The 72,089-nt window shown below is 40.1% G+C and overlaps 1 protein-coding gene across 1 annotated transcript; it reads left to right on the forward strand.

Annotated features, from left to right (window-relative positions):
• The first annotated feature begins 822 nt into the window (after window positions 1-822).
• On the forward strand, window positions 823-1,107 carry LOC147428913 (uncharacterized). The gene has a single exon (XM_086495764.1). It carries the CDS (start codon window positions 823-825, stop codon window positions 1,105-1,107), a length of 285 nt encoding a protein of 94 aa, XP_086351890.1.
• Window positions 1,108-72,089: the final 70,982 nt, after the last annotated feature.

Consider the following 72,089-nt stretch of genomic DNA (forward strand, 5'->3'; position numbering starts at 1 on the left):
TCAAGTTTTTGACTAGATTCGCTCGAAAAAATGACTCGCTCGGTTTTGTTTGCTCGGGATATGGATCTCCTCCTCTGTAGCTAGAAAGGTGGAGACCTTACAACAGCTGCAAACCAAGGAGAACAACAAACAACTCCTCCCACAGTAGACCCACTTTTGGGACAATTGGTTAATGTGTTGCTAACTCAAACAATCTTAAGGGTAAGAAGACAATTGCAGTTTGTACCATCAGGGACAGGTACTTTACCTTTCAATCCACTCCCGGTAAGAATACTCAGAACACTTCCAATACCTCCAAGATGCACCAAATCCCAAAGTGGGCACGAAAAAGTTCAATGGGGAAAAGTCCCAAGATGCTGACAATCACCTTGGTCAGTTTCAAACAAGGTGGTCTGTAAGTGGATATGAGGCGTTACATTCGGATGTAGTGAAGAAAGAGCATTTTGCAGCAACACTGCAGGATAAGGCCATGGATTGGTTCTTGCAATATGGTATGGTAGCTTTTGCTAATTATAATGATTTGAAGCAGAGACTTTTATTGAGATTCGGGGAGGATAAAACACGTGAAGACATTTTAAAGAAGTTGAAGAAATTGAAGCAGAAAGATTTGTTGGTTGAAGATAAATTTGAGAATTTGAATAATAGACTGGAGGCAGCACAACAACCTTCTATGGAGCAATTGGGAGACTACTTTTGTAAGGGACTCAAAAAGGAGTTTAGAAGTGCAGTAGCAGAGAGACCCCCATTAGCAAATGCACGGGATTTTACTGATTTGGTGGAAGTAGCTGCAAGAGCTGACTGGAGGCAACACAACAACCTTCTATGGAGAAATTGGGAGACTACTTTTGTAAGGGACTCAAAAAGGAGTTCAGAAGTGCAGTAGCAAGGAGACCCCCATTAGCAAATGCACGGGATTTTATTGATTTGGTGGAAGCAGCTGCAAGAGCTGAAAGAAGATATGGAGGTAATGCAGAACTAAAGGAAAAGAAGAAGAAGAAAACTGAGGAGTCAGAGTCAGAAGATGAAGATTCAGATCAAGATACTGAGGAGGAAACTGATACTGATGATGAAGATTGTCCAGAAAAGAAGAAGAAAAATAAGAAGTAGGAAAAGAAGAGCAAAAGAAAGATAAGGGTAAGCAAAAGAGTGAAAAGAAGCAGGGAAAGGAAGTAGTAATTGCAGATGCAATCAATAAAATCATTCAAGAAAAATTGTAGACAATTGGAATGAGTCAGTTTGGAATGTTAGGAAAACCATATTGCCAGGTTTGTCAAAGGTTTGGTCATGAATATGAAAATTATTATTATAATCTAGATTTCAGAGGAAGAAGACCTGAGTATATTACTCAAAAAATAAGGGAGGCATTTGCAAATGTGGTAGCTCCTCAAGGTGCTAGCAGGAGATATCAGGGACCTGCACCTCAAAGAAGGTTTCAGAACCAAAATAATTGGGGTTACCAGAAGAGAGGTCAAAATAATATGCAACAATTGCAATGTAATTATTGTGGAGCAATAGGACATAGACAAGGTCCTGATTGTGAACTGTTGTGTAGACACAAAAATGATAGAGGCATTCATATCATCAGGTACAACAATAACAATAACAACAATATTAACACGCCTCAGGAACAAAATCAACAACTTCCACCCCAACAGCAACAAAGACATCCAGGTGAGGCTAATTTAGTGGTGTTGAAGGAATGGATTGAAGAAGAATGGATTCAGGACAGGGTAAAGTTCCATCAGGAGGAAAAGAAACCTAATCAAAAAGTACAAGATTGTCAATATACTCAGGGAATGGGTAAGCATTACAATTGTGATTGTGCAGGATGTATCCAAATGAGGATATTCTTGAAAGCAGTGGGTGCATTGATGTCAAGGTTGTAGCAAGATCAAAATCAAAGCCAAGAAAGAAAATCGTGCAGGAAAAAGAAGATCAGAGCACTGTGAATTGGAAGGAGCAGAAAGAAGTGAGAACAAAAGCACTCAAGGAAGTACAAGAGTCCCAAGGAGGGAATATGCTATTTGAAGAATGGGAGTTTGTTGCAAGATCCTTGGCTAACCAGGGGAAAAGTACATTAGATAAAAGTAAAATTGTACTGAAAGAGCAGGGCAGTGGTGATGAATTTTATGAAGCTTAGTTGTTAGCTCCAATAGCATTTACTATAAAGAAAATGTTGAGGTTGGTACCAGCATTTTCCCAACAGTTATTGAAAAGATTATCTAATGAAGTGGAAGGTACAAATCACGTGATAGGCAGGGTGTGTGTGTTTGTGAAGATTCTCAACAAGGGTGTGTGTGTTTGTGAAGATTCTCAGCAGGAGTCGTAAGTGTGTGTGGACGAAGCCAGCGCGCATCCCAGTAGTCAGGAGTTCGGGGCTGAGTGTGTATGTATGTGTGGCAAAAACACCAAGCCTCAGGCACGTGGATGCATGTGTGTGAGTGAGTGGCGCCAAATCTGACGGGCTGGGAAAAAGTGGTGTGTGTGAGAGTGGGGTTATTATGCCAGCGCCAAAACTGGCCCATGCATGCTCATGTTTCCTTAAAATTGGTGTGTGAGAGTGCTTTGAATAAGGCCAACCCATATCCGGCAGCCAAAAATGGATGTGTGTGTGTAACTTTTTTATTTTCAAAAATCTCCTCTTGGAGGGTGTTTCCATGCCATGGTTGCGGCAATGGATACGATCGGAGTCAAACAATGAGAGCGAGAGAGGTGATGAATACATAAAAAGAATTCATAACTTGTGTAAAATTTCTTTTTCAATTTTCACATTTGATTGCACGCATCTCTTGTGAGCGAAACATTCAAAATTTAGATCAATTCCTTATTAAGTTAATGACTTATCAATTTCCATCACTTCCTCAAGCTTTTTTTTTTTTGTTCAACCATTCAACTTGGCATACACTCTTGAATCAAAAAATGCCTCCACATATGCAACTTATTATGAAAAATTCATCAAGTAGACAAAATCTCATGGATACTCATGTAATGGCTCAATTTAGCATTGTATCTTGGATTAACACTCTTTGATCGGACAAGGCATGTATGCACAATTAATAACCATATTTTCTCATTGGAGACTACCCAACTCATTGGGTAACAATCATTGCAAAATATTGCTCATATCCAATATCAAAACCATCGATCAAACCTAATTAGGTGTTTCATTGCATCGCTACACGCTTTTGATTATGGCACTTACAAATGCAACATGTAATGAAATTTTTTGCCATATCCAATCTAATTGGCATTCACATCACAATGGTAATGTAGATTAATCATTTCCAATTGGGTATCAATTGAATCATCCAAAGTCAATCAATCAAATACACACCGATCTTTTGGGCCAAATTAATCATCATAATTGGTAAAATACCAATTAATCATTCACAATTTAGGCATAATGGCCATTAATTAGGCACACACACCTAAATTTAGACTGTCGATTTGTGCAAAACTTTCATTAAACACTCATTGCATTTCATCAATTGCACACTTGATCACACATACATGCTAAATTAACTCAATTTTAATCAAAAATTGATCAAATTTTTAATCAATTTAGCATTTCACACACACAAAAATTAGGTGCACAAATCCAATTTTTTTGCTCAATTAGCAACGAAATTAGGCCAATTCCTAATGCTTACACACACATTTCTTGCAAAATCATCAATCTACAAGCATTTAGGCATCCTATTTGATTACAATTTCATTCCAATTGCATCAAATTAGGCATAAATTCCGTCAATTAGGCACACACACCTAATTTTAGCAATGATTTAGCAACTCAATGGGATCAACTTAATCAATCAAAAATTGAATGGAGTAGGTCAATCCACTTACAATTGATTGCTTGCTCACTTAGTCCTTGCTCCTCGTGTAGACACTCCATTGCACACACATGTGTGCCACTCCGATTCGGTCCAAAATTGATAAAAAAATTGACCAAAATCAACACTCAATCACATGATTAGGCATAGATTAGAGCAATTAAGAGTGATGATCCTCCTCAATTAAAGGGATTTATCATACATTCGAAATCAAAATTAGTGGTTAGGTTAGCACAATTAGCATGAAATTAGCATGGAATTAGTACAATTAGCACCAAATTAGCATGAATGGGATGCAAAATTAGTGAAGGTTAGTGAAAAATTAGCAAAATCAAAAGAGAATTTAGGGGTTTTTGGGGTGAAATGACTCTATACACATCCAATTAAACCTAATTACACTACACACAAATTAAATCCTACCTAATTACAAGAAATAGGTAATCAAATTACTCTTATCTTTTGCAACCTCAACTCCACTAGCGTAGGCAACCCGTCCCCGGCAATGGCGCCAATGTTGGAGGATCGCCATAGCATAGGCAATCTCCCACAAATCTATCAATCCGGAGAGAGAGAGAGAGAGCATGACCCGGCTAGGGCTTGGAGGCATCACACAAAGAATGTGCGAGAGCGTCATCGGATGCAAAGATTGAGAGGATTCAAGAGCGCGCATCCTCCAATGCAAATAGAAATCATCCCAAATCAACTAATGCTAATCGCACATCAAGCATCAATTCAAGCAATCATCTACACACATCAAGAAACGAAGTGAAACACACTAATCTTGGAATCTCTCAAGCACAACTCTTACTACATGCATTGACAATTAAGCACACAAGATCGCATTCAAGTCGGCCACCCCAACCATGCCCATCATGGTGTCCAAACCAAGTCACACATAATCAAATTAAGCTCAAGGCTTCTTAAACCTATACACATACAAGCACACCATTAGAGGACAACTCTAATCCCTCAATCACGAGTATACCCACTCCGCTTAATCGAGAGAGTTAGATAAGGACTCCACTAATCGGAGTAGCTTAGCATAAGTAATAGTTAGATTAGAGAAGATCAACACTTCAAAACAATGAAGGAAAGTAGATAAACATTATTGACAACATATGAAGACTAGATTAATTAAAAGAGGATTACACTAATTACATGTGATTAGCACTAGCCTTCTAAGCATGGGCATTAAGCTCAAAGGCTAGGCCATCAAGAGCTCCTCTAGGGAGAGAGTTCTCAAAAGGACCACTCAAGAATCACCTCTCATTAAGCATAGGGCTCTTTTATAGTTTTGGGCCTCAAACCCTTCAACTATGGGATAAAGTGAGCTCTTTAGACTAAACTCATACAACTTTGGAACTCCTAAATGAGCCCAAGCCCTATACAATGAGAAGTAAATATTGTGCACTATGGCACATCCACAGCTTGGTGCATAATTGGTGTAGCCGTTAGCCAGTGCTAGCAAATGGATTTGTTAGCCACTGCTAACAAATGGATATCCATGTAAGCTTTGATTGATCAACAGTGCAGGCATGCTATAGCTCCCTCTTGAAGAAAATATTATACTTGTAGTTTATGAAAAGATGAGCCAGGGTCTCTTCATGAACCTTATATCTCCTACATTTCCCATGAGAACTCCCCCACCTCTTTGCCTTTGAACCAGTCCATAACCCTTGATGAGTGATTAGACACATTAGGCATCTCTGGTTAATAGACAAAGGAAAGGCCCATATGCATTGAAATCTATAAGACCACTATTTGGCACTCCAAGATAGCCTCCAAAGCCATTAATCTTTGGGGGGGAAGGCAAGGACACTGAGCTCCATAGTGTGGGGTTTTCCCTAGGCCATGCACATTGATTTCATTCCCTGGCTTTCCCCCTTTCCACTCCATCTCATGTTTGACACTGCTACTGGAGGGGAGGTACAATGGTGATGCAGGATGCACTTTTAAATTGAGTTATGAGATGTTGAACAGTCTTTGCCTAATCTAGTGGGTTCGCTTTTCCGCAGGATAACCTGAGTAGGTAACCCTATCCCTAATTCTATTTAGCAAGCTATTCCTACGTTTCAGATGCAAATTCAGAGGCCCATCTCCCAAAGTCCTATCTCATATGCACATGCTCTTTAGAACCAACCAAGTATTAACCCCTTGGTCAACATGCAACAACTTCCTTTACTGTAACCTCAGAAAGGGTCTGATGCATGTTTAGGCCCTTTGTTCAGAAACTTTCAGTTCTTGTATCCATGCAGAGCAGAGACCCCTTCAGGTAAGCCCCTCACCACCTCTCCATAATGGCCATTTCTCCCTAATTTCAATTGTCTGAAACAAAATTGATTCAAACCATGAAAATCTTCATGTTAATGGTCATGGTTTCCTCTAACCCTAAGGGGAAATAGTAAGTAGAAATTAACCCTAGTAATGTAGAGCATAATTCTCTTCCTACAGACAAAGATAATAAGGTTAACTCCCTTGAAAAAATATAGGTAGAAAGTTATCTTAACAAGGGAAATGAAGTGGATAGGGAAGTTACTGCAGGGTCAGCTGAGTTGGAAAATTGGTTCGGACACCTTTAGCTATGGGTGTTCGTAGGCCTTTGCCATGGGATTAGGCCTCCAATTGATTTATTGAAGGAATAGATTTCATAGAAATGGGAGGCTAAAATTACTACGTGTTTTTCTTTGATGATTCTAACAGTGCTTTGCAAGTCATCAATAGGAGACATTGAGGCTCCTCTTCGAGATTCTATAACACTAAAAGATCAATTGGGGAATATCTTGTATGTCTAGAAAATCATTTATAGAAACCTCCCCAATGCATGCTTTCATTGCCTCAAATAGGGGCATCTTATAAAGGACTACCTTTATTTGGCTATCAAAGTGTAGAAGCTGAGAAAAACAAAGAAGCTAAAGCCAACAATTAGTCCTTTCAGCAAGTCAATAGAAGGGGCAATGCAAGGAGAAGATAATTAGCAAGAAACAATAGCAATAGTAGGTATGTTAATAGATATGGTGCCCTACAAGTCGAGTTATTTGACCCCTCAATAGGTGAACAAGTAGAAGATACAACTGAAAACACCTCCTCCATTCATCCTTGCAGGAAGGTACAAGATGATGCCCTCTCACCAAAGTCAATGGACCCTAACCCTCACGCACCATCAGTTTCCATGGAACCCCCAACCAGTCTATCAAAAAATGATAGAGGACTCTCATCGAATTCTAAGGAGTTAGATTGTGGGGAAGTCTATCTCAATTATACTCAACCCATAACATCTACCTCTAACCTAGGGGTCATATCAACTCATGTCTCTGGTGATGATTTTACAAGAGTTGACTGCAGGAGTAAGATGATGTGATGAGATTAAATTTTTTTCCCAATTCCCTCTTAACTTTGTGGACATCCTGATGACTCAAGCAAAGGAGGAAACTCTACCCATCCAGTTTGGCAATTCCAAGAGAAAGAAATAAAAGTCAATTGACCCTAACTGTCTTTTTGTGTCTGCTGTAAGCCCTCCAAAAAGTTCAAAAAATGAATCAAGCCATCCTAGGAGTTTCTTTGAGATGCAAAGGCCTCACTAAACCTACCAGGGCTATGTCCATTAGAAAGTGGCTCTCTAACTTCCAACTAAAATTGGACTTCATGTCTATAGGAACTTAAAGTCAAAGGACAACCCCTAGAATTTAATCTTCATAAGATAAGTAGGGACCATAAGTGGTTTTATACTAACCATACTGCAAAAAAGGGTGGTGTTGCTCTTGGGATTGTTGTTAGACTTGAAAAATTGATGAGCAATGTTAAGTGTGGTCCAAAGGGACATTGGGTAGCTCTCTCTCTATCTTTCTCTCTCCCTTTCTCTCAATGATCCCTTTAACTATACTATTGTATGCTTATATGCTTCTAGTTCTATGAGTGAGAGGAGCTCCATTTGGTCAGAACTATTTGCTCTTCCTAATCCTCTTGTGATTGTAAGTGATTTCAAAATGGATAGATTTAGGGAAAAGCTTTTTGTCTGGGACAATCGTCAGCCTAACCTTTTAACAAGGAATTTTGTTCTTAATAATTACCTTTTATCTTTTGTGGTTTATTTTTTAGCTTTTTGGATGCCTTCTCAGCATCAACATTTGAACAAATTATTCTCTCTTGCAAGGAGATTCCCATTGGGGAGCTCTAATTATGTAAACAAGGTGCCCAAAGTCTCTTGGTTAACCTACTGCAGTTCAAAAAGGAAATGGTGGAGTGGGCATTCTCAACATACAAAACTTAGCATGTAAGCTATCCACCAACAAAGTGGATTTTGAGATCAATTTCTTCCTCAGAATTTTGAGCCGTGCTTATCAAAAGGGATATCCACAAGTTTTATCTTAGAGATTATAAGTATTGGAGAGGACACTCACTAGAAGCCGAATAGTTGTTGAAACAAGTCTAGAGCACCATGGACCCATTTTGATCCAACTTCTCCAACATGCTCGAGGGATTTTTCCCCTATATATGTTATCCAGTTTAATACATTCATCAATTATTAATACATTTATTTAAATGTGTTCATGTTATTGGTCAATTTGAAGTATACATATAGAACTTAAAACTGCAACAATGAGGGCATTTAATCATGTGTCCAGCCAACTGGTCCAAAAAAACTCACTCATTTATGCTCACCAATTTGTAGAACCCTACCTTGATTGTAGTTGGTATTGACCCCCATAGCACATTCCAAAGGAAGAACTTCATCATGCTAGGCCATGGAGGATCCCAAATGTTACTTTTCAACTATCCCCCACATTCACTCAAGCCACTATAGCTTCCACTACTTGCTAAGTGAAGAGAACCAATCTACCTTGTAAATAAACTTGATGTATGTAAAATTCCCATTTTCTGGGCCAATGATAGACTTTCTAATCATAATATTCCTTGGCAATTGAAGATAAAGAAGTAAAACTTCTCTAGAAATTATTTGGTATGTACTATCATCATTGTGATGGGTGGCCAATGCTTCATATGAGAGTAGCAAAAATTATTTGGGATGGGTTTGGTGAGACCTCTTTTTATGCTTTTATTTAGTATCCCTTCTAGAAGGGCTTTGTTTTCTAGTCGTGTGATGGGGGGTCTTTAGTGTTAAGTATGGAGCCTCATTTACCCTTGCAACTTTTATTCTAAAAAATGCACATTTGTAAGGCCCTTGTTATGAGGAGAATCCATTGTGCATAAGAAAAATCGGTCACTAAAATATTTTGAACAAACGATGGCCTCAAAGTGTAAAACGCCTAGTCATTGGCCAGTGGCAAGTGGTCATGGCCGGTGGCCAATTTCTAGGCGGACTTGTCTAACCATGGATAGCTACACATGGGTGCATGGATGGCTATCTCTCATGAGAGAGGGCAGCCTATAGAGTCTCCTTTTGGGCTATAAAAGGAGGCCACTTCTACACATGAAATGGTGGTAGAGGGATGAAAAGTTTGAAGCAAGACAATGAGAGAAATAAGCGGGAGGTCCATTAAGAGTTTCTAATCCCTTTGTAACTTACTTCAATATTGAAGTGCAAAGCCATTGAGTGGCTACTTTCCCATGGATGTAGCTTGCACTTGGGTGAACCATGTATATTGTGCTCTGTCTCTCTCTCTCTCTCTCTCTCTCTCTCTCTCTCTCTCTCGAAAATCATCTCTCCCCAATAAGTACAACACTCTAATCTCTATTTACCTACTCATTCATTCCTAACAATTGCTATTAGAGCAAAATTTACTATTAGTAGCTAAAATATCTAAAATAAAGGGTTCCTTGAATTGAGTGGGAGAGGAAGGTTAGTTCAAGATTGAGAAGTTCGATGATAAGAACAACCAACAGTGGAAGATGCAGATTGAAGACTATTTCTACCAAAGGATCTCTATTTCCCATTGGGGAGTCTTGCAAAGAAGCATACAAAAAGGACAGATGAATCTTGGAAGATAAATCTTGGAACATCCTGATTGAAAGGCACTAGGAACAATCTGTCTTTGCTTAGCATCAACAGTGGAATTCAATATTTCAAAAATGAAGACCACAAAGGACTTGATAAAGTCCCTTGACAACATCTATGAGAAACCATCGGCATCCAACAAGGTATTTCTCATGAAGCGATTGTTCAATCTAAAAATGGCAAAGAGTGGTTTGGTTGCAAAAAACTTAAATGACCAAAATAACTCAGCTTCAATCTGATGGGAATTGGGTCATGGTAACTAGGGTGGATGAAAGAGAAACATAGTGCAAGTGTGTGACTATGTGTGTAAGCAAGATTATCACTCAAGTGAATTAGGTTTCAAGATAGAATTAGCTTGGACTCATAAACACAATCTTGAGTATTGACTTAGCTTAGCATAGGATCACCATAGACAAGAATGTAATGCAAACTTGAACTGTGTTGTTTATTCATGAACGTGAGCTTTAAGTAGCTCTACAACTTGACTCCATTACATGTGGAATATTTCCTCCTCTTCCCTCCTTCACTCAGACTTTAGGACAAAGTTCACTCTTTAAAATCATCTCCTTGAGGTTTGGACTAAGACAAAACATTGAAGATGCAATATCCACACAAGATGATAAGTTGGTATCCACCTAGGATGGTAATATCCACACATGCTAAAAAAATCCACACTGGATGATAATATCCACACAGGAAAATAAAATTCCTCCCCTACAAGTAGAGAGGCTGCATCTTCAAAGTATGTCATTATAAAAGACAAGGTTGTTCTTGCCTTCATCTTCTTCTTTGTACTCTACCATGTGAGTTGATCCTTTGTTAGGTCTCATTCCTTTGTAGCTTCTATTGTTGCTTCTTCTATTGATGCTTGCTCCACTGCTACTGCCTCCATTTGAGTAGCATCAAGAAGGAGGGTGTCCCTTCTTACCGCATTTGTTGCAAGGTTTGTTTGTGTAGCAATCTTTTGCTACGTGTCCCATTCTTCCATATTTATAACACTTTCTTTCGGTTGATGATGTCAATGGCGAATATCTTCCCCTTGAGGATGTCGTGACATAGGCCCCTCTTGATGATGTTAATGAACCTTTTTTCTTTCTTTCTTCTCCTTGGATTGAGTTGATGACATCTTGGAAAGGTGGAGCCGGTTATTTTTCTTCAGGAATTGTGACTAAGTGGTCATAGAAAGGTGGAAGTGCACTTAATAGTACGGCCACTTTGTCATCTTCAGGTACTTCGACCTGGATGTAAGTGAGCTACATGACAATGCTCTTAAGCCTATTTACTAGGCTAGAAATTTCCTCCCCTTCAGTCATAATGATCTTGTAAAGTTGCCTTTTGAGACTAACTTTACTTCTTTTAGCCCTAGCTCCAAAATTGCTTTCTAGGACATGTCAAGCTTCATGTGCATGCTTACATTCGTCTATGAAATGTACATAGTTTTCACGCAAGGAGGTGATGATAATTCCTAATTCTTGTTCATCTAGCCAAATTTTGTGCACTTGCTATGAGTGCAAATGCCCTAGTATGTACTCCATCAGGTTCGGCTTGTTGTTCTAGGGTAGTGATGATAACAGACCATAAACATTTTTCCATTAGGTATCCTCTTAATTTTGTTTGCCAGGTGTGAAACCCCTCCCCGTTGTACTTTTCAATTTCTTTCTCTCCCATTGTGCTAATATAGGGGTCTTAGCTTAGGACACTCTCCTAGCCAGTGTCTACCTCTTTACACGAGCACAACTAAGAAAATCATCTCCATAAATGTAGATTATGACATATATTGCAAAACTATTGTGCTTGGCTGGAAGATTTTGAATTTTTAATGATAGAGAGGGAGAGGAAAATTTTTCTTTAATTTTGTGAAGTACCTCTTCACATAAGTGAAGTTACCCTTCACAAAAAAAATTGTCTTCTTTGGTGCCCTTTGCTCTGGTTTGGAAACCCCTGATGAAGTCTTTTGAATGCTTGTAAAATTGGATGGTCGATGTAAAGCTCCCCTTGGACATGGATACCCTTAGAAGTTCAAGAAAATTGAGGCTTTGATTTGGTAACTTCTTTTCTTGTGGGAGTTTTTCTTAGCTATCGACTGAAGCTCTGATTTTGGGTGTGAAAGACCACCAAATAAGGGATGGACGAGGGCTCGTGGAACTCAGCCCCTATTGTGAGGATTTTATGAGCTCCTTGGAGCCAATGCATAGAGTGGGAGCACCCCCTTGTGGGGAGTGATGAAATAAAGGAGAGCTACAACGAGCTGGAAAACCGCGTAAGAGCGCTCGCTTGAAGAGCCAAAAGCCTTTTCAAGCGCAGCTTAGCACTGGCATGAGGATGCTGGTCAGTTGGAGCAAGGGTAGTCGTGCGTCCAATTGACGACGGTCCATTTGGACCCTACCAGCCTCTCTAGGGTGAATTGAAGCCCGAAATTGCGTTCGCCTGAGTGGCCTTGTCCCCTTTTGTGTGGTCAGTGCCATTTGAGGGTTGACCCCCGTAAAGGGGGCAGTCCCACCGAAGTGATAGCAAGGAAAAGGTCCAAAATACACATACACACCCATCTTTAGGAGGTGATTAAGTGAAGCTAATGAGGGTCAAAAAATTGAGCTTAAGCACTCCAAACAATGGCAAAAAGCACACAAATTTGAGAGGCTTAATTGAATGACCTAATGATGTGCAAATTCAAAGCAAGCATGCTCTATGGAATGGAGCCTAGAATCACACCACACACACAAATCAGACGTTCCAATTGTGTCAATGTGAGCAGATGTGGGCACTTGATGGGAAGGTGCAAATATGCAAAGAAAATATTAAAATGCAAATTATATCTCAAGCTAATTACCTCTAATCATTAGCTAGGGTAGTGGCCATGTAGATGTGCCCAAATCCAATACTAGAGACAATTAAGAATGAGTTTAATTATGCAAAATCCTAATAGAGATTAGGGAAAGCTAATTACACAAAAGCATAGCTGGAAACTAAGCTAGCATATCCTGGTGCTCTGATACCACTTGATAGGAATTGGGTCGTGCTACTAGGGTGGATGAAAGAGAAAAATAGTGCAAGTGTGTGACTGTGTGTGTGTGTGTGTAATCAAGATTATCACTCAAGTGAATTAGGTTCCAAGATAGAATTAGCTTGGACTCATAAAACACAATCTTGAGTATTGACTTAGCTTAGCATAGGCTCACCATAGACAAGCATGTAGTGCAAACTTGAACTGTGTTGTTTATTCATGAAAGTGAGCTTCAAGTAGCTCTATAGCTTGACTCCATTACATGTGGGATATTTCCTCATCTTCCCTCCTCCACTCAGACTTTAGGACAAAGCTCACACTTTACACAAGCAGTGAAGGCCAATTTTGATGATGAAGTACGAGCTCTCGTTTCTGTGGGATAGTTGGGATAGCCTTGTGATGGATGTAAGTGATTCAATATTTGGTACAAATACTCTCAAGTTTGATGATGTTCTGGGTGTTCCCTTGAGTGAGAAAATGCAAAGGAGAAGCATATATGAATCATCAAGTGCTACACTATGAGTGGAAATGAGAGGAAGAACAAAGGAGAGGTTCAAGAACCCAAGGAGTTGTAATCGCTCAAGGTGGAGCAAGTCACAAACAAAGTCAGTTCTAGAGTGTTGGAACTGTGGCAAGAAGAGACACGTTGGTGTATCTAAAGTGGTTTTGTGAAAGGAAGAGCAAGAAGTAGGGCCATGGATATCTACAATTGCTTGCCAAGGTGATAAAGTAGGTGTGAAGGTCAAGGGCACCCAAGTGGATCCAAATGTGTATGCATTTTGGATTATTCTTGCCAAAGTGCTCTGCTATGGGGCTTCTCAAATATGATGGATTGAAGATCTTGAAGTGCAAAAATTGAAGTGCAAAAGGTGAATTTTAAAGTTCTCTACAGGTGATAGGCTGGTCTAAATAGCCTGTCAATCAGAGATGTATAGCTCAAGTTATCGTAGTTTGAAGAAAAGAGGGCTTTGCAGATTCTCACCATATTGGACAGGTGTAGTGGGATGGTTAGAGCATAAGTGAGTCAATAGATCTAAATGACTCGATTTATGGAGCATGTCGATCTTTTCATATCCTCATTTGGAATCCAAATAGTTAAGCTATGAGTAGCTTAAGTTTTGTTAGGGGCTGGGCCACCCCAATAAGCATTCTATATGTCTATTGCTTTTTCCACTTGTCAATTGTAATAAATAACTAAGTATCAATTTCCACTACATACCTCTCCATTAGGAAGCAACTATCTTCAATTGCTAAGATAAGAATCTGCAAACCATACTCTCAAATACCACATTCCCCACACTTCAGACACTTTGCCATTCCAATTGGCTCTTAATGGAGCCCCTTTGGCCTAAAAAATCGCATTAGGAGTACATTTCCTCCATGGCTTGCTTTTCTAGGGCCTTCATACATGTTATAGCCTTCTACTATGCACCTGTAGACACCCATACCCATGCTTGTGCTTGCTCTTGGCACCAACCAGCTTTGGCTGCACCATCATTGCCCAACCCCCTTGTCAAACATTCATGCTTGACCACACATAGTCTTATTGATCTAAAGAAACTGTACCACTAAATCGACACTCTGTACACTCACCAAACACCTACCATATGATCTGTCACATGCCACTTGCTACCTTTGCTCATGCGGATTTCCCAACCCCCTACTTCACAACATAGCTTCCTCCAGGGTCAAACACTTGGCATTGGGCTCGTCCATCTACCTGTATCGGGCTCACATAGTGCTACATCAAAGCACAAAATCATTCTCGCATGTAAAAGTCCCAAGGCCATCTCTCATCACTCCATGCATTTCCCTGCATCCCACTGACTTCAAACCAAGTACCATAGAGCTTACCCTTCTGCACCAAAGACATACCTGACAAACTACACACGTAACTGGCCCTCCCTCCCAACCATGTACTGGAACACCATCAAGATAAGCATTTCCTTTGCATTGCTGCACTCACTAACATACCTCTCACCCATGATGCACATGCCTTCTTTGATAGCTTGAACATGCCCACATCCTTGAAATTTTCTTCATGCACAATAGGATCCATCCACTCAACTAGCAATTCCTCCAACATAGGCACCTTGGTCTTTATATCAACTCCACACTCCCTGCAACATCCTTAACCCCAACAACCTCAAGCTCTTTCTTGCCAGCTTGCTCATAGGGATCCACCATCATCTTTTGTAGATCAACCACATGTACCTGCTCTTCAAGATTCTCCTCATATTTAGGCGGGAAAAACACAAGGCCACCTTTAACTTGTATCTTGGCTAATGCTTTCTCAACAAGCACATGTGATCCCTCCTCCATGTCAACCATCGGCTCATTGGACCCCCAATCAACCTTGTCATCAAGACATACCTGATCAAAAGAGCCTGCACCTTAATCCTCCTGCTGCTCAAGATAGGCATGCCCACCACTTTGGTCTTGCCCATGACCTTCTTCCACCTCATAACAGGCTCTTGGTGCCATATTGCTTCTTCAACAATCTCCCTCGGTTGCATAGCTACTTCGACCTCATCTATCGCTTGATGGACTTCACAACCCCTTAGTACTTTGGAATCCGCATCACCTGCTATCATCTTCACATGCAAAATGTCATAGACATCACACTTTGAAGATGTCGACCCCGTCTCCCAAGTACCATCGGTGTCCAAAGAACTGCTAGAGCTTGATACATTTCCTGCTTCCTCTTCAAAACACGTCCATTTTGGCATTTCCACCACCTTCTTCATAGCTAGATCTTGAAAATCTGTTTCCTTTTCACAGCCTTGCATCGCTTCCTTACTGAAATCCTCTTGGGTAAACACACCGATAGGGACCCTAAACAAGCCTCCTTGCAACTTTAGAGATCTCACTGGCACACATGGCACCTTCTGTACTCCAACATCAAAGTTACCAGCCTGCACCAAGTTCACATTAGCATCGAGAAGAACATCTACCTCTTGGAGACCTTTCATCCACCTTGAACTAGGTACATAGACCCCTTTTGCATGATGCAACAAACCTGCCTCCAATTTCTTCTTCACTTTGAAGCATCTCACCTTGGCAAATTTAACAGCTTCATCGTAGCTCTTTGAGTCCTCATCCTCCACTTTATCTCGGACTTGCAGATGCAAACAGGCTAGGAACCTCTATACCCTAAAGAATTCTACATTGGTCACATGGGTGATAGCCACCAAATCTCTCCAGCATCATGATTTGAACTTACCCACAAAGGCATCAAAATTTTCACCCACATCCTTTCACACGCCTTTGACCCTCGCATCTGCTTCAACAACCGACACCACCTTGTGAAACTTGTGTATAAATTGCTCTTGAAAACCAACCCAATCCTGCCTACTTGTAGATTTCCAACCGTCAAACCAGACCTTCGCTTTACCTCACAGCACCAACAACACTTTCTCCAATTTTTCTTCATCACTCCACTTGTGCAATGATTTTCGCTTACAAACATATCACCAAGGAGCAATTAGTGTGCTCCTCCGTGGGGGCACGAGAAGATGGAGAGGAGGAATGGGGAACACATCCAACACACATGCAATTTCCCCTAATATAGCTCAGGGTATCCACAACACCCTTGTCCTTTCAAAAATCATCTTTGAAAAACACATTTCCGCTAGAAGGCCTTGGCCTGTACATTTCTCAACTCACACACACTGTACCAGACCATGACTCAATGCACACACTCTACAGGCACATTCCACAGCTTCCCACGCACACAAAGATCCTCTTTCTCTATTTTTGCCACAAGATGCCATCGGTTTGATGGTGGCACACCTACCTACACACACAACTAAAACCGCGGATACATGCACAAGAGCAATAGAATAGAGGGGGGAAAGGGGGAATGACATCAGAATGCGAGAAATCTTTGCATCTCTTTACTCAAGACAACAAAGCACAACTGGCTCCATCGGCACAACCTCAACGAGCACAAAAAAAATGGGTCTCGACAACACTCGTTGGCGTTGCCTCGATGATAGAGCTTCCCTCCTCCTGCCCTTGTTGCAAAAGCATAGACACACGAGCTCTCTCTTTCTTTGGGATCTTATCAGCCAAAAGAAAGAGCCCCTCCTTGGGCTTGCTTTACCCTTGACAGAGCCAAAAGAAGACAATGAAGAACCTCTTACCTTGCAAGAAGGAATCCTCCCCTTTCACCAAGAAAAAAAGACTCCTCTTTTGCCCTCCTCTTTATTCCCCCCCCCCCCCCCCCCCCCAACTCTCAAAAAAAGTCTCCTTGAGCAATACTGCTATTGCTCCTTGCCTTCACAAAATATTTTTTCCCCTTTCTCTTCCCCTTAAGTTAACTTTGGATTCCCCTTGGCTTATTCAAAACCTCCAGCCACCATTTTCCTTATGAATGCACAATTTGTTTCCCATGCGATCGGTGCTTTCACCGGCGCGAACTCACCAACTACCTATTGTGCCATTCCACATTGGAATTTCATTTTGCTATCGTGGAACCCCATCAAGAACTCTACTACATCCTGATCTTCCCATGGCCTTGAACAACGAGTCATAAAAGTGGGGAAAAAGCTCAATTTTCCCTCGTCGCGGTTGTTCGTCAAATTGAATTGGATGTATCTCGATGCCTATAACTCTAATCAATGAGCCATAAATTTTGGCGGACTCCCCACATCACATGCAAACCTTGAGAACCTTGGTGAGCTCTTACATGGGAGGAGATTATAACTAGTGTTGTGTGTTCATCTTCTCTTCTCTCCTCTACTCTCTCATCATGTCGATGTAGCACTCCACTCTAGGAGGTGCATCTACACGTGCTCCCTCGCTCTCTATCTCTTTCATCATGTATAACTTTGATCTTGTGCAAGAACAGTTTATCAAGTACGGAAACAAGATGATTTTGTCATCAGTGGTATGCTATTATTGTATATTTTTTAGGTCGTTGCACTCTTGGCTATTGCAAGGAAGGTGACTTGGGGATTTTTGGAACCCAAAACTCCTTGATGATAGCCTTGTTGCCTTGGTAGACAACCCATTTTCTTGTTGCTCAGGCTTCTCATACCTTTTGAGGCTCTTTCTTCTTGACTTTGGTTTGAGTGGGTGTCAAGGCCTCAAAATCTAGATTTTAGTGCCATTGAGGAGTCGTGCCCTTGTTGGTACGATTGTCATGGTAAACCTTCTTGATTGTATCAAGGTTGAACTCGATTGGGTGAATGGATTGGTTGAGCTTGACTAGAGTCAAAGTGTAGTAAGCATCATCCCCCCCCTGCCAAGTAGAGGTCAAACCATCGAGGCAAGTAGAGAGTGCTAGTCCTTCCCATTGATGGTGTTCTTGCATGCACTCTTCTACCTTGGAGGATATGGTGATGGTTGCTTTGTGGACTTGGGTGGCAAGATTGGGCACGCTTGTGGTGAGTGTGTACTCAAACTCTTTTGCTTTGGCAAGGACATGGTTATTGTCCACTTGCTTTGGCAAGGACATGTTGTCTGGTTTCTTTTGTGACTCCAAGGAGGAGAGGCATAGAATAGTCAGGGTGCCTAGAGATGGGACAATAATTCTACGCTCTATGCACTCACTAGGGCTACCCCTCACCCAAGGGGAGGTCGACTGCTAGAGAGAGAGAGAGAGAGAGAGAGAGAGAGAGAGAGAGAGAGAGAGAGAGAGAGAGAGAGAGAGAGAGAGGGGGGTGGGGTTGAGAGAACCTGGGAAGGGACAATCTAGTATGCTGATTTTGCAATGTAGCAGGTAAATCCTTCGTGTGTGGGCTATAATATTTGAGGTAATATTTATAGATATTTTCAGAGAAGTAATTATAAAATACAAAAAGAGGAAGCTTTCCCCCTACATCCCATACAAGGGTACTTGCCACTGAAATGAGCATTTGGGAAATGTGTAGAGCCAAGTGATGAAAAAAAAACCCTATCTCTTCTCTTCATCATCTCCTCACAAGCCTTAAAAACTCTCTTTGTATTTTCTTAGTTGACCCTCTCTCTATCCTTCAACCCATTTTGAAGGTAAGATTTGTCTCTCATGTGTTTGTGAGAGTAGTATTGTATTATGGCCCATTCAAATTACTCAAGCAAGTGATATGATTTGCACACTTTGTATTCATCCTTGAGATTGTTGGGACAAACACATGCAAGTCTCCATACTCACCATATATAGGCTCATAGCCTGCTAAATATGGCACTCCTTGATCGCATGTGAGTCTTGGCCCTTGGCATGCCCGGTCTTACCCTAGGCCTGACATTACTCCCCCCGTGGAGAAGCATTTTCGTCCTCGAAAACAAAGGTGGTGATATCTTCAAAAGAACACTAATGTTTTCCATAGTGGCATCCTTCATGGATCTAGTTGTCCATTTGGTCGAAACACGGAATAGTAGGAGGTTCAATGAAATAAAAAATAAACTCTTGATTTTCCACATTGTTGTCCCTTTGCAACCATTCTATGTAACCGGCCAACTTAATGTGTAAACTCCATTTATACTTGTACAAACTTTATTTACTAATGTGCTAACACCCAAACCGAGCCATGGCCTCTATTGGTGATTGGTAAACCCACAACTAAGCTCGTAGAGATATTGCACATAAAGTGAAAGCTATCCATTTCAAGAAATTTCATGCCGTTCCAAATCAGCATTTGCTAAAGACTAAGGCCCATAACATCTATTGTGCATGAGTTTAGCAAAAAACCAATTTGAATCTGCATTTTCATGAATCTAACTGCCAATATGTATGGCAAGTATGATGATCATAGCACACATCATAGAGAAGAGTAAATAGTTCTAAGAAGAAACTAAATACTTCTTACTGTAACCATTTGCAAGCCTTGTTAAAAAGTTTGAACCATAATAGAATGTGAAACATAAATCACATCTAGGTACAAACAGGAAACATTTACATCAATAACACATAACCTTGATTTATGCATAAACAACCATCCATTAATGTTGTTTAGCTACACTTGTACCTTAACAAGTCTGAGTAGGTATCCCAAAAAATTGGCCATTGAAATCGTTCTTGATACAACGTGCTCAAAACGGTCAAATAAATAGATTTGACCACCACGTAGGGACTGTGGCACAACACTTAATTAAAGTAACGAGCACCAGTGTCAGTCCCAGAGACTCATATTCTCCACCCGTGGAACATGTCTCAAATAAGGATGTCTGAAAAAAGAACATCCTTCAAGTATGCAATGTACTTGTGTGTGGAAAACACCAAGTGACATGAGTGAGAGGGACCTTGCTCCACACTGGCTAAACCAAATTCCTTGAGTTCCTAGACCATGTTGTATCCTATGTGACAACATGTGCCAAAGAAAACCCTACATATAGGTCCATAACTGCATAATACAGAAATGTATTTGGGACACTGCGGCCCAAAATTCTTTGCTCTTTTATGACCTTGTCTAAAGAGCAAAATGGATAAAAGAATTCAAGTGAAAAACAAGTAGTAGAAATTGATAACCTTGGGTGTTTCCTTTGCAATCCAAACCCCTTGGTTAGATTTTGCAATGTCAAACTACTTGGTTAGACTTTGCATGAAAACTACTCAACCTAGCAGCCAACAGTGTGACGAACACAGTCTACTGTGGTCAAAAGTGTTTGGAATCAAGTGAGAAATTTGAATTTTTTCACTACCCCTTGGTAGATTGCAGACTTCTTTCCTTGAAAGTACAATTGTGTTGAGCTCAAATCATGACTCTCAACACCTATGGAGTGATTGTTAGGGCCTGATGTGTCATGGTATTTATCTTTTTGGAGTGATTGCTAGGGCCTGATGTGTCAAGGTATTTATCTTTTTGGACTTTAACTAAGATCTTAGCTTTAAAACCTTGGGGGCATGTTTACACAAGTGCTTAATGCTTAGGTAGTTTTTAATACTCGAACTGTTGCATGGCATGTAGCAATTTTTGGATGTAGCCAGCGAGCAGTTTGCAACTTTCCTGTAGTCGTATTGCTGTTTTGGGCTTGTAGTTTGATGGTGATGATGAATACACAGTGAAATAGTAATTTCTTTATCTCAATCATGGTGTTTCTTATTCATATACTTTGCAGTTTTGTGATTAAATGAGCAGGCTCATGTACTAGTTTTCCTTTAATACTGCATGTTTCTAATACTGATGTTAGGGCTATGAGCCCCTATCACTTCGGTGATCAAGCAACTGGACCTTCGAATTCATCCTGAACCATATGTTACTCAGGAATGCAGTAGGGAGCTAGTATGTTGGTTGACATAGACAACCTGCAGGAATTCGCAAATTGGGTAGCCCCGCATTAAGGGTTTGAGGAATATGCAACAAAGTTCTTGGAGGAGTTCTTGTCGAATCTGCCAGGGGAAATCAAAATTGTAGTTGCTAACAAGGTAGTTACATCATTTTTACCTTTCAAGGCATGCAATTTGCTTCATGCTACAATCTTTATGAAAGGAAAGTGTTGGTACATTATTTAAGACAGAAGAGAAGAAGCAATGCATGAGTGGGTCAAGGCAAGGGTCCAATTTACCACAGCACTCATATGGCACAAAGTTTAGATTGAGAAGAGAGTTATCTGCAAGGGGAAGACATAAAGAAGAGTCGAGTAGTGAAAACCAAAAAGAACTTGTAAGGGGGCTTGCTATAGGAGTAGAAACTGTTGAAACGAGGACTGAACTGGAAGAACCTTAACACATGCTATAGGAGACCACACTTGTGAGGTCCCCAACCCACCAATGGGATCCTTGACAGGTCTCTAGGCCTAATAAAAATTAGAGTCTCTTAAACAAGAAAATTCCAAGGAATAGACTTTTACCATTGACAATGGCTTGGGTCTATAGCCCTAGAAGAAGACCTAGTCCTGTCTCGCAGCAAAAACGGGACAACATATTAAAAGTCCAAAGCTATTTTGGCCCTATAACTTCCACAAGTTGGGCTAAGGTATCCTCAACCAACATTTTTCCCCCCAACAGATGTGAGGACACAGCCGCTAGTGGACTCCTCTTCCAAGTGAAGAAGGTTTTTAAACGCTTTTAGTGCGTGGGGATGGATAGTTACCTGACTAATCACGTCCACCCGTCCATGATTGACATGGTAGTCAATCCCCACTTACCACCCCGCACTCACACATGATTCTTTTGTTTTTTAATTACTATCACATTGTTTTAACGTTTAAAATAATGGTTTCTTTTAACTTTCCGTCACAGTGATTCCTTCAATCAAGTATTAAAGGAAGCATTGGAAAGCATTTTTTTAGCAAACAGACATCTTTAAACTTAAGACAGGGTATTGTCAATCAAAAACATCGACCATAATAACCATGACCAGTAATCTTCTTGTCTCAAGACCACCTAAGGGTGAAAAACGGCACCCATTCCTTGTTCACAATCCGGGGTGGATAAACCCTCACCCAAGGTTCGGGGTGCCCATACACCAAACCAGTTGCCCATACAACCGGTCGGCTCCCCCAAAATAAAAACGGTATCCTAACTTATGTAGAAACATCAAGATATGACACGGAGTAGAAACTCATTGTTCATGGGGGTAGCCGACTTATCCGTGGCTGGAAAGCCATCACTATTCATCAAAACATACCAAGGGGTCGGAGGTGTCTTGAGACAAGTTGTCGTAAGGATGATCAATTCATATCTTTCCTAATTCAATCAGCCTTATCCCAAACATTTCCTTCTTAAATTACAAACAAGTGCTCGTGGGTTTTTTGGAAGATGTCTTCCATTTTGTCCAATTTCACTTTTCCTAATTCCTTACTCCCTCTTTACGTATGCAATGTTAATAATTAAAGAAAAACTTAAATTAACTAAACTTAATTATAACAAAGACTCACCTGGGACTGATCTGGAATTTGTTGTAGTATTGGGGCATGTACACTCTCATCAATAGGTCTGGCTTCGTTGTCGTGCGACACTCTAATTCTTTTTGGAGCTCTGCCCTCATCATCAGATGTAGGATTTTCTCGGGTCCTTTTAGTTGCCATAACTTCTTATTATTTTAAAAAAAGAACGTCTAATCATTAGGTAAATCATCCGAAAGCTAGACTTAACCTTTGTATTCAATCTTAACCCAATCAAGGTTGAATCGGTAGTTTTAATTGGTAAATTCTTGACCTGGTAATTTCTTTTTTGCCTATATAGGTATGATAACTTTTCCCAGAGCTTCCCTAAGGGTTTTTAAAGCTCTCCTAATTTTCTCATAATTTTCTATATCTTTCTCCTAGTTTTCCCATCAAATTTTAAGCTTGGAATCTGCTTATTTTGAGCTTAATAAAAATTCTATCTATCTTCTCTTAAAGATTTCATCTCCTCAACTTTATACCATCGGTTTACACTTACTATAATTTTTCGAGAAACTTTTGACTGTAGAATCTATTTATTTTAGTTAAACTTTTGCTAAAAATAGGACTTTTGGTCAATTATAATTTCTTAAACTAACTAATTAACTATGGTATAATTACCACAAGTAGCTAATAATATTTTTGACCTTTGGTAATTATCTTTATATTTTCCAACTTAGTTACCTAATTTTTTTCTTTTCCTTTTCAGCTAGAATTAGTCTAATTTGACTTAGATAAATAGCTATATTAATTTCATAATCTTAAAATAATTATCATGGCTTCTTTACCATATAAACTAGCTCTAATAAATAGCACCTAATTATCTAACATGATTTATTAATTTCCCTCTTTAATTTTCAACCAGAATTAGTCTAGCTTGACTTATATATATATAGCTATTTTATGATGTAAACTAACTCTAATAAATAGCACCTAATTATTTAACTTAATTAGCTAATTTTTTCTTTTTAATTTTAGCTATAATTAGTCTATTTTGGCTTAGATAAAAATCTAAGTTAGTTTTTTGACCTTAAGATAATTAGCATGGCTTACTTATGATGTAAACTAACTCTCATAATTATAACATAAATATCTAGCTTAATTAGCTAATTTCTCCCCTTTTATTTTAGCTATAATTAGAGTATTTTTGCTTGGATAAATATCTCAATTAATTTTTTGACCTAAAGATAATTATCACGGCTTACTTATGATGTAAACTAACTCTGATAATTATAACATAAATATCTAACTTAATTAGTTAATTTTTTTCAGATTAATTAAATAATTATATTAATTATCTATTAATGAGATAATTACCCCGTGTTGCTAATAGAGTTTTCTAATTGTGATAATTAAATTAAGATGTTTTGGGCTAATTAAGTAGGTTTCCCATCGATTTTTTGACTAAAAACAGCTAATTTTTACCTAATTAATTACAAAAACTAATCCAAAAATTAAGAGAATTTTTCTAGCTTCTTGATAGTTTAATCCAACTCTGATAGTTTATTTATACTAATCTAAGTTTAATTATTATAATTACCCTTAATTTAAGATCAAAAAGATTAATTAATATGGCTTAATAATTAATTAGATTAATATCTTTAATCTTAATCTAAGTAATCAACAAAATATTAAGAATGAAGAGAGAAATTTTGAGTGTAAATAAGTTTAATCTTCTTAATTAATTAGATTAATTAAAAAGTATAGGTAAATTAGCATAATTTTGCTAATTAAAAAGGGATTAGGCTAATTACTATGGATAATCAACTAGAGGTTTACTCTCTAGTGATTTCTGGGTAGTTTCTCTCTATGTGAGAGAGAAATGGCCAAGACTTTGAGTCTATCAAAATTGTGAAGCAAGGGGTCATATTTATAGGTTTCTGGGCACTCACAGGCTGGAAATGGCAGTAGCTGCATCCCAAGGCAACCCTACATCTCCCCTAGTGCCCCCTGCTGCTTTTCCTATCCCTGGCATGTTAGTGATAACCCCTCTTAGCACCTGCCAGCTTTAAAAATTAAATCTGCTAATTTTTAATCTATTTTTTTCTTAATTAATAAATATCTGGTAAATATCTGTAAAATATCTGGGAGCCTTAGTAAAAGCCTATGCTTCAAATAATTACTACAACCATCCAATTTTTCTTGGTAATTTAATTTACATTGAATCTTTTGAAGGGACTAGCTGGGTCAGTTTTGGTCCGAACTTAATTCTGAAAATTTTTAGCCTTAGGTTTGTTGTGCTTAAGATTCCAAAAATACCATTTTTAACTACTTTTGAGATAGTGCTTTACTTGTTTGTATGTCGAATCCTTTCCCCTAAAGCTTTAAGTTGATTCCTCTGCAGCTAGAAAGGTGGAGACCTTACAATCACCCCAACTTAAGAATTTGAGATGCTCTCATTTCAACCAAAATTGGGAAACTCCTTGAGAAGAGAGGTTTCATTTTTCCAAGTGGCATTTTCGGTGGGATAATCTTTTCACTCTACCAAGTGTTCATGATTACTCTATTTCTAAGAGTTTTCTCTTTGATTTCAAGGATACAATCTGGTTGGAGATTCCACAATTCCTTACTAATTACTTGCTACTCAATTTTTCCCAAGAAGTTCTTAGTGTAGAGACCATCTTAAAAACCTTAACAAACCAATTGTGTCATCTCAAAAACCATGTTAAATCCATTCTATAAAAGATCCATATATCCACCTTGTCAACCTGAACGCGCTCGATCTAACTGACCATTCAAAGCAATCAACATTCGACAAGTATCATGTATTCCAACTTTGCCAATCTGAATGCGCTCGGCGTGTTCTTGCCATTTTGAGCAATCTGCATTCAGCACAAGCTTCCACTATTGCACCAGAGGTATCCCCTCTGTGCTCTAACCTGGTTGACCAACAATATGTAAAGGGTTTTAAGAAGTAACATACCAAGAGTTCTTTTTGGCTTCCTATTAGTCTCATACATTAATACTCTCATATCTAGGTCATTTATCAAGGAAGGCTATCATGTGCACAAAGAATGTGAGCTGGTTTCTTGATAACTATCTCATTCTCAAGATTCAAATTCTTGTCTTACTATCAAGAACCTCTTTCTCATTTGCTAGATCAACCCTTAATTTCTTGATTGAATGCTTACTTAACTTTAGATTCTTTAAGTAATGTGGGGAAAAAAAATTGTATACCATTATAATGTATAAGTAAGTCAAAAATTTTCATTATCCATTTATAGTGGTTTACAAAATTTCCTATTATAATGTATACCATTATAATATATAAGTAACTCAAAGTTTTCATTATCGATTTATAGTGGTTTACAAAATTTCCTATTGTTGTTGAGCTGTAGGATTGCTAACTATGGCCAAACGAGTGGCTCTTTCATCCTCCTCGTTCATTAAGGTTGGCTATCCCATGATTGCATAAGCTTTGGCTCCTCTTGCCCTTCCTCTTCCTCGTCCTCCATTTCTACCTCCTCTTAGATTGTCTCCTTGATTTTGAGGAATGGCTCTAGCAGTAGTTCAAGGGTTTTGCTCTTCAAGACAGTTATTTCTATAGTACCCCATTTCATTGCATCCATAGCACCTAACGTTTGGGAAGGTCTGCTACAAGTTCGCTGATGCAGCTACTCCACGTTGTTGATATCCTTGGTTGAAAGTTGCCCTGGATCTTCCCCTAAAGTTATTAAATCCATTATAGTTCCTTGTAGAGATGGTTCCTTCAGCTGCGAGAGGCTTGGCCCTAAGAAGGGCGTCCTGAATTGATGTAGGCCTCATGGCTTCGAGACGTGTACTCAAGGGTTTGTTGAGGCCTTGTCAAAAACAGGTAATTTGTTTCTCCATGGTCATCTCGGGAGCATAGCATCGTAAAGACACAAATTTAGTGTAGTACTCCTCTAGTGAAAGTCCTAGCTGGCATAGACCAAAGAATTTGTTCACCTTGATAGCCTGATGTGCAGGAGGGAGATAGCGTTTGTTGATTGCCTGCTTCATTTTCTCCCAAGAAGGACTACTCGTGGGATTATCTCTGCAGTGTTGCTTCCACCAAAATTTGGCATCTTCATTGAGACGGAACATACCCAGCATTGTTTGGTTTTCTTGAGTAGTTCCTACAGCTTTGAAATAGTCATTCATAGTATCTAACCATGCTTCGGCATCTCGCTCTAAATTCGGCCCCTCTCCCTTGAAGGAAGAGAGTTGGACTTACTTTAGTAGTAATTTTTTCTCTTGAGTAACAATGTAAAGGTTATTTACGCGAGTATTACCCTGGGATTGAATTAGTGAAATTTAGTACTAGATGAAAATCTCTCTTACTTATGCTTTTAACTGATCTCATATATAAAAAAAATTGCACACAAGATGAAGACAATTGCCAAACCATAAACAAAACTTCTTATAGCATACCCATGAGAACCATAGTATGTACAAGAGTTAATACATTCCATGAAGATCCTACTATGTAGAAAGGTGACGACAATCCTATACTAAAATCTTGTGGACTTTGGATGGATCAGATATAGGATCAAAATATACAACATCTTTTGGTCCACTAAAACTAGGGTCTACACCTATGGGCCTAATTCTACCTGGGTAGATTACTTTAGACACCTTATCAAACACCACTGATTCTGTGATATTTGGACATCATCTATTACAAGGGTTTCTTCTGGATTCTTCGTCCCAATGAAAAAGTATACTTCAATCACTTGAAAATCTTTGGCCCATTTGAGTCTCTTCATATTTAGTTCTAAACCTTCTAACTCTCCAGCATCAATGAAGAGAATTCCACCAGATCCTGATCACTTGATCCTCCAAGTGGGAGGAGAAAATCTCATATCTAGCCATTTCATCATGCTTTTACACATTGAATAGTGTCAGGATAGGTAAGCCCTCATAAACCTAATGTTGAAATCCATGAATTTGTGATAGGCCTGATGGAAATCTTCCTGCAAAGATAAGGATAATTCTCTCTCTTTCTTTTCTCTCCCTCTTCTCAATACCCCTTTAACTGAATTGTCAACAATCACTCATTTAAACCTAATACCTTAAACTTTTCCCTAGGTCCAAGACTTTAATTAACACATGCTCTAATACCACTTGTGAGGTCCCCAACCCACCAATACCAAAATTGGGATGGGATCCTTGACAGGTCTCTAGGCCTAATAAAAATCAGAGTCTCTTAAACAAGAAAAATCCAAGGAATAGACCTTTACTATTGACAATGGCTTGGGTCTATAGCCCTAGAAGAAGACCTAGTCCTATCTCGCAGCGAAAACGGGACAACATATTAAAAATCCAAAGATATTTCGGCCCTAAAACTTCCACAAGTTGGGCTAAGGTATCCTCAACCAACACTTTTTTCTCCCTAACAAATGTGAGGGCACAATCGCTGGTGGACTCCTCTTCCAAGTGAAGAAGTTTTCTAAATGTTTTTAATGCGCGGGGATGGATAGTTACCTGACTAATCAGGTCCACCCGTCCATGATTCACAACCTTAGTCAATCCCCACTTACCACCCCGCACTTAGACATGATTCTTTTGTTTTCTAATTACTATCACATTGTTTTAACATTTACAATAATGGTTTCTTTTAACTTTCCGTCACAGTGATTCCTTCAATCAAGTATTAAAGACAGCATTAGAAAGCATCCTTTTAGCAAACAGACATCTTTAAACTTACGACAGGGTATTTTCAATCAAAAACATTGACCATAATAACCATGATCAATCTTCTTCTTGTCTCAAGACTACCTAAGGGTGAAAAACAGCATCCATTCCTTGTTCACAATCCGGGGTGGATAAACCCTAACCCAAGGTTGGGGGTGCCCATACACCAAACCAGTTGCCCATACAACTGGGCGGCTCCCCTAGGATAAAAACAGTATCCTAACTTATGTAGAAACATCACGACATGACAGGGAGTAGAAACTCATCGTTCATGGGGGTAACCAACTTATCCGTGCTACAAAGCGACCATTATTCATCAAAACATACCAAGGAGACGGAGGTGTCTTAAGACAAGCAGTCTTAAGGATGATCAATTCATATCTTTCCTAATTCAATCAGCCTTATCCCAAACATTTCCTTCCTAATTTACAAACAAGTGCTCGTGGGTTTCTTGGAAGATGTCTTCCATTTCGGCCAATTTTACTTTTTCTAATTCCTTACTCCCTCTTTACCTATGCAATGTTAATAATTAAAGAAAAACTTAAATTAACTAAAACTTAATTATAATGAAGAACCACCTGGGACTGATCTGACATTTGTTGTAGTACCGAGGCCTGTACACTCTCATCAGTAGGCCTACTACTAGGCCCGCCTTCATCGTCGTGCGATGCTCTAGTTCTCTTTTGGAGCTCCGTCCTCATCATCAGATGTAGGGTTAGCTCATGTATAATTAGTTTGTTTTGGCTTAATTAAAAATCTAAATTAATTTTTTGACCTTAAGATAATCATCACGGCTTACTTATGATATAAACTAACTTTGATAGTTATAACATAAATATCTAACTTAATTAGCTAATTTCCCCCTTTTTATTTCAACTATAATTAGTCTATTTTGGCTTAGATAAATATCTAAATTTAAATTTCGAACCTTAAGATAATTATCACGGCTTACTTATGATATAAATTAACTCTGATAATTATAACATAAATATCTAACTTAATTAGCTAATTTTTCTCTTTTAATTTTAGCTATAATTAAATACTTAGATTAATTATCTATTAATGAGGTAATTACCTTGTGTTGCTAACTGCGCTGCCATTTGCAGCTTGCTGACCTGATTCACCGAAGTTGATATTTCCCACTGGGACCTATGCTGCTTGTACTACGTCAGCCGTAGTCTATTTTTTGCACAATCCCCTGGCCCGTGCTTCCATTGTGGATTCAGACTCTCGGGGCACTCTTTGCCTCGCGTCGATGCCCACACCTTTGCTTATTTTGCTGCAAGTCGACTGAGTCCGCAGCCTGGTTGCAGCTCGGCCAATACTCTTGCAGCTCTGTACAGAGCCATGGCTTCTCACACACAGCTTCTCACACACCCTCAAACTGGGACTTGCACCCCTGGACCTACTGGCTATCTCCTTCTCAGCCCTCGGCATTGCGGCAAGCTATCCTGACTTACAAGTCTCCTGCCGCACAACACCCGCTCTTTGTATTTGATACATGAGTTCACAGCTCACGTCAGTTCACAGCGCGCGTTGCTGACCCAGGGCTGCCAATTGTGGCTCTCAGAAGACACATACACACACAAGGGCCGGGGCTCTGGCTCCTGAAAACGCTGCAGCCCTTGCTTTCACGCACACACACACCATCACGCACACACAATGGTTGGGAACCCGCGGGGCCATCCTACCTGGCTTGACCCGCCACGATACACACACACACACACACACACACACACACACACACACACACACAATGCATCTCAATTCTTGCTACTGACAGTGTCATTCACGGTTCAACATTACTTTCTTGAGCGACCAGCGAGACAACAATAATAAGAGAAAAAAATAAATAAATTATGGGAAGAGGTGGTTCCCACTCTCTCGCTGATCGAAACTGGGATATCTAGGGCTTAACTTTGAACTGCAGGTGTCATCTAAACAAGGGTAATAATAAAAAAAAAGGAACACATTTTCAATGAGGTTTTCAACACACTTAAAAAAAAAGAGCTTCAATTAAGCAATGATTCACAGAAAGTTGAGCGTCGTGAAAAGAGCCTCTGAATATTGTAAAAATTGGGCTAGTAAGAGCCAATTCATTGTTTCTTTTATCGAAGGTTGCAATCATCTCTGTCCTTCTATTTGATTGAGCTAGTGGTTAGCCAACCTTTGTATATTTAAAGAGGGTTTTAAAACTGATATTTTCACTATGGTTGACTCTCTATTTTGCTAGTATGGCCTACTTGCTATGTGAGAGCATGGGATCATAAACTTTGTGCATCCACTGTCTGTCAAAATGAGTTCTTTTGAATGGATTTCACTAAACCCTTGAAACTTATGCAATTATAGTGCTACGAAGAATTTTTTTACCCTTGCACTAATGATGGAGTTTTTGTTGGACAAAAATCCAACATCGGGTTTTGATCGATGAAATAATTTCAAAATTCACTCTCTCTCTTATGTTTTGTATGCCATAATTGTCGTATGAGAGCTAGGATGTGGACAACGGTTGTGTTTGTGATGATTGTGTAATCATTTCCATGCATACATGAACTTGCATTGCACCAAATTTCTGGCTTGTGCATGGTTTGATGCTTGAGTTCATTGGAATCTTCATTGCTTTGCATGAACAAATCCTTTTGGCAAGCATACGAGCTTTATGTTAGAGCTACATTGATGATGCATTCATGTTTGATGGAGATTGTGCATTGAAAGTTTGGGTTCGGCATTGCTCGATACTTTTTTAGTGCTTAAGATGTATGCAAAAATCATGGCATAGCACTAAATTGGGTTTCTTGAATGACCATGAGAGGGTAGTAAAATTCTAAGCTTGTGATTGATCATTCTTCTAGTGCTTGGCTTGATTGAAATTCTCATTTGCACTAAAATAACAAGCTCTATTTGACATACATGTGAGCTTCATGTGAGAGTTGCACTAAATAATGAGTTGTGCTTGCTTGGTCGTACTTTGTGCTTAAAATTAACATTGCTTGTGTATTTTTAATGCTTGAATTGAATGAGAAATTATTTGAAAGCATTAAAATTGCGCTTGTTTTGATGGACAAGAGTGTGCGTAAAAATTTGAACTTGGCTTTGTGCATTTTTTAGTGCTTGTATTGGATGTTCAAAAGCTAAAGAGCACTAATGATTTGAGTCTTTTGTGAAGAGATGTGGCAGATGTGTGATTCCAAATGATCCAAGAAGGATCATCATTGCAAAATTTGGCTAATTAGAGCCATTCCATGTTTGGATTAAAGTTGTAATGCTAGCTCATAGCTTGGTCTAAAAAATGCAAAATTTTTCATTTTGAGCTAGTATTTAGCCAATGAGCTTTTAAGTGCATAATTTGGCTAGTGAGAGCCATTCATTTTCATTTCATCAAGTTGCATTCATCTCTAGCTTATTGATTGCTCTAAAAAATTGAAAATTTCATGTGAGCCAGTTGTTAGCCAACTTTTTGAAAAGATTTAAATTGTAAAATTCGGCTTTAAAGAGCCACATCACTTCATCAAAGTTGTATTATTTCAGCTTTTGGCTTGTTCTTAACTCCATATTTCATTGAGCTAGAAGATAATCAACTTTGAATCATGCATGAGAGATGGTTGAAATTGCACTATTTGCTTATGTAGAAGCTCATTTTATCTCTCATGGTTGATGTGTATGAATAGATTTGCTACTTTAGAGCATCATGTGCATAACCAAAGGCATTTTTTTCCCTTGGGTTTTTTCCCTTTGGCAAATTCGGGTATGCAAGACCCTAGCTTTAGGTTTTCATTAATGTTTTTTGTGTGCTTTTGGATTTCAATAATTGGCTTTTGTAGCTTGTGTTTACACTTAGCTTCAAAAGGCTTCTTTTTGCAAATAAAAAGGATCAAGAGACTTCTCTACACAAAGGATGTTTGCTCAAGGGTGCTCAAAGAGCATGAATAGGTGTAATCCTTCCATGATTTTGCTCTTTGTTAAGCTCTCCACTCTCTTGCTTGGTTTAAGTGAAATTTTGCTTCTAAGCTATGGTTTTTTTTTCATGTTAGAAAGCTAGGGATTTTAAAGTTTCAACACTTTACTTTGTGAAAGTTAACTCATAAAAAAATTAGGTTTTATGTGTGTAAATCATACGTAATTGACCTTGACCTTAGGTTAACGTAGGTTCATTTCTTGCTAGTCCTAGATTCTTAGTGATAGTCGTAATACTCCACTCATTTTTGTCATGACCTAGGGCTATGATTAGGCTTTAGTCTTTTTTAGTCCAATTGCCATTAGTATCTCATAAAGGAAGCAATAAAAATGTGCTAAAAAATGAACCATGAAGCAGAGAAGTGTCCAAAAAAGTAGCAAAAATGCTACTAAGGCACATGATAATAAAAATTCTATGTTATGTTGTGTCTGTGTGAGGCCTAGCACCTTATTGGCACTTGGTAGGAGAGGGGAATCACCTTGGCTCGCTTGCCCAAGGCCCTAAACCGATGCCCTGGGTTGATAGAGGTTAGCCGTCGCCTTGGTAAGCTAGTAGGCTTTTGGAACACCTTCTTGAGGGTTCAAGGAGCTGAGAGTCGCACCTAGACTTGCCTTGGGGTGGTAGCCTTATGATTGTACTTTAATTTTTCAATGAATGACTAAATCAAAACTTCCATGAGCTTCAAAAAACTTTGACAATGCACTAATAGATTAGGAGCTTTTTTATAGCCCATAGACATGATAGACTTGAATGATTTATTAATATTGTTCACATAGTTTTTAGGTTAGTAGATTTATGAACTTTCCTTAGCTTAGGGTCATAATTGATTGCTTGTGTTTCATGCATAAAACTGAAATTTCAAGTGGTTTAATCTTCACAATAGTTTGAGTATTTTTTTGCTTTATGTTGTCTAGTTTTTGACTATGATTGACCCATCTTTTAGAAGCAAAAAATCACTTTGCATGATTGCTCATTTATGCTTCATGTTTTATTCATTCTTGGTGGCCTTTGATGCTCATTACTTGTTCTTATGTTTTGCAGCTCAACATTTCTTCCATGGACTTGCTTTCTACCTTGTCACCGTGTCTTGCTTCACCGGCACACGAGGACGTGCGCCAAATTAGGAAGGGGGGAGTGTTAGCAACGGCTAACGACTACACCAATTATGCACCAAGTTGTGGATGTGCCATAGTGCACAATATTTACTTCTCATTGTATAGGGCTTGGGCTCATTTAGGAGTTCCAAAGTTGTATGAGTCTAAGCTAGAGAGCTCACGTTATCCCATAGTTGAAGGGTTTGAGGCCCAAAACTATAAAAGAGCCCTATGCTTAATGAGAGGTGATTCTTGAGTGGTCCTTTTGAGAACTCTCTCCCTAGAGGAGCTCTTGATGGCCTAGCCTTTGAGCTTAATGCCCATGCTTAGAAGGCTAGTGCTAATCACATGTAATTAGTGTAATACTCTTTTAATTAATCTAGTCTTCATATGTTGTCAATAATGTTTATCTACTTTCCTTCATTGTTTTGAAGTGTTGATCTTCTCTAATCTAACTCTTACTTATGCTAAGCTACTCCGATTAGTGGAGTCCTTATCTAACTCTCTCGATTAAGCGGAGTGGGTGTACTCGTGATTGAGGGATTAGAGTTGTCCTCTAATGGTGTGCTTGTGTGTGTATAGGTTTAAGAAGCCTTGAGCTTAATTTGATTATGTGTGTCTTGATTTGGACACCATGATGGGCATGGTTGGGGTGGCCAACTTGAATGCGATCTCGTGTGCTTAATCGTCAATGCATGTAGTAAGAGTTGTGCTTGAGAGATTCCAAGATTAGTGTGTTTCACTTCGCTGCTTGATGTGTGTAGATGATTGCTTGAATTGATGCTTGATGTGCGATTAGCATTAGTTGATTTGGGACGATTTCTATTTGCATTGGAGGATGCGCGCTCTTGAATCCTCTCAATCTTTGCATCCGATGACGCTCTCGCACATTCTTTGTGTGATGCCTCCAAGCCCTAGCCGGGTCATGCTCTCTCTCTCTCTCTCTCTCTCCCCGGATTGATAGATTTGTGGGAGATTGCCTATGCTATGGCGATCCTCCAACACCATTTTACTAGGTGAATGCAAATTCTCTGACATCCCTCTTTGGACCTGTCTAAGGGGGGCATACTTATAAAAAATATGGCTAGAGAGGAACAAAGCTATCTTTGGAGGCTCATTATCTTCATTTGTGGTCCCCCTCACTTTCAGTTTTAGAGCTATCATCTTGGAAATCTCAAGTCATGTTTCTAAGACAGATCAGTTTAGAGTCAAGGATTTGAAAAAAATCTTGAGATGGCAATGATGAAAAGAGGGTATTTTGTCCAAATTTGATCTCTTGAGATTGTACACTATTGCTAACTATGTATCTCTACGCCCCGTTTTGTAATGTTTTCCCCTTCCCTAGGCTACTTCTCTATTGGCTAGGATGTCCCCTATCCTTCCTCAGGGGTACTTGTAACCTCTTTTTTCTTTATTTATTTTAATTTTGTTGTTTAAAAAAAGTCCTTATCTTTTCCAATAGAGAGAATCCTCAAGGGGTGCACCTTTAAGAAACTATTCATATTAGTACGCTCAAAGGGTTAAACAAAAACCCCTTTACTTACATGCTTAAGGTAAGAAAATGACCCTTTTTCTTCAAAAACTTATAGATTTTTCTCTAAATTAAATTAAAAAACTCCTTCTATTAATATAATCCTATTAAAATCCTAAATTTTTGGCAATTAAAAATCCCATTCATTTGAACTCACGTGGTAACTTACATGTCTATGAGGTGAACCCCCTCAGAGAGAATCCAATCCCTGCTTTCCTATATGATTTCTACAAAATTGGCCATGTGAGGGTTTCTTTTCAATACAAGAAGGTTTCATGATTTCTAAGTTGATTTGAGATAGCAAAAGTAGACAATCTATGCGTAAATTAGAATGGCTTGGTTTTTCAAAACCTTTCCTCCTAGAATAAAATCATTCTTGAAAAGGAATGTTTTTCAAATCTTCTACACCCATTTGCAAATTTTACCTGCAAGACCTTTCGTGGATGGGTAGTGTTTGAATAGATGGAGGGGTTCTTCAATTGTTGCTTTACATCCCAAGCACAAGTCCATGCCTATTTCTTTGGCTTTACATTGAGAGGCTTTCCAATCAATGAGCAAAGAAAATCAGGCGAAGCTAATTTCGAGAAAATATGAGCAACACCCTTGACAAATTGATACAAGCGCATGCTATATTGAAGGAAATAATCATGTCATGCTGGGTTTGATCAACACCTCAATGCAAAAGGGTTGTACATATAAAATCAATGCAAAGCATCAGAGGCTTCAAAATCTCAAAATCTCTGTACATGTTGAGGCCCTAGCTCTAGATTTTATAATCATACCAATACTTGCTAGACTCTAGACCAATCAATCCTTTCTTAGGGGCTCGTGTCAATAGCATAAACATGCTCTCCCATATTATTTTCCCTCCTGGGGGATTCACTAGTAATAATGATGAGATTTCACATGCGTGCACCAAAAATGGAAAATTACCCACTATATATGGAAAAAATCCCCCCATATATGGACCATACCTTATAAAAAATACCCCCCCCCCCCCCCCCCCCCCCCCTTACACTCACGTGATACCCATACGGAACTCATGGTGAATCCCCTAGGTTTTCCCTGCACTCAAGCTTTACTTGCTTTCTTGACAAAGTGAGAGGACTTGGCATGTTTATGTGTGTCCAAAAATGGGCCTCTATTCTTTGGCTCAATGGAATAGTGTCGCCATAGATAGTGTAGGTCTTCCGCCCTCTCATTTGAAATCCCTTTCGATATCAACTGAATCTTTGAAATACTTGCTTTGCATTAAATGGACAAAAAATGTGCATACCAACCATAAAAAGAATTGCCTATTAAAATTTTATAAGGCTTTAGGGATTGACACGATGATGGGTATGTTCTTTTTTACTAATACACATAGCTAATGGGCATGTTCCTTTTTAATGGGACACATAGGCCAAGTGATTTTCCATGCAAGCTGGTGGCAGTAGTCAATGTTTGGGGATCTTGGAAGAGCAACCTGAAGGGGATCGGGGAGCACCACAGACGGAGAGTGAGAGAGAGAGAAGGAGACACACACGATGTGGGTGGGGAGACTCAAAGAGTGAGCAGCCCCCTATACACTTATGCTATGTATAAGGTATACAAGTCAGTGGGCGCCCAGACTCTGGGCGGCCGGGCAAGGCACAGGCGCCTATACCCCAACAACCTCCCACTTAAAGGCGACTGTGCCTTTAAGCAAGGGAACCTAGTCTAAAGACTACAAAAGACGAGAGAAAATCGCTCTCAACCGATACCCACTGGCTGGCTGTGATCGTGTGCATCCGACTGTCCTACTCTCGTGTAAGTCCATACACCACTAGACGTACCGCACACGTACTGCAAGTATGTACGCAATACCTGCATATCTCCCTCGTACACTATGCCATCATCAGTCAACAAACGATTGACAACCCCAACTGCAAATGCTCCCACTGCAGCTGCGATATCCGGTCTCAAGATCAACATCTCATACATGAGACCACTGAATGCCAATGCAATGCTAGTGGGCCCTGCTAGCTCTACGGAGCATGCATCAACATATATATCCCTGGCAATAGGCATCTCTGACTGACAAAGCGTGTCAGCCACATGCATCTCCTGACTGTCCGCAAAAGACGCATCACCCTGTCGTGCAACCTCAGAGCAAACCAGCTGCTCTAGGTGTCTGCTGGAAGACATATCCTGCACAACTATATCCCCATGCTCACTGTCGAGCATAGAAAGGAATGACTGCATAATCGCTGACATCTCAGCCTCCTCTGCAATCATCCACTGCAAACATGACCACTCAATCTGCTGTGACTCAATAGAGCTCTCATGCTCTAACTCCGTATGCATAGACTCTTGCACAACGTCCTCCCGTCGTGACTCACTAGAGCAAGACCGCTCTACCTGTCTATCCTGCATAGAAGTATCTCGCACAACTGACTCTCTGCTTTGCTCAGTCACTAGCAAAGCATGCATGTCTGACTTTGTCACCTCTCTGTGTGACTGCTCAAGTCGTGCCCCAACTGTGTGCACAACGAGCTCACTACTCTGCACTCCATGCAAAGCATCCTGCAACCCACAAGCAAAAGAGACTCACCTGCTCTCTTGCTCTCTACCTGGCTGCGTGATCACAGAGACAACATCGTCTCTCGCGTGATCCACATGCAATGGGTAACTTGTACCACTCCTTGCACCTCTCGTAATCACTAGCGAACCCAAATGCATCACAAAATCTCGCTCTCGTAGCGAAATTTGACATCCGCAATCTCTAAGCTGACCAATCGAGATCAAACTCACTATCAAATCTGGTACATAGCACACATGTCGTAACAAGTAAGATGCACCACTCGGTAATGACAGTCTCACATCTCCTGCACCTGCTATCGCATGCACCGATCCATCGGTCAAACGTACACTGCCAAGCATCCCGCTAGAATAGCTACAAAACCATGCACGATGCGGCGTGACATGAAACATAGCATCTGCGTCTAGCAACCACTGCGAAGGGAGTGCACTATCCACATGTATAGTATCTCATGCATAGCTCGAGGTAAAAGTGACATCCCCGTCACTAGTATACTCCGACACTACATGTGCCTCAACTGTCAAAGCAACTGAGTCCATGGCATCACTACATACATCTCTGAGACTGCCATGTCTCCTACGATGTCGCATACGACGAAAACAACGCCGTCTAACGTGTCCAGAATGACCACAATACCAACATGTCACCTGTCGGCGTGCTCGTGAATGTACATGTCTCACACGAGTCCGTGATGACTCAGATCTATCATACATATCATGTAATCTGCGCCAAAGTGCTCTCGAAGTAGTCTCATACATAACAAGAGCATATACAGATTCCGCAAGGTGCAAAGAGAGTGTAGATAGTGCCATCTCCTCTAGCTCCTGCCACTGATCGTCAGACATGTTTGAAGGTCTACCTGCATCACCACTCAATGGTCGATGCAACCCTCGCTGTGTCAGTGCATCAAGCATACAATCTCTCCATGCCGCAAAGTCTCACCCATCAAACACGCGCATCTGTGAGAGGTCACAATCTGATCGATCACCTGTCTCTGCCATGAGCACAAGTAGCAAGCTAGATAGCAAAACCACCTCACCAACAACACCTGGAAACTGTCTACAAATATGGCCAAAAACACAATGTAAAACCTGTGAGACACACTCCAAAATAGAGCTCCCGCAATGTCAATACAAGCCTCGCATGCTCTAGTATCACACTGCAATCTGTGAGCTAATCACCAAGCCCACACTGTGCGGTATCGATGCATACACACGCACAAATCTCCCACCTGCAGAGAACACCGCACGCAAATGCTGAGTGCAACCCGCAATCTCTACCTAGATCGCATAAATGATACGCATAAAACTCCTAGGAAAATTTTGCCAGAGTTTTGACGCACAATGGCTATCAACACAAAATAACCATTGTCCTGCAAGCTCAATACAATGAGCAATCAATGCGCATCAAACTACACTCAATATACATGCATAAGCTCTGCAAACCTGTGTCCAACAAATGCTCACAAAGAGTACCACAGGTGATCATACATGTCATCCATAACTAACCTCTGCACTTGCTCACAAGATCTGCTGCTCACCACATAAGCATACATAGAGTATTACCCGCTCAAACACCATGTATGCAAGCCACAACACTGCAGAAGAACCACTCAACTACAACTGGCAACACCTGTGGGAGTACTAGACTCAACCTGTACCTGGGAGTCAAACCCGATCTTGTAACACCTCATATGTGCCTGCTACCTGCAGTGTACACGGGTAAGCTGTCTGCAGCAAAGAAAACAACAGAGCCCAAAACTGTCATGAAAAACAGTTTCTGTGTTTTTCATTTCAGACCCACCTGCACTCCGAATCAGAAAACAATTCCTTCTACAAAGTCGTAGAGCTCAAAGCCAGCTCCGTTTTGAACCAAAAAGTTTTGGAATCGAAGCTCTGTAGCTCAAGTTATGAGCAAAACAGTAGACTGCTGTCAAACTGTCAAAAACTGAGCGACTTTCTTCTGTGCTTCTTTGAGCTCATAGAAAGGCTCAAACTCACTTCCCACCTCGATGCGTGAGCTGAATGCATCAATCTCACAATGCTTCCATGTCTATGGAAGCTCCAAGCTCCAAGCTCCAACCTGTCGTCGATGTAGCCGTTGCAATGCTTGCCCGAAGAGGGAAAATGATGTACACTGTGGGCTGATCTGTAGAGGAACTCTGATCTGTGAGCACTAGGAAGCTCCTGAGAGCTCTCCTGCAAGCCTCTGTATGGCTGTCCACAAACCTCCTCTATTTCTTTGCTCAGATCTGTGACCTCTCCGCCATAGCTGACGAGTTCATCGCGAAGCCGTCCATCTACGCTCTCACACCTGTCGCTCTGATACCAATTGAAGGGGATCGGGGAGCACCACAGACGGAGAGTGTGAGAGAGAGAAGGAGACACACACGATGTGGGTGGGGAGACTCAAAGAGTGAGCAGCCCCCTATACACTTATGCTATGTATAAGGTATACAAGTCAGTGGGCGCCCAGACTCTGGGCGGCCGGGCAAGGCACAGGCGCCTATACCCCAACACAACCAACTTCCTTTAACTTGGAAACTACAACTTTAAGGTACGTATCTTACATGTAGGTTGGCATGATTTTGGGAGACCAATCTTGCTATTTTTCATTGGTGTGCTAGGTTGCGGCATCATCGCAGCATGTACAACAAGAGATTTTTGACAGGGTCATTCTGCAGTAGCGAGAGGAATCTGGGAGTTGGGCATGGTAATTGGTAACTTGAGCATGCAGCCACTGACTCATGTGTACATGATGCCTTTCGTTTCTGGAATCAGTCCCTCACCATGCCTCTCAATCTTTTTGATCGAATTCATTTATTCAAATATCATCCTTGCAAATTTACGCATTCATTCACCTATCGTTCCTACAAATTTGACGCATTTAACAAGGGTACATATTGCAATTCTATTTGAGTGTTCTCATCTCAATTTTCTTCTTGGATCGACCTATGCATTGCAACTGATCACCATTGCCTTGGTCAAGCTGGCTATCCTCAATATGTGCTCATAGTTTTCCTGGCATTCACACTTCTCCGCATTGCACATGCCCTTGTGAAACCTTTGAAACTAGTCCGTGCTGGCGCGGATTGGTTCCAACAGGTTCATCATGTTATACAAAGCACTTCGTTAGCACGCTATACAAAGTAGGCTTTTTGGTTTTTTTCAATAAAATTGGCTATATGAGGCACATATGGATAATTTGTTTTAAACAAGATATGGATATAAAATTGCATATGGCTATTGTCCAAACCACTTCGTGGTAGCGCGGACCGGTTTCAACACAGGGTAGCACCACGATCAACGTCGATAGATCTGTGTTGCAACATTTTTTTCTCTAATGCTAATTTTTGTCCCAAGGGCTCTGTCCTTGTGTGAAAGTTTTGGAAGGCTTGGACAATCAAGAAAGATTATTGGAGCCCTCCTCAGTCTTGGACCGTATGCCCTGCTATGTGGCTACAAGACTCCATATGGTTTGGCTGGATCTCAAATTCTTATGGTTGGCAGTTGTCCAGAAAAGCCCACAAATGGTTCAAAGTAGGTTTGAGATGTTGGAAGGATGTTTACAAAGAAGGTGAGTGGATGTCAAAAGAGTAGATCATCCTACAATATCAACTCTACCAGGGTTGTGCTGAGTTGGTTTGAAGCAAACTCCAAATTGTTTAGATTGTGTTTTAGAGAATTATTAGGGGCCACCACTTCTCCATAAAGTTTGTAAAAACATTTATGACAGCAAAGGCTCAACAAATATGATGGACCCTCAGTTGGTTAATAAAAATAAGGACTTTGATGAGTGGAAGAAAACAATTCTTTAAATTAGATACTCAAAAAGTGGTAACTGCAGGCTACCACCCCAGCTACTAGGCAAAACAAATATAGAATTGGAACTGAGTAAGTGGATATGAAAAGGAAAAGGCCTTCACCCTTTTGTATCTTTTGGCTCCTCAAGGCATAGATAGTGCCTTGAGGATTCAAAAGAAGAGTTAGACTCAGACTAAGAATAGAGCCTGCCTCAAGTAAGATGCTCAACTGAGCAAACTTATTTTACAAGGCAAAAAATGTACCTGTTTAGTTGTGAGATGGCTTTTCATTTAAGGACCTCAAGAGTCTGTTTTCAACTTTTCAACTGTGAGTACGGCAAAAAAAAAAAAAAACCTCTTTAGTTGTAAGGTGCCTTTTCATTTAAGGACCTTGAGGATTCAAAAGAAGAGTTAGACTCAGACTAAGCATAGAGCCTACCTCAAGCAAGATGCTCAACCGAGCAAACTTATTTTACAAGGCAAAAAATGTACTTGTTTAGTTGTGAGCTGGCTTTCATTTAAGGACCTCAAGAGTCTCTTTTCAACTTTTCAACTTTGAGTATGGAAAAAAAAAAAACCTCCTTAGTTGTAAGGTGCCTTTTCATTTAAGGACCTCAAGAATTTCTTAGCAACTTTTGGCTTTAATATACAAATGTCATCATTATTTGTTTTTTTGCCATACTCACAATTATGAGTGGAGATGTCTAACTCTCTTCTTGTTGATTTTCTAAAGCAAGCCTTAGACTACAAGAGAGTTAGATACACATTTAATCTATATAATTTGTGTTTGGTAAGCCTTAGCTTACACTCACAGTGCGAACACTCCCTAAAAGCCAAGCATGCACCATTAAAGTGCATGGTCACATTTCCCCTATGGAACCTACAAAGCCTCACACATGCAACTCATTCCCTACACACTTTGATGACCACATGTCACTTGTGATAGCTCACACTACCCCCTTGCAATTTCCACTTGTGGTGCATATCCATTCGGTCATTGATTGTAGTTCTCCACATTGAGACTATATATGGCCAATACTCAAAGCTTGTAACTCTCTCTCCAATTTCAAACAATCAAGCAAGCTATTTTCATTCTAAATTATCTATTAAGCTCAATCTCTAGTCTACTCCTAATCTCTCTCTCTCTCTCTCTCCCCCCCCCCCCCCCCCCCCTTCCCCTTGAATGGATCTTCCAATAGGGATGCAAGGGGATAAAAGTGGGTGAAATTGTCAGATTACTTGGCATCCCCTTTGGGTCCAATATCTCTCTCACACAAGGACAAACATGGGTCATAGATAGGCTCATAGACAATTTTACACAGGTGGAAAGGCTTTCATATTCATATGGAAGGAAGAGTTATGTTAATCAACCACTTCTTGTCAACCTTTATTCTATAGTTCTTGTCCTATTGAACGCCTCCCAACTCTCATTTCCAAGAGATAATCTAGCATTGCAAGAGTGTCTTATGGAGAGAAGAATATTTCAAGAAGTATTTGTTGCCTTCCAAAAGACAAAGAAGGAAAGGGGATAAGAGACATGTCAAGCTGGCTGACAAACTTATAGTTAAGCCATTAGTTTAGGCAATCAAGCAACCCTCTCAAGAATGGGCCATACTTCTTTTCAGGCAACTAGACAAATTCTTCTTGGCCAAGCATAAGGGGTGGAAACATTTCTCTTGGATCACTATTCTTTTTGGATATTACTCAATTAAATTCAAAGGGTGTGAATTTATTAAAGCCCTATGGGAAGCATGGAACATATATAGGGTAAACCTAAGAGTCAGGTGGGACTCTCACCTTTCACAAGCAATTAGACAATATGACTCAATTTGGTGGGCCCTTGGAGACCATCCCTTTTGTCCTTCCTACTCTTCATAATAAAGGCATTAGATGCTAGAAAGACTCATGGAATCAACAAGAATGCAAGTGACTTCACTACAACAAGTTGCACAAACATAGACGCATGTACCGACGAAAATAAGTTTGTTTTAAGAATAAAAATCCCTGGTATGAGCGTCGGTATCAACATTCGTATCATATCGTTGATATAAATTTCCGTGTATTAATCATCAAAATATGTATGATATGAGCATAGGTACACCCGTTTAAATAAGCGACAACAATAAAATAATATTCCAATGCTACCTACTCTTGCGCGCTGTTAACCCTAAGAGACACCCTATCACCTTCGACGAACACCTTATTACTTATTCGATTGAGTCATGGACTGGGCTTGTCGGTTCAATAGGTGTGTAGGTGATAGCCGATGAGAGGTGCACCACTTATCTTGTTTTTACAGTAGTTTTGCAACAAACGGCCACTGTGAGTGCCCATGTGCAAATGGGTCAAACTCTTATAAAAGGTCCATTTGACCTAAAAATCCTCATTGTTTGAGGTTCAAGCTAAGAAGTGCTCTTTCTCCATCTCTATCTCCTTCTCCTTCTCCTTCGTGTGCTCACGGGTGTGTGTGTGTGTGTGTGTGTGTGTATGCTTGAGAGAGAGAGAGAGAGAGAGAGAGAGAGAGAGAGAGAGAGAGAGAGAGCATTGCGGCAACGACTTCTTCTTCTTTGCAGCACATAGGATCCTTCACAATGAAAGCATTGAGCGGTAAGTGACACACCATTGTTTCTTTGAGCTTGCTAGGACTATCTAGTTGTGTGCTTGCAGCCTTTCGAGGCTTGCACACAGTGCACAAGCAAGTTCCCAACCTTCAATAGGTGTGAAAAAGCGCAGATTTTTAGCACCATTGTTGGAGACTGCCTTGCACTAAGCTTGAAGAGCACTCGGTGCTTCCTTTGGAAGCCTTTCTTTCATCAGTTTTTGGTTTTTGCTGGTTATGCTATATCTGTTAAATGGTTGCAATGTGCAGGTTTTAGTAGGCTTTTGTTAGTTCTGTTAAGTGCTGTAATGAACATGTATTGCTAGATTTACTAAGCCCTATAAGGTGCAGGTGTTAGGAGATCTGCTAGTTTTTTAGTGTTTAGTTGTAATGTGCAGTAGACAGTGAGCAATACACTAGACAGTGAGAAGGTTGACCGTGTGTAGTTTACTGTGATAGTCAGTGTGTGAGCAGAGCTAATTAGTAATTAGCTCGAGTTAGATGTAGACAACTTAGATAGAGCTGTTAGGAGATACTATGCACGTGTGTGAGCTTGGCGTCCACAAAACAAACATTATCCACAAAAAAGTTTTTATTAAATAAAAAAAACTAAAAAATGCTCGAAAATATTGAGGCCAAAAAGAAAATTCAAAAACAAAAAGAAAATTAAAAAAATCTTATCTAAAAAGGAAGGATCGAAATCATTCCCCCGAGCCCCGAGCCCGAGCCTAGGCCTAGGCCTCATTCCTCAGTCTTATGATATAGTATACACACTACTTTATATATAAAGACTAGAACCTCAAGTGAAGGGAGGGCATGTGGGACAAGTTCCTCAAGTTCTCCACCATCCCCTTCACACTCACCCTTTGGACTTACTAATTCTAGCCTTCTCCTTGACTACAAAAAGATTGTTTTTAAGATTTCAAGGGCTTTACATAACTAAATCAAGGGTTGTAAGTCACGGTACGTCCCTCTAGCCAAGACGCTTGTTTTGAGCTATCACATGCCATATTCCGTGGCTTGGTTTTAAAAAAAGACCAAAAATAATAATTTTTTTGGATTGTAAACACCTAAAAAACTAGGTGAGCGGCCTTCACAGGCACTCACCAACACTTCTAGGGTATTGAGGTCGCATGTACCTATGCTCTGGTCGTGTGCTAGAGAATGATCACATAGAGAGTGTCTCCGTTTACGTAGGCACTCATTATTCCTCCACCTTAGGCTCTAGGCGTTCAACAGGAACACAAGGTAGTACCACTCAAGACCCACATATTGTGTTTAGTTACTCTTCCTCTGACTATGATGTCATGGAAGGTTACCTGATGCCTAATCCCGATAGTTCAAGCCAAGACATACATGCCATGGGTCCACGGTCCGGACCGAGCGTGCTTAGCCGCTTGAAAGAGACTTTGAGTAGAGCCTATCGCTCCGAACATGGAGCTAACGATGTGAGTGAAGAGGGTGGGGAAGTAGATTCACCATTCAAACATAGACCCCATGCTCCTGGAGAGTGTGCATGTGAATACTCCATTCACTGCGCCTCATGACTCTAAGCTATTCCCCTCCAAGGTGATATTACCTGATGGTAGAAGCCTTGGCGAAGTGCAAGAGGTTGAGCGATATATCATCGTGGCTAGGGAAAAGGAAATTGAGAGCCTACGCAAGGCAGAGCAATAGAGAGAGCTAAAAGCAAAGGCCCCTATGTCAACATCCATGCTAGGCGAGCAATCAAGTGCCCCTGAATTAGCAACCACCAAGGGTCGACCCATAGAGAGCCACATTGCATCTAGTTCAAAGGACACCCCTAGCACCTCAATCCTAGATGGAGCATTTCTAAATGAGAACTAAGAGTATTAAATACAACGGAGACTCTACCTAATTTATACATAGGTCACACCTAGCACGTGGGTTGGTTAGATTTCCTACAATCCACAACGGGAGCTACTAGCATTGGAGAGGGGGAATAGGAAACACACCCAACACACAAAATGTTTGCCTCTCTATAGCCCAGGGATTCCACATCACCCCTAACCTCTCAAATAACACTTTCAAATTGGCTAATTTGCACTAACAGCTCCACTTTAGCACACAGAACAACTATTTCATACCTTGCAAAAGCACCTTGCAACACATATGCACCCACACTGCTCAACTCACCCTTTCCGACTCACAAGACACCCCAGTTCTGCCCTCTTGGTAACACCCTTCAAGCTGCAGGCATACCCTCTGCAAGCACTGTCAAATACACAAAGAGCGGTTTGTTGGTCTTTATTGCTGAAATTCTGCTGCTGTTTTGAGGCTGAAAATGCTATGGAAAGAAGCGGTATTGTCTGCTGAAAACGCCAGCAAAGGGGGGGGATTGGGGCGATGATGTTAGGGACAGAAAACGCTAGGGGCTGTGGGTCTTCTGGCGAGGATGCCTGCTGAAAATGCTAGATGATGAAGTCTTTTGGCGATGGGTACTTGGATGAGAAACGCTAGGAAATGGGGGTTCTTGCTTGGAGGAAAAACACCACCAAGGGGATCTTGCTGAGAAGTTGTCTGTTGAGCGATGTTGCTCCTGCTGCCTCTTCTGCCAATTAGTGCTAGCCTAGGTTTGCTTATATACAAACTTACTCAATTTGCCCTACCTACTTTCCAAAAAAAGTCACTTAAATTAATAAGTGAAAAATGACAAAAATAGGAAAAATAGGTCAGATACACTAAAAAATTCCCCTGAAGGATTCTGATGGGAATGCTTATGATCATGCTATGTGCAACCAGAGGATATGCATCTACACTAAGTGCCTGGGCATGCACGGTCTGCAAACAGACTCACAGAAGTGCCAGAATACTTCTAAATCTAGACTGACTGGATTGATTGAATCCTTGTCGTGTTGTAGCTTGTCCACAGACACATAGGGTTGGATGTGTCACGTGACATTGAGGTTCTTGAGGTTCTTGCGTTCTTCTTTTGCTTGCAATCTGTGTTAGAGAAGGATCTTCTCTTCACCCGAGTTTTGCTCTTTTCCGCCGCAGGCGCACCGCTTGGCGGCCTTGCGCTCACACCAAGGTTGCTTTTTCCTACCTCACGTCGATTGGCCGGCCGCTAAGTGCACGGTCCGCTTTCAATGAGTGAAAAGAGGCACAAGGGGAGGCTGGACAAGCCCTTCTTTCTTGGGTTTCTTGTCACTCTTCAAAAACACGATTAGGAATCGACACGCCCAAGAAATCTTGGATTACGTGCGACCCCAACAAGCAAAAAAAATTCTTGTGATTCATGTGGTTCTTTCCTTGAGTGATACAGAACACTGCCAAAGCTCTGATATCAATGTAAGGTGCAACAAAATGAATGTTGAACTTTGCTCAAGATGAGTGCTCCGAACTGTGCTCAAGGGTTCCTTTTACTTACGGAAGGGAGAGCCTTCCGTTCCTTTAGTGAGAGATTGCAATGGACACAAACAAAGTGGATGAACACTGTGAATGAAGGTACGTGAGACTGAGAGATAGAGAGAGAAGAATACGACGCCAAAGACGTAAAATCCTCCTCCGAAGGCCCCACTCTCGTCGGCGAGAGTGGTCTACTATTGATTGCACAAACTGGTACAAACTGAATGCATGTGACTGATGCAAGTCTAGGCTAGATCGATGACGACGACGGGGATGGCGAGACCGATCTAAGGGCTGAATTCTCCTGCTTTGGTACTGCTGTCCAAAAATGCTAATGGCTGAAATCTGTTGCTGATTTGCCGTTGTTCCAAAAACGTTGATGGCTGAAATTGTTTGGCACCAAAAACGCTGATATGGGCTGGTCCTTGCGGCTGAAATCTGCTGGTCTTTAGGGGGGTCAAAGGTTGTAATTTGTCGGTGCTTTATCTGCTGAAAAACGCCAAAAAAGGGGGGGCGGTTTGGGGATCTTGGAAACGCTAGGGCTACAATCCGTCTTGGAGGAAAAACACTAGCAAAATGGGGATCATGGCGATGATGCTTGCTAAGGAAAACGCCAAGGCTGAGGTTATCCTGGCGGTGACACTTCTTGATGAAAAACGCTAGGGGATGGATGTCTTGCTTGGAGGAGAAAACGCCACCAAGGGAGGTTCTTGCTGAGAAGTTGCCTGTTGAGCGATGGTGCTCCTCCTGCCTCTTCTACCAATTAGTGCTAGTCTAGGTTTGCTTATATACAAACTTACTCAATTTGCCCTATCTACTTTCCAACAAAAGTCACTTAAAAATAATAAGTGAAAAATGTCAAAAATAGGGAAAATAGGCTAAATGCACTGGAAAATTCCCCTAAAGGATTCTGATGGGAATGATTATGATTATGTTGTGTGCAACCAGAGAATATGCATCTACACTAAGTGTCTGGACATGCATGGTCTGCGAACAGACTCACAAAAGTGTCAGATCACTTCTAAATCTAGACTGACTGGATTGACTGAACCCTTATCGTACTGTAGCTTGTCCACGGACACATATGGTTGGATGTGTCACATGACAAGTCATGAAGTAGCTTGTCCACGTACACATAGGGTTAGATGTGCACGTGACAGATTAAGGTGGTCCTAGATGTTGATGCTTGGATCTGCCAAGCTAAGGCCTGAAAATGCAAGCGCTAGTGGATCTGGATGTGGATCTGCAAACTGACAAGGCTATGGGCCGATTTGCTATGGTTGATGTCGAGGATCCTGATAACGATGATGGAAATGGGCTGAAATCTGAGAACGTTGGTTGATCTAGGTTGAATATGGAGATACTATCGCTAGGGTTGACGGGATACACAGGTGCAACGGAATTGAAATGGTGAAGATCTAAGCTTTACACTTTCACAAATCCTTTACTTCTTTCCTTGCGTTAGTGATTGCTTTTAGCTTGAATGATGGTTCTTTTTATTTTTCCCTGAAGAGTGGGAATGAGAGACTGGCAGAGATGTGTAGAGGGAGACAAAGGAAGAGAGAAGAGGAGAATGACACCCGATAGGATCCCAACCAACAATTTCAAGGGGCCCCCACACCGTTGCGCATGTGATATTTACTTTAGATTGAGCAAATGGAATGTACACACATGCAATGCCTCAAGTGCAGATTCTGATGACTCGAATGGGGAATGTCGCCTCGGTAACTCTTCAAGATGAGGCTCAATGGGCTGCCAAAGTACCGGACCACAATGGGAATGGCCAACGACTACAAATCCGAGCCAATCCAGCAAGGGATGGTCGAAAACTTAAAACGCTAGGGACTGATCTGCAAATTTGCAAACGCTAGGCTGAAATCTGCTAATCACGGGCTGATCTTGCGTCTCTAACACAAAACGCTAGGGCTGATGGCTTACTGCGGAAAACATTGGTTGTCAGGTGTAGCAGAAGTGTTTATGGATTTAGCTCGGATCTAATACGCACAAACACAAGGGACACCTTACTTCAATTGAAAGAATTGAACTGAAATCAAGACATGGTGTTGATGATGAACGGATGTTGCTAGCAAAAACACTAGAGTGGTACTACTACCCATACGGTGTTGGGTATTGAAGGCTAATGGTACTGACTTATGCTAGGAGAAGTAACCCTTAGGGTCATTTATACAAGGCAAAAGTTCTGGGTCGAGCGAGGTCATAAAAAAACCCACGACTTCTACAAATGTTGGCCTAATGTCACTTGTTGAATCATTAATAAGAGGTGCTTCGTATGCAATTACTACCTAAGCTTGGTACTAATGATAGAGTATGGGAACACTACCTAGTGCCTACACCTTGCAAACACCGGTGGCGCTTGTGTGTAATCAAGGGGTATGCAACTACTCTAGAGTATTTCGGACGAATATGAGGCTTCTTATTACTTCACTTAAAAGAAACTGAACTGGACACACTGAGAGAGAGAGAGAGAGAGAGAGAGAGAGAGAGAGAGAGAGAGAGAGAGAGAGAGAGAGAGAGAGAGAAGAAGAAGAAGAAGAAGAAGAAGAAGATTGTTTTAATGTCGTAGGAAACTATCCCAAGAGACCTTAGAGATCTATCCGACGAGGAGAGTTGAACTCAAGAGAGAGAAATGAAATGAAATGAAATGTTATATTAACGTCTTCAAAAGGCCAAAGTGACCTATGAGACCAGAAAGTTACAATGTGGTGGATCTGATACAAAGTCAGAGTAACAAGATGATAAAATGACAATAAAATACTATGGAATCCTAGACTGTTGGGTGTGGACTAAGCAGCTAAAACAGCTAGCTAGGATAGCTAGATCACAGGAGATCCAGCATCAGTGACTGTTGGATCTCATCAATCTCCTCCATGGTAAGTAGTCTGATTGGGCGTCGTGCATGTCGATCCGAAGTGACCCGGATCCTCTGATGCAGCCTCTGTCCATGTTGTGTAGTCCTCCGCAGTCGTGGGCGTCTGGATCTCCCCAGCTCAGTCGCTCGATCGATCAGTATGCCTTTGGTGTAAAGCGACGAGCTCTGCTGTGGTAGTAACTCCTCCGGGTGTCCAGTGGTGGAAGCTCTAAAGAAGTCTGTGATCTGTCTCTGAGACTGGCTAGTCTTTCCTCTCATCTAGCTCTCTATGTGTCTGCGCAGCTCGAGAAAAAACAAACTCAGGCATCTCTGATCCTCGTACCGCATGACTGTAGAGAATGGTCCAAAGCCCTCTCTGAACAAGCAATGGAAGCGGCCTCGTATCTCGTAGTAGACGGGGCAGTGGCATGTGTAGTGCAACTCTGTCTCAGGCTCGATGTCACACAGGGGGGATGTCCTGGCCTCTGCTAGTACTCTGCTGAATCTCCTAGTCTCGATCCGCAGCTGGTGTGAAGATGTGCGTATTTGGCCAATAGCACGTCGTATCCCATGAGACAGGTGAGTGTCCATGTATCTGGGCCTCGTCACAAAACCTTCCTCCGTAAGCCGGAGGAGATGCTCTCTGTAGAAAGCCATCTTCGTGCCTAGCTCCTGTACCGGTTGTATCCATGTCCTCTTAAATTCTTGGTAGTATTGCATAGGGAGATAGTACAATCAAGTATGCAGCTTCAATGGCAAGCCTACAATACACAGGCTTGCAGGCCTCCAACAATTCTCCTTGGCAAAAAAGCCCTAAAAAAACTACTTCTAGCTCCTTTTATAAGGCTTGGCTAAGGATTAAAAAGAAAAAATAAGGAGCTAGCAAGCTCATACAATTAACTGAAGCTCCTTTTAGAAGGATTTTTGCATTGTCACCACCTTGCACTTTTAATTTTTTTGGTATCTGCATTGTGCACACGTCTTGACTCCTTGTCCGCTCAATTTGGCCGTTGCCCTATCCGGCTTCTTCCCCTTGTTTTACCATTAGCCCTTGAAGCCTTTGAATTCTCTCTATCACCCTCTTTTGTTCTCCATTGGCTGGATAGGCCTCTTGGCCAACCTTTGAAACTGGCTATGGGACCTTTGTGGAGGGCTAAGCCCCTTGACTGGTCTTGGGCTTGTGCTCTCTTTATCTCTCTCTATTCACTGCATGCCATCACGAGACCCCTCCCTTTGTCGAGCAATAGCGACATCGCTATTGGGGGGGGGGGGCGGGGGGGGGGGGGGGGGGGCTCTTGCCCTCAAAAAATATTGGCCCTAGTGGGCGTGGGAACCGCAGCTCCATTGATCGGCCACGTCATCAGTTGACTGCCAATGGCTGCCGGTTGCAACCATCGGCTGCCGGCTAACACCTAGCGGGCGTGCGAACAGCGCCGCCCCTCCTCCTTCAACCAAAGTGCCGCCTGCACCACCAACAGCAGCGCCTCACGGGCACCGCCATCGCCAGGGAGCTCACAACAAGCTCACGCCATCCCATGCTCTATAGTGGCCTCACAAACTGGATCAAAGGACCCGGCATCCGAACGTCGTCCAAGGCATATGGGTTTACTCGAGGCCATGTGGCGGCCATTGGCCCCATGATATTTCCAAGCTTCACTTTTGTACTTCCCCAATTTGTACCACGTGCCACTTGGCAATTGGTGATCATTTCCCCAGCCACATAAAGCTGTGCTCAAAACCCATTGTGCCAATTCCGACTACCACCAACTTTGCCGCACTTTGCAATTCCCCAAGCCCTTGAACTGAGGCCGTAAAAATGCCAATCTTCATTTGCAACCAATCCCGAACAAGTGCACCCAATCTTCCAACTTCTGTATCTTTTCGCTTCAGGCTCCGTTTGACATGCAATCAATTCCTGCTAGCTCTGTATGATGCATACCCTGCTCTAGAACCTTGGCAAGGCTCAAAAGATGCGAGATGGCACAACCACCCCATGTGGTCAGGTGGGCAGCAACCTAGCCCCCTGCAAAACTTCAACTGGCCATAAAATGCAATCTGTGGCTCCTATCTGCAATCCAAAAGACGGGTAGGCTCCATAAATTGAGCACTACACACTTGTACCTTGACTTCCACTTGGGCCACCTGTCCGCAAATGCCTTGTTTGGCAAGAATCTGCATCACACTGAACCTTCAACCTTCAATAACTTGGGCTCCGTAGCTTGGTTTGATGAGCCGTCTCAACCTGCCCCCTTAGCACTTCAAGCTCTACATTCTTGGACCCAAAGATTGCACCTCGCATCCCCTTCACTTGCTACCCAAATTAGCCCCTTATGGAGCCTTCCTTGGCCTATAAACTGCATTAGTCATACATTTTCGCTGCTACCTGTCAACCCATGATCTTCCCAGCTGCTCCATCCTTTTGCTATGCTTCTGCTAGCCTGCACATATATGCCCATGCCACCTTCTAGGTTCAACACACTTTGGCCGTACCATCATAGCCCACCCCCTAGTTGAGCATTTATGCTCAACCATATAAGAGCTTGATTACCCTACAAACTGCAAACACTGAGCACATTATGAGAAAACCCAGAAAACTCGACTGTATGTACATAGTTTTATTCCTAGCATATAAAAACACTGCTTAGGTTGGTTGTCCAACCCCCTCCATTAGAACCTAATGCACTACTAGCACCAACTCCCTCTTGAAATATAGCTTGAGATGCACACCATTAACCTTGTTCTTGAGAAAACGACCATCCATTCTCATTAATGCATAGGTACCATTGGGAAAAGCTTGATGGACTTTGTAAGGCTCTGTCCACTTCTTTTTGAACTTCTTCTGAAGGGTGAAGTCAAGATAGCTCTCGTACTTCATCACTAGATCGCCCTTTTCAATCAGCTTTTCTGGAAAATGTTGGTTGAACTTTGCTACTCTTTTCTCTCGCTGCTTCACATAAAAATCTGCTGCTGCATCACAATCTATCTTTAAATTTTCAAGACTTGTAATCCTATCCTGCAAAACATCTTGATGAGCTTTATCAATTCGCCACAAACCTTTAAGAGCCCCTAACTGCACATGTACATGTAATACTGCTTCCTTTCCATATACCAACTCATAAGGAGTAAAGTTGGTAGCCACCTTATATGAAGTCCTGTAAGCACACAAACATTTGTCAAGGTTAGTTTCCCACCCTTCAACCTGCTGGTAGATGTACTTAGTAAGAATCTTGACTATCTGTCCATTGGCACTTTCCACCAAACCATTGCACTGTGGATGGTATGGAGATGAAAATCGATGTTGAATCCCCAACTTTTCTACTAGGACATGCACCAGTTTACTTCTGAACCCTTGTCCTTGATCCGATATAAGCACCCAAGGTACTCCAAAACGACAGCATATGCAATAAAAAACAAACTGAGCAACAATATGTGCATTTACCTCTTTGACCGCTTTAGCCTCAACCCACCTGGTAAGGTAGTCTATGGCCACCACAACATACTTCTTACTGCTTGCTGACTTGGGAAATGGTCCAATTGCATCCAAACCCCATTTTTCAAAAGCATCATGTGCTATGATAGCCCCTTGTTGCTCGGCCACCAGTCATCTTTAACCGATTACTTGGCACTAATGGCAGGTTTTGCACCAATAATGTACATCTTGCACAACAGAAGGCCACCAAGACCCACTTCTTAAAATACGAAACAAGACTTGATCCTTACCCTGATCGTCGCTTTTTTCATGGCACTGCTCCAATACCATATGGATCTCCTCCTTGTAAAGGATTCGATGTAGCACCCCATCTCTATCATGCATCATAAGATTTTCTCCTATCAGAGTGAACTTTCGAGCCCTTTGAAAAATTCTCCTCTTTTGTAGCTTGGAAAGCCCTTCGGAACATTGACCTGTACTCACAAAATCATCAATGTCTTTTAAAGTCTCTCTACCTGCATAAGTAGCTGGTGCCACATACAAACTCGACACATGAGTCTGAACATGACTCCTACCTAACCGATCTGCTTCCTGGTTTTGTTCCCTTCTCACATGTTTGAACTGCACCTCTTCAAAAACTTTTAACAGCTTCTTTATAGAGAAAAAACAATTCTTGAGAGAATCCCTCTTTACCTTCCATTGGCCCAAAAGTTGTTTGATAAACAACAGTGCATCACCATTCACTACTAACTTTGATATGCCAAACTCAATAGACTGCTTTAGTCCCAGATGTAGGGTAAGATACTCCACCTCGTTGTTGGTATGCACTATGGGAAACCCTTACCACCAAAAGAGGATAAGGATTGGTTTGAAGCATTAATAAACTCTCCATTGCATATGTCCTTGGATCAGTTATTATGTATGGTTCCAGCTTTTAAAGAAAAATTGTTGAATAGATTGCTTTCAAAGGAGTGTCCAATTCAGACAAATAGCATCCTTGAGCCGGTGGTGAACAAAGTGGATCCAACAGATGTTGATTTTGTATTGCTGTTATAAAGGTCGTGTTTCACAGCACTTTGTTTGATGAAGTATTATTGGATGGAGGATCTGGAGTCAACATTTTGTCAGAATCAGTGTATTATAAAATGAGGTTGGGAGACTTACAGCCTACACCATTTCAGGTGAAGATGGCCGATTAGAGGAGAGTTCAACCAGTAGGAATATTGAGACAACAATCTATTTATATTGCAAGAATTCAGTTTTAGGTGAATTTTGTTGTGTTGAAGATGGACAGAGGTGATACCTCTTATGATATGTTGTTGGGAAGGCCCTGATTCAGGTTGGCTAAAGTCAAGCAGCATTGGGGTGACAATGAAGTTGTCATCAAGAAAGGAAAGCAGGAAAGTGCAATCCCTATGTTTGCAAGAAAGAATATTCCTGTTAAGGAAAGACCATTGTATGCTCAATTACTTAATTTGGCAGAGGAAGTGGAGGATGATGAAGAAGAAGCATTTTTAACAACAAATCCAACCATTATACTAGTATTTGATGTTGAAGGTATCTTGCAGAAGGACGAGCAGGAGGAACATGTAGATTCTAATCTATTCCCTGGGCAGATAATACACGGATCCAAGTTAGTGCAAATGGTTGATCGGAATTAAAATCCTAGTCCAAAGGAAGCCTTACAGATAGAGGAGAAGGAAGCCAGCGAGCTGGCTAAAAAGATTTACAATAAAAGATTTGGGGGATCAGTTTGGGTCAAGCAAGATGAGTTAAAGGATCTTAATTTGGATACAAAAGAGGATCCAAGAATTGTCAAGGTCAGTATCCATATAGATGGGGAATTTTTGCATGAGTTGTTTCAGTTGTTAAAGGAGTATAAATATGTTTTTGCATGGGACTATTCTGAAGTGAAAGGTATATCTTGGTTTACATTAGCATCACATTAATCCGAAGGAGGATGCAATTCATATTTTACACCAAAGATATAGAATGAATCCAAACTTTGTAGCACAGGTAAAGCAGGAGATTGATAAGCTATTAGCTGTTGGGTTTATCAAACCCAACAGCTAATAGCTGGAGATTGATAAGCTATTAGCTGTTGGGTTTATCAAACCTATTCATGAGGCTACATGGTTTTCACCAATCATTGTGGTGCCTAAGAAAAATGGAAAAATCAGAGTTTGTGTTGATTACAGAAAGTTGAATGCAGCCATTATTACAGATCCTTTCCAATGCCATTTTGTGATGCCATACTGGATGCTGTAGCAGGTAAAGAGATGTATAGCTTTTTGGATAGTTTTTCAGGGTACAATCAGATTCAGGTGGCTGAAAAGGATCGACGTAAAACAGATTTTATCACAGACCCGCTTATGCATCTACAGTTATGAATTTTGGACTCAAAAATGGATCGCCATCATTCAATTTTACAACACCTTATTCGCAGGATTTCATGAGAGTTTTTGTGGATGATTTTTCAGTATTTGGCAAGAAGAAACTACATCTTCAACATTTGACGTTATGTTTCGAAAGATGTCGGTAATTCAGAATGTGCCTTAATCCTTTTAAGAGTGTCATTGCAGTCCAAAGTGGAGTACTTTTAGGTCATGTAGTTTCACAGGAAGGGATGTCCATTGATGACAAGAAGATTGAAGTTATCAAAGGAGCAAAAGCCCCAGAAAATGTGAAAGAAGTCAGCAAGTTTGTAGGTCAGGTGAAATGGCATGCTAGATATGTCAGCTATTTGGCAAATGTTTGTTTACCTCTTACCCATCTAACAAAGAAGAATGTACCTTTTGTATGGGTTGAACCTCAGGAGAGCTCATTTCAGATGTTAAAAAAGATGTTGTTAGTGGCACCAATATTACTGTAAGGTTTTCAGTTTCTGAAACCTTAGAAATTGTAGAAAGCCTGATTAAATTAACTTGGTTATTAAGAAGACAATGTAGAATGATCCAACTATGGCAAATATTGGTATTTTTGGAACCGTAACTAGAGCTTTAATAGGGTTAGAATTTGTCAGAACCGAATTTTGATAAAATCTGGAAAAGTTACGGTCTCTAAAAGGTTACACTATGAATTTAATTAGTTAAGTAAAATTGAATGGTTTTAGTAATTATTACTGCTAAAGACTTTTTATCCTAAGGTTTTAGAAATTGCAAATATTTCCAAGTTTAATCATTAAAAGTCAGGAAAAATAGCAAAAATCAATTTTGGAAGCTGGGGGGGCTGTGTGGGGTAGTAATGAACTTTCCCAGGTTGAAATTAGCAGCACGGGGTGCTTGTGGAGCTGTAGGGCTGCCTTGGGATGCAAGTTACAACCATATTCAGCCAGTGAGTGCCCAGAAACCTATAAATATGGCCCCTTGCTTCACAATTTTGGACAGACTCGGAGCCTTGGAAAATTCTCTCTCATCTAGAGGGACCTCTACTCAGAAATCACTAGAGAGCAAAGCTCTAGTTGGTTAATCAATGGTAATTAGCACTAACCCTTTTTAATTAGTAGAACTATGTTAATCTATTTACATTTTCTTAATTAATTCAATTAATTAAGAAGATTAAACCTATTTATACTCTAAAATTCTCTCCTAATTCAAAATTCGCTGTTGATTATTGAGATTAAGCTTAGGAACACTAAGCTAATTAATTATTATATTATATAAGGGCTGAAATTACTCAATTTAACCATAAAATTAATGATAATTATACTAATTAAATTTAGATTAAAATGAGATAATTATCAAAGATATTTTAGAATATCATTATGCTAGGAAAATTATCTATTAATTTTTTGAATAATTCTTGTAATTATTTAAGCAGAATTACACTATTTTTAAGGGAAAAGTAAAGGGGGAAATGATCAAATTAATCCAAAAAGCGTTGACATAATTATCAAAGGTAAAACTCATCTTAATAGACCCATGATAATTATCTTAACCTCAGATAATTAGTTTAACTAATTATCTTAGCAAGAAACACTATTTTTAAGAGATAATAAAAGAGGAAAAATATCAAAATAATCCAAAAAGCTTTGAGATAATTATCAGAGGTAAATCACAGCTTAAAAAACCAGTGATTAATATCTTAACCTCAAATAAATAGCTTAACTAATTATCTGAGCAGAAAAACACTGTTTTTAAGAAAAAATAGAAGGGGAAAAATAACAAACTAATCTAAAAAGATTTGAGATAATCATCAGAGGTAAAATACATCTTAACAAACTTGTGATAAATATTTTAATCTCAGATAATTAATTTAACTAATTATCTTAGCAAAAAAACATTGTTTTTTAAGGTAAAATTAAAGGTGGAAAATAGAAAATTAAACTTAAAAGCTTTGAGATAATTTTTAGAGGTAAAAAACATCTTAGAAAAACCGTTCTAATTATCTTAACCATAGACAATTAGTGTAGCTAATTATCTTAGAAAAACACTTTTTCTGAGGGTAAACTGAAAGGAAAAATTAGTAAGTTAGATTAAATAGCTTTGAGATAATTTTTTGAGTTAAAATGCATCATTAAAGACCTGTGATAATTAGCTTAACCATATAAAGATGATGAAGATAATTATCTTAGTTAAAAGACCCTATTTTTGAAGATAAATCAAAGAGAGAAATTAGTAAATCATGTTATATGATTACATGCTATTTATCAGAGTTAGAATATATGATAAAAAGACTGTGATAATGATATCAAGGTTGAAAAATTAGTATAGATATTTAATTGAGTCAAATTACACTAGTTTTAGATTAAAAGTAAATGGGGAAATTAGGAAATCATGTTAGATGATTACATGCTATGTTTTAGAGCTATATCACATCATGTAAAAGCCATGATAATTATGTCAAGGTTTATCTAAGTCAAATTATAATAATTTTAACTAAAAATTAAAGATGAAAATTAGATAATTAAGTTGAAAAATTAAAAGATAATTACAAAAGGTAAAAAATATCCTTATCTACTTCTGATAATTATATCATAGTTAATTAGTGAGTTTAGGAATATATATTTGACCAAAAGTCCTATTTTTTGCAAAGGATTAATTAAAATAAATAGACTTTGCAGCCAAAAGTTTTTAGGAAAATTATAGTAAGTGTAAACCTATGATATAAAGTTGTGGAAATGAAATCTTTAAGAGAAAATAAATATAATAAATATTAAGCTCAAAATAAGCAGATTCCAAGCTTAAAATCCGATGGGAAAATTAGGAAAAAGATATACAAAATTATAAGAAAATTAGGATAGCTTAGAAAACCCTTAGGGAAGCTTTGGAAAAAGTTATCATGCCTATATAGACAAATAAGAAATTACTAGTCAAGAATTTACCAATTAAGGCTACAAATTTAATCTAGATTTGGGTAAAATTGGATACAAAGGTTAAGTCCTTTTTATAAGGATAAGAAGTTATGGCACCTGAAAGGACCCGAGCCAATCCTACATCTGTTGATGAGGGCAGAGCTCTAAAAAGAACTAGAGCGCCGTACGACGATGAAGCTGGGCCTAGTAGTAAGCCTACAGAGGAGAGTCTTCAGGCGCCAGTGCAGCAGCAGATGGTCGATCAGCCCCAGGTGGGTTTCCCATTATTCAATTAAGTCTTTAAATAGTTTAAGTTCTTTTATAAGTTAGCATTGCATACATAAGGAGTGAGTAAGAACCAGAAAAAGAATAAAAGACAAAAAACGGAAGGTAACTTCCATCGTGCATTTGTTTATAATGTAGGAAAGAATTGTTTGGATTAAAACTGGTTGAATTAGGAAAGATATGATTGGTCATCCTTAAGACAGCTTGTATCAAGACACCTTGTCTCAAGACACCTCTGACTCCTTGGTATAAATTGATGATAATGATGGCTTTCCAGCCACGGAAAAGTCGGTTACCCCCATGAACGATGAGTTTCTACTCCGTGTCATGTCTTGATGTTTGTACATAAGTTAGGATACCATTTTTATCCTAGGGGAGCCACCCGGTTGTATGGGCAACTAGTTTGGTGTATGGGCACCCGGAACCTTGGGTGGGGGTTTATCCACTCCGGATTGTGAATAAGGAATGGGTGCCGTTTTTTCACCCTTAGGTGGTCTTGAGACAAGAAGAGTACTGGTCATGGTTAGTATGGACAATGTTTTGATTGACAGTACCCTGTCTTAAGTTTAAAGATGTCTGTTTTCTAAAAGAATGCTTTCAATGTTGTCTTTAATAATTGATTGAAGGAATTACTGTGACAAAAAGTTAGAAGAAATTATTATTTTAAGTGTTAAAACAACGTGATAGTAATTAGAAAATAAATGAATCATGTGTGAGTGCGGGGTGGTAAGTGGGGATTGACTAAGGTTGTCAATCATGGACGGGTGGATCTGATTAATTAGGTAACTATCCATTCCCGCGCACTAAAAAAGTTTGGAAAACATCTTCACTTGGAAGAGGAGTCCACTAGCGGTTGTGCCCTCACATATGTTAGGGGAAAAAAGCATTGGTTGAGGATACCTTAGCCTAATTTGTGGAAGTTATAGGGCTGAAATAGTTTTTTGGACTTGCATTGAAGATGCAAGGATGGCTATACATATGCTAACCCAAGTTCAATAGTTTCAGAGTAGCCAGCAGTTACAGTTAGAAAATCAGGAGCAGTCCATGTCAAAAACAGGGGAAGTAGAGGTATTATTGCAGGAACAACTTGATATGGTGCAGAGTTTGAACTTGGATATGGAGAATTTAAAGCTGAAGCATAAAGATGAGATGCAGCAGGTACTGATGCAGTATAAGAATGAGTTAGCAAAGGGTAAAATGTCTTTAGGGATGTTCAGATAATGGACAATGACTTTGGAAGAGAAAGTCAACCATGAGCTGCAACAATTGGCCAGTAGAAACGAAGATTTGTAGGTTTAGAATTTGATGTTTGAGTAGAGGATTCAACCTTTGTTGGATAAAGAGAAGCAAGTTTTAAATCAAGAGGAGTTGGATGTTAATTGGGTATTGATGTCAGAAGGGGATGTGCAGGTAATCAGGAAAAAATTGAAGAGTACAATGCAAGAGGCATGGCAAGCAATGAAAGAGAGATTGACCACTGTGTTGAAGCATCCATATAAAATGGTTAGAACTGGTTTTGTCAGTACATATGAAGCTGACTTGATGATGGAGGTAGACATCTCAAGAAGGAAAGAGAGCATTGGATCAAGCAGGTGCAGGAACTAAGAGAAAAACAAAAGAAAAAGGTGGTAATTACAGAGGAGCAACAGAAAGCAGAGTTAGCTGAATGTTCAGAAAAACCATTGCAGGATATGATGAATCAAGGATCAGAGCAGAAAATGAATGCTGAGCCAGAAATGGAATTACATGACACAACAGATTTCATAATACCAGTTGATGACAATGCTCAACAGTTGGAGGTTTCTTTTGATATAGCTGTAGATGGTGATGTTTTTGGAGCTATTGATAAGTAAAGCAAGCCTTAGCAATTACAAACTAGTTGGCAGATGTAATTTTTTGAAGCTTTTTTTGGTCATATATTGTTTTTGATCTAGGTTGATTCTTTTGGAAACACATCCAGTGTGTCCCACCCAACTGAGATGTGGATATTTGCACAATCTACAAGGCACTAGGTCTGTTGTTGGCATTGTATAAAAGTTTTACATTGCAAGGATTATAGATTAGTGACTTTCCAAGCAAGTCACAGAACAACTTCCAAGGTACCGGGCTAAAGAAATGTCGATTGTTGTTTTCTCATTGTCGGCCCCATACATTAAACATAACAATGTCAAAGCATCCCGTAGCCATTACTAAAGGAAGTATGTTTCTGGCCATCCAGGTTTCCTTTGTTGGACTTAGGGTAAGTCCATAAGCATTTATGTACAATATTTGATTAGTGACAACAATCTCCATTCCCAACTTGGATTGTATCCATGTTGGGGTTCATCAACACAAGAATTTCTCTCTCATACATGCTCTCAAATAGAGGATCAGACTTTACTCCATAAATAGACTCATCAGAGAAATACAGTTAGACAACTTCAAATAGCATATCAGAGCTAAGAGAAGAAGATCAAACACACAAGAAATTCCATTGATCAAAGCTTGAATACATCTTGTCTGTCATTACCTATGCCTTCTACTATATATATGAAAGCTACAACTGTTTAACTGAATGTTTTTGGCAGATATATTTGACTGAGAAAAATCCGACCTAACCATATTCTGAGAAGCTAATTCTGACCAGCATGACAAATTTTGACTAAGCACTATTCTGGAGATCCTATTACCCATTCAACACATGGCACGCCCCGGTGGTGGATTTCAAAGAAATCTGACTTGAATTCACATATCCTTCGATGATTACTTCGGGTACAAGAAGGCGATTGTCCACACCAAAATGGGGTACCTGTAACAAACAAATCTCCTACTCAAGAATGGTATGACTTGCACGCCAATGAAGAGATGTTCCAGCCAAAGATCACAAAGGATTATTGGAATCGGCCATTGGTGGAAGGATGTCACAATGGATATTACCAAGTACATTATGTTAGAGCTATTAGGAATTATTAGAGGAACTTTTGAGACACCTTGTAGACTTTTTAAAAACCCAAAGTTTTGTGATATAGAAATTGGATTAATTTATTCATTATTATTTCTCCTATTTTTATGATACAGACCTTACAATAGAATTAGCTACGGGTAGGAAGGTTAGATCTTCTACTTTAGTGGGAAACTTGAATTTTGTTTTGGATGGTCATAATAGTTCTGCAAAATTCAGAGTCTTACCCATAGGAATCTATGATGGAATTCTAGGAATGGACTGGCTTAAAGCCAATGATGCTCACATACATTGGAAAGACGCTTCATTGAATTTCAAAAATGATCAAAACTCTAGAGTTACAATTACTAAGAAATGGGAGAAGCCTAAGCTCAGACTAGTGAACTTTACCAAACTTATGAAGAGTCATAGGAAGAATGAAAGGATTCACTTAGTAAAGCTTAACCCTAAGGAGAAGAAGATAGATTCACCTGAACCAAAATGGATAACAGGTTTTGATGATGTATTTCCCAAAGAACTTTCACAGTTACCATCCAAGCGTGATGTTGATCATGCAATAGAATTACTCCAGGAGCTCGACTAGTTGCTTGTAGGCCTTACAAAATGTCAGTACCTGAATTTGAAGAACTCAAGGAGAAATTAACTCAACTCCTTGAACAAGGCCTTATTCGACCCAGCGTTTCTCCATGGAGTACCCCTGTTCTCTTTAATTGAAAGAAGGACGGTACTCTATGTCTTTGTATTGATTATCATGGATTGAACCAAGTAACATTTAAGGATAAGTATGCAATAACAAGATTAATGAACTGCTTAACCGATTACAGGGAGCTTCTATCTTCACAAAGATTGATCTTGATTCAGGGTATTACCAAATTCGAATCAAGGAGGAGGACATGCCAAAGATAGGATTTAATACTCATTTTGGACAAATTTACAATTATGCCTTTTGGACTTACCAATGCTCCCGCAACTTTTAATCGTCTCATGACCGATGTATTTTGAGAGCATCTTGATTATTTTTTTCTTATCTTCTTTGATGATATCCTGGTTTACTCAAGAAATAGAGAAGAATGAACAACATGTGCGACGAGTACTTGAACTTCTCCGTCAAAATCAACTTTATGCCAAATGTAGCAAATGCACCTTCTTTACTGACAATGTGGAATATTTGTGATTTATTGTATCCAAGAATGGTGTTTCTACTGATCCAAGTAAGATCCAAGGTGTTATAGCTTGGCCTACACCAAAATTAGTATGAGAAGGACGTGGCTTTCTTGGTTTGACAGGATGGTATTGTACATTTATTCAAAGCTACGCTAAGATTGCATCTCCATTGACTAATACGCTTAAGAAGACTAAAGTGTTTACTTGGAATGAACATGCTCAAGCTAGTTTTGAGAAACTCAAAGAAGCTTTGGTGAACGCTCCAATATTATAGCTTCCAAACTTCTCAATGACATTCACTGTGCTCACTAATGCAACTGGACAAGCAATTGGTGGTGTTCTATCTCAAGAAGGGAAACCAGTAGCTTATAAGTCTCGTAAGTTACGTATACATGAGTTAAATTATCCTACACATGACTTGGAATTATTGGCCATTGTGCATGCGTTTAAAGTAAGGTGACATTATCTTTTTGGAAGGAGATTTTAACTACATACTAACCATAAAAGCCTGAAGTGGATCTACACCCAACCTGACCTTAACATGCGGCAATGAAGATTGATGGAGTTGTTATGCGGATATGATTTTGGAATCGCGTATAAATTTGGGAAGAAAAATCTTGTGGTCGATTCTTTAAGTAGGAAGAGTATTGTAGCAGCTATCACAACCTCTACTAATTCTTTAATTGACCTTATTATGACTCATGACCCGTGTTACATAAAAATCTACTACTTGATGAACTTAAATAATCACACTGAGAAGCAAGAAAGGCAAATCAAAGGCTTTCACGTTGAAGGTGATGACCTTTACTTCGGTAACTGTCTTTGTATTCCAAATCAAGGTGGAATCAAACTTCAAATATTACAGAAAGCTCATGATATACCTATTGCAAGACATCCAGGATACATTAAGACTTACTCTACTGTAAGAAAGAGTTTCTTTTGGGCAGAACTATAGCGTGATGTATTGAACTATGTTTCCGATACCCCGGTAAGCTTCAATATATCGATGCTCCACAAATGAAATGGGAATGCATATCCATGGATTTTATTACAAGACTTCCTACATGTTTGTGATATGACTCTATTTTTGTGGTCGTTGATATGCTTACAAAAATGACTCATTTATTTCCAGTCAAGACAACATTTACGGCTAAGGATATAGCTCAAGTCTTTATGAAAGGTGTTTTCATGTATCACGGTTTAGCTCAATGGATAATTTTTGATCGTGATACGAAATCCACTTCAAACTTTTGGAAAGCTTTATTCTCAGCTACAGGAACCCAATTAGCCTTTAGTATTGCTTATCATCCTCAAACTGATGGGGGCACATAGAAAGAACAAATCAAATCATTGAAGACATGTTAAGAGCTTATTGTATGCATGAATATAGTAAATGGACTAGATATTTGTATTTGGTTGAATTTGCGTATAATTCATCATTCCAATGCTCAATTGGAATGTTTCCTTTTAAAGAATTGTACGGACAAGAGTGTCTTACTCCACTCAAATGGAGAGACCCTCCCATACGAGTTCAAGCATCCAAAGAAATATTGAATGAAATGCAACTACAAACCAATCTTATACAATAGGATATTAAGACTACTCAAGATAGATAGAAGAGTTATGCTGATCCAAAACGATCTGCCAAACTTTTTGAAGAGGACGATATGGTATTTTTTGAGTGAAACCCAAACGTAGTTCTTTATCAATGGGTAAATGCAAGAAGCTAAGTGCTAGATATTGTGGACCTTTTGTAATCATAGAGCGGATTAATGATCAAGCTTACAGAATCTTGTTACCACCACCCAAAAAGGTACATGATGTTTTTCACGTCAGCTTACTCAAGAAGTATGTACCTGATCTGTAACATATTCTTGATGATTTTCTATTATCTACCTCTACTGACGGAACTTTTGAAGTATATCCCAAAGTAATACTTCAGAGCAGAACCAAGCCTCTACATAATCGGACCATTATTGAACACCTTGTTAAATGGTCAACGTATCCTCAGGAAGATACACTTGGGAACGTGATGATGTAATGAAACTAAATTATCCAGATTTCATGTCGAGGTGAGGAAACCTCAAATTTTTCAAGTGTGGGAGGATGTAAGATCCCCACTTTTTGGGTCTCTTTTAAAAATAAGAAAAATAGCTTTCAATATCTATTTTGCCAAATTTTGACTTAAGATGCTTGATTGACAGTATCAAAGGTTTTAAAGTAAAAAGCAAGGTCGTTTTCATGTTCCAGTAGGTTAGACAGGCGTTTAAGGGAAAAATACGCTATTTTTGGCTTTTTCATGCTTTTTATTCTTTTAGTTGCTTTTTTGCAAAAAGCAAGGTCGGATCCTTGATTTACGTGTTCTAGGGAAGCTATGATTCAATTTTGTAAAAATCTGATTTTTGAGTGCTTTTCACACAATTTTTAGCTTTTCATGATTTTTAGTGCTTTTTATCGAGAAGTGAGTCCGCTTTCTTATTCCAATGGACGAGGGAAACCTGTAGATTTTTTTTTTGGTTTTTTGCTTTTTACGCTATTGTTAGCTTTTTGTGCTTTTTGGTGTTTTTGAAAAGCAATGTGCTTTTTATGATGACCTAAACATAGAAATATTTATTTTAGTCTCCGTCGGAATTAAAAATGATCACCCGGAGCAAAAACGGGACAAAACGGAAATTATTTTTATAAAAAGCGGTACCTTAAATACGTCGGGACAGTACGGGAAAGTCATAATTATGTCGGGACATTGGTGCGACATAGTCTAGCTATGGTTTCCATTAGTTGGCCGGATATTGTTTAGTTGGCCAATTTTGTTGTAAAAATTGAATGGTAAGTGGGAGAGTTGACCACCAAAAGCTGTGCCATGTTTTTAGAAAAGAATAGAGTCTTTTCCCAAAAGCAAGAGGCTAATCCAAGCTGAGAACTAGCGCTATCTGTAGCTTGGGACACACTCCGAGCAGTTGGAGAACCTATAAATTGGCATAAAAGAGTGCTCCGTTTTCAGTTGCGTCTACTACCGCAAGGCTATACGTATCTATTAAATAGAGTGGTGCAAGCTCTTCATCACCATCTCCATAAGCTCTTCTCTCTCTCTCTCAAAGGGTACTCTCTCTCTACTTGCTTACTATCTTCTCTCTCGTTTCACGATATATGTGCTCTCCGGAAGCTTTCGTGAGAATACCTCTACGTAGCTCTCATCACCTCTCTCTTGCGGCAAAACAAGAATCTTTTTGACAGCCCCTAATCGATTCTAAAGCAGTGAGAAGCTCTAAACTCCATAGCCATTATCTCTCTCTCTCTCTATGTCGTTTTTCTGAGTAATCACCCTCTCGGTGATTGTTTTTTCGCATACCAGTGCATGTATAGATAAATCCAGTACGTATGAAGTTGTCCCATGATTATTTCATCATGTTTAACACGCTGATTTATGCACATGATGCGTTTATGATCACTTGCGTGCATAAAGTGATTTTTGTTTCACGTCATAGAGGCGGTAGGAACACTGTTTTGGTCATAACTCACAAACCGTTATGAATCAGTCCGAACCCTTTATGCCAGAGATAAACACATTAGTTAGAAAATTTTCTCTCTCTGGTGTCATGTGAAAAACACGCACGAGCTAAGAGATATGGTCAAAAAACAGCCTGTTGTCCACTGCATAACCAATTTTGTTGACTCCAGGCTCCTTGGAGAACCACTTTATAGATTCACCGGATGGGCAAACCTACTTAACCAATTGAAATCTTGATGAAACTTGATGATAAATATATTTAGGTCTCCGTTATCACATCAAAAATGCGAGTTATTAATCGTTCTATAACCGGTTTTACCTACACGTGTAGTGGTGCTACCAAGGGGGTGTACCATATGACGTCGTGAGTTAACGGAGATGCTTTTATATGTTTTATGGTTTATTTTGGTGAGTTGATTTCAGCTATTAGATGGCCATAAATTTATATGAGAGTATATGGTTAAACATCCCGATCCGCATAGGAAGATATGATAAAAGGGGCTTTCTTTTGGGGTTACCGTTTGTTGTGTGAGTACCATATAGGTGAGGTGATGTGATAGAGTGGTAGTCTATATTATGGACCTGAGATTGATTCATTGGTTTGAGGTGAAATACTTTCATTTGCATGTTATGCATGCTCCCAAAAATGTCAAAAAATTGTTTTTTGCATATCTGTGAAGTTATAGTTTATGATTGACCTAAAGGTCGGAGCTGTTTTGCATCATGTTTATGGTGTTGGAATGTTATCATATGATGTATGGGAACTTATGCATTGATGTGGATGCCACATATGCATGGTTCTGATTGCTTTCCACCTTTCTAGGTCAAAACTAGCTCTATGTTCTAGAGAGGTGAAGTGTAGATGTGATACATCAACTTTGCATGGTTGGATGTTGTCAAAATTGGATTTTTATATCATGATTAGTTTTTGGTGAGGATCTTTTTTATGCATGAAAAAATCATATCTTAAGAGCCACATGTGTATGGACTCCAATTGATTGCAGGGGATAGATCAAACTCTAAGTGCGGGAGTTGGTTTAGTGTGATTATGATTCATGGTTAAGGACTGATATTCCCTTATAGATTATGGTTGATATTCTATGGTGTAAGCCAGTGTGGCTCATGGTTTTTGTTTTTGGATATGGTTATGCTACCGAAATTTTTGTAGCCATGTTATTTCCTAAAGTGGTTATGCAGGATTGGTCGTGCGGCCTCACCCAAGTTGGGTGGAGTGCTCGCCCGTGTATTGTGATTGGATTATGGTTTATGGTTTTGGGAATGGATCATGAAGTGATCTAGATGGTTGATTGTAGACGTGTAAGAGTACAGACCCTGTACAGTTTAACTGCTTGGAAAAGATTGTTTGTGCATATGAGAAGTGCTATTGTGATTGGACTCATGTGTTATGTCTCTCATGGTAGCGTCGCTACAAGACTAGGATCACCTACATTGCTTAGCCTTAGACTAAAGGATCATTGACCTGGGGCTTTGTTGGATCGGGGGTGTTGCCTAGGTCTTCTTCCTTTTTGCTAGGCTCATCTACGCGGTTAGTGCGTCGGGGGTTGAATGAACTCCTACAAGGATAACGTGTCGGGGATTTTGCCTTGGCTTTGCCTAAATACCCGATGCTGGGCATCGAAGAGACGTGGCGCCTAAACTGGTATGGTTGGTGTTGATACCCTAGCACCTACTGGTACTTGGGATCCTTTCAAAGCTTGAGTTCATGGAGGGAGGCAAAGCGGCCTTAGTCTATGTCTGGCTTAGGTAGGTTGGAGGTGTTCTTGCTCGCTCCCAGCAAAGTGAAACTCTCTCTGTTGTAGTAGAGCGGAAGTGGATGGGTGGACGGATCGATCCCTACGCAGGGTCCGGTGCTCTGCTAGTTATTTTGTCATAAACTTTTTGATGTTATGATATACCCAGATTTTATCATTGCATTAATACATGGTTGCCTATTTGATGTAGACGGGGCATTTAAATATTCTCTGTTGTCATTTTTTCATGTCTCTGTGCACTCTATTTCACCCTCCACTATATTCTCTCTCTCTCTCTCTCTCTCTCTCTCTCTCTCTCTCTCTCTCTCTCTCTCTCTCTCTCTCTCTCTCTCTCTCTCTCTCTTTTCCCGCTGTCAGGGGATTTGTATTCGAAAGGTGAGCCGGGAAGGCACTGGGCCTTGGCTGTGAGAGGTGCGAGGAAAAGAGTTACAGAAGACAATTAATGGGAACAGAGCCTAAAACAAATAGTTCACCATACACCAAATAAGCCACAATATCCCTGTTTTAATCAAATAATAATGGAGGAGTTTATGCTCCTTACAAGGATTGTCCCAGTTTACTCCAGGCGCTAATTAAGAAAATCACAATTAAACTGCCTTGTACTGTCTTCTGCGTTCAACTTCCAATGCCTTGGGTGGTTCGATTCAGTTTATGGTTGCCGGATTAATGAGAGTTAAGGATTATGGCTTATAGAGCATGAAAATTGAGCTTAGGCTTGGCTTGAGAGATTAATAAGATCAAGATTTGGCTCGGCTAATGGGTGATTAATGAAATCAAGCTTATGCTTGGTTAAAGAGAGCTTAGACTCAGCTTATGGGATTAGGCTTAGGATTAGGAGTTTGAGATTAGGCTTGGAGCTCAAAAGGATTAGAATTACCTTCGCTTAGGCTCGGCTCGGCTCAAGAGATTAAGCTTAGGCTTAAGATGAGATGAGTATGAAGCTTAGCTTGGCTATGGAGCTTAAGAAATCAAGCTTGAGTTTGGTTATTAAGAGCTTAATGAGATCGAGCTTGCTCCTAGAGAGCGCTCAAAAATGAGAAGGGGCAGGAAAAAAACACACGAGACCTCCTCAAGTGAGCCCCCCTTTTCCTTTTATATGTTGCATGGCTTTTGCCTTACTAAAAATAGCCTACCCATTAGCGATGTCGCTATTGGGTAGCCCCTAGCTGATGTGTGGCGGGACCGGACTCTATGACGTGGCATGCCAAAATTCAAGCAGCACGGAAATTGCCCGGACCAGCACCAAAATGACGCGTGCCAGCGCTCTGAGCACATCACGTTTCTCGGTCGCTGCCTCCCGAGCATCAGGGCCACTCGCGCGAGCCTCTTTCTCCTCCCTGCACCCTCTACACTCGCTGTTTGCCCGCCATGGGCTCCTTTTTCTTAGTTCACACACCCTCCTTAAAATTAAGGGTGGCCTCCTTTTAATGGGCGGCCTTTTCCTTGATGGGCGGCCTTGCCTTAGTGGGCGGCCGGCTTCCCTCATAAGGGCATCACATTTGGCATAAATGCCGGGCAAGCATTGTCAAGCACAACATCTTTCTCTAGCCGCTATCGATTAACAATATCATTGTGATTTTTGATGTCGTAAAAGTCTTCAATAGTGCTACATGCCTGCAGGATGCAAGTGTAAGTGATTGCTTTTGGAGAGTTGTCTGTCTTGGCATTTGTCGAAAATAGTCAGCTTCATGACCCTGCCTCTGTTGGGTTTATTCCGCAATCATTGCATTCCAAGAGACGAAATTCCAAACACAATACTCCTCAAAGAAATTACTGCTCCATACATTCCAAAACTTGGACAAAAGACAAACTCTAAGATGGCACTCCAACTGAGTGGACCGGACTGGTATGAAACCGGCCCCTAGTGAATCTTTATTGGTCAATATAATGGCGATCGGGACTCCGATCACTGACCTGAAAAGACCGACACACTCCACAAAGTGAGCACTTTAGCCCGATGCATTCATTTCATTTTTGTCCCCTCAGCTGTAGTTGCCCAATCCGGTACGGGTCTGCTACTGACTTGATCTTCAAACTGACATAACTTTCTATCTGTAGCTCCGATTGACGAGCCGTAAAGACAGGCCTATAGAGCACTTCAAGTACTTCAACTTTGATCAATAAAATCCCAGCTGTGACCACTTCAAGCATACTCATTGTTTAGCATTACCAAGATATCTTTTGGCTCTTAGAGCCGCATCTGGCACACTTTTAACTTAAAATTGGCTTGTTAGCAAGCCCTTATAACTGCTGAATAATCATGTGGGGTTCAAATAAACCTCATTGGCATTCCTTTGCTCATTTTCTTATCATGGAAGCGGAGCGGCACGACATCCACCCCCTCTGAACCTGCACAGCCTCCGGTCTGTGCCAACCAGTCTTCAAGCTACATCTGCTATAAACACCTTAAGCTACTTGTCATCAAGCACACGTAGTTGGTAAAGACATGTAAAACAAAAGAAGGTTTAAATCATAGCCTAAATAGTCTAGCTCAATTATCTGGTAGCTGTCCCATCACAAATCTTTGAACCGTAGTGGTCGTATCTCCAAATCATTCAATTATGAAAAAGTTGTTTAGTGAACCCCGCTAGACTCAAGTGCTCGAGTTAATTATACACACGGCTTGACCATCAGCTCGCTTTAGGGAACCCTGTCAAGCTCAAGTATGCCTTACTCTGTCTGCACACGGAATGGTTGTCAAATCCTTTACTTCAAGTTCTGGTAGGCAGAACCATCTCAAGAGATGTGAAGATACCATAACAATTGTCCAAAGATGTCAACTGGAAGCTAGCCATGTAAGCTTATTGATCATATAACCAAAAACACTTCTATCTTAGCATACATCCCAAAAAAAATCTACTGCCAAGTAACCTTCTATAGGAAAATAAGTGATATCCTTGAATCTGCAAGTTGCTCTTCAATAGCTCCCATGATCAAATGGGATAATAAGAAATTTCCCCAATAGTGGCACAACATAATATCCATATGACCATACATATCCTGTATCGATCAACTTCAAGCATTTTTGTTCCAAATATGCTATTCCAGCATCTAGTAGAAAGAAACCACAATATATACCCAAAAATACACATCCATAGTGAACCTGCCTTTGAAGATCTTTCAAATCTCCTGGATCAAATACCATTAAGATCATATAGCATTGATGGCCTCCGCAATATACTAGAGCTTCACCTGAAGCATAGTGCAACAACCACATCTCATAAACTTTTGGTAACTTAAGGTCGTTACCAGCAAGAATTAAAGAATTCTGAATCCCTTTTACTGGTATCCAGGACATCATTGACATAAGAATTACTAGGAATAGTATCCAAATCCCGGGTAGGTCACCTAATAAAAATGTAACTTATCACGTGAGTTCAACAGAAGGGTATTTAAAGTTCTTGCAACTTACATAAATATATATACAAAAGGGCATTATGTTTTCAAATTTGAAAAAAACTTATAGATTTTAAAAGAAAAGGGTACATTATATTCTTAACAAAATTCACAGATAAGGGGTTTTACAAACATGTCTTGAACGCACGTGATATGGTAGTTTTACACATAGTGAACCCCCCGAGATCCAAAATCCAGCCACATTTGGCACAATGTCCAAAGAAATGAAAAACCTTGTGCACTTTATGCAGTATCAAGGATGATTTAGCATC

The sequence above is a fragment of the Adiantum capillus-veneris genome, chromosome 22 (assembly GCF_014529385.1).
Source record: "Adiantum capillus-veneris isolate H3 chromosome 22, ASM1452938v2, whole genome shotgun sequence".
Lineage (NCBI taxonomy): Eukaryota > Viridiplantae > Streptophyta > Polypodiopsida > Polypodiales > Pteridaceae > Adiantum > Adiantum capillus-veneris.

What these genes read in the sequence shown, in the direction of transcription:
- LOC147428913 (XM_086495764.1), top strand. Translation starts at nt 823, where the DNA reads ATGGAGAAATTGGGAGACTACTTTTGTAAGGGACTCAAAAAGGAGTTC.